General features: G+C 34.3%; 11 protein-coding genes across 11 annotated transcripts; 8 read left to right on the top strand and 3 right to left on the bottom strand.

The window, feature by feature from the left end:
* Positions 1-2,266: 2,266 nt before the first annotated feature.
* On the top strand, positions 2,267-3,750 carry LOC145606783 (uncharacterized). The gene is made up of 2 exons (XM_081662614.1): positions 2,267-3,333; positions 3,622-3,750. Exons 1-2 carry the CDS (start codon positions 2,509-2,511, stop codon positions 3,724-3,726), a joined length of 930 nt encoding a protein of 309 aa, XP_081518740.1. The 5' UTR covers positions 2,267-2,508; the 3' UTR covers positions 3,727-3,750.
* LOC145606782 (putative aminotransferase ACS12) lies at positions 3,362-7,414 on the bottom strand. Its single transcript, XM_081662613.1, has 4 exons — positions 6,843-7,414; positions 6,626-6,754; positions 5,026-5,183; positions 3,362-4,857 (listed from the first exon to the last, which is right to left on the bottom strand). The coding sequence occupies exons 1-4, from the start codon at positions 7,353-7,355 to the stop codon at positions 4,005-4,007; spliced, it is 1,653 nt and encodes a 550-aa protein (XP_081518739.1). The 5' UTR covers positions 7,356-7,414; the 3' UTR covers positions 3,362-4,004.
* A 3,077-nt stretch (positions 7,415-10,491) lies between these two features.
* On the top strand, positions 10,492-14,691 carry LOC145608562 (putative beta-D-xylosidase 7). Its single transcript, XM_081664178.1, has 6 exons — positions 10,492-10,974; positions 11,673-11,972; positions 12,076-12,245; positions 12,371-12,468; positions 12,750-13,517; positions 13,849-14,691. Exons 1-6 carry the CDS (start codon positions 10,504-10,506, stop codon positions 14,439-14,441), a joined length of 2,400 nt encoding a protein of 799 aa, XP_081520304.1. The 5' UTR covers positions 10,492-10,503; the 3' UTR covers positions 14,442-14,691.
* Positions 14,692-15,659: 968 nt separating this feature from the next.
* Positions 15,660-18,506, bottom strand: LOC145608363 (ATP-dependent Clp protease ATP-binding subunit CLPT1, chloroplastic-like). The gene is made up of 4 exons (XM_081663973.1): positions 18,121-18,506; positions 17,995-18,030; positions 17,243-17,352; positions 15,660-15,892 (listed from the first exon to the last, which is right to left on the bottom strand). The coding sequence occupies exons 1-4, from the start codon at positions 18,342-18,344 to the stop codon at positions 15,675-15,677; spliced, it is 588 nt and encodes a 195-aa protein (XP_081520099.1). The 5' UTR covers positions 18,345-18,506; the 3' UTR covers positions 15,660-15,674.
* A 1,146-nt stretch (positions 18,507-19,652) lies between these two features.
* On the bottom strand, positions 19,653-21,067 carry LOC145608774 (pathogenesis-related protein STH-21-like). The gene is made up of 2 exons (XM_081664374.1): positions 20,862-21,067; positions 19,653-20,143 (listed from the first exon to the last, which is right to left on the bottom strand). The coding sequence occupies exons 1-2, from the start codon at positions 21,049-21,051 to the stop codon at positions 19,848-19,850; spliced, it is 486 nt and encodes a 161-aa protein (XP_081520500.1). The 5' UTR covers positions 21,052-21,067; the 3' UTR covers positions 19,653-19,847.
* Positions 21,068-25,123: 4,056 nt separating this feature from the next.
* LOC145608225 (protein YLS7-like) lies at positions 25,124-29,526 on the top strand. Its single transcript, XM_081663839.1, has 4 exons — positions 25,124-25,411; positions 25,737-26,670; positions 27,484-27,758; positions 28,407-29,526. Exons 2-4 carry the CDS (start codon positions 25,965-25,967, stop codon positions 29,217-29,219), a joined length of 1,794 nt encoding a protein of 597 aa, XP_081519965.1. The 5' UTR covers positions 25,124-25,411; positions 25,737-25,964; the 3' UTR covers positions 29,220-29,526.
* Positions 29,527-29,829: 303 nt separating this feature from the next.
* LOC145608679 (protein YLS7-like) lies at positions 29,830-35,248 on the top strand. The gene is made up of 3 exons (XM_081664284.1): positions 29,830-30,154; positions 33,976-34,250; positions 34,352-35,248. Exons 1-3 carry the CDS (start codon positions 29,830-29,832, stop codon positions 35,159-35,161), a joined length of 1,410 nt encoding a protein of 469 aa, XP_081520410.1. The 3' UTR covers positions 35,162-35,248.
* Positions 35,249-37,180: 1,932 nt separating this feature from the next.
* LOC145609050 (65-kDa microtubule-associated protein 3-like) lies at positions 37,181-41,670 on the top strand. The gene is made up of 12 exons (XM_081664620.1): positions 37,181-37,279; positions 37,380-37,586; positions 37,932-38,183; positions 38,312-38,521; positions 38,624-38,779; positions 38,898-39,057; positions 39,136-39,287; positions 39,370-39,457; positions 40,303-40,376; positions 40,456-40,530; positions 40,744-40,984; positions 41,198-41,670. The coding sequence occupies exons 1-12, from the start codon at positions 37,208-37,210 to the stop codon at positions 41,650-41,652; spliced, it is 2,142 nt and encodes a 713-aa protein (XP_081520746.1). The 5' UTR covers positions 37,181-37,207; the 3' UTR covers positions 41,653-41,670.
* Positions 41,671-43,576: 1,906 nt separating this feature from the next.
* LOC145608227 (AT-hook motif nuclear-localized protein 6-like) lies at positions 43,577-48,888 on the top strand. Its single transcript, XM_081663840.1, has 5 exons — positions 43,577-44,693; positions 46,321-46,388; positions 47,008-47,139; positions 47,825-47,986; positions 48,152-48,888. Exons 1-5 carry the CDS (start codon positions 44,333-44,335, stop codon positions 48,461-48,463), a joined length of 1,035 nt encoding a protein of 344 aa, XP_081519966.1. The 5' UTR covers positions 43,577-44,332; the 3' UTR covers positions 48,464-48,888.
* A 6,943-nt stretch (positions 48,889-55,831) lies between these two features.
* Positions 55,832-60,185, top strand: LOC145608289 (peptidyl-prolyl cis-trans isomerase FKBP53-like). The gene is made up of 10 exons (XM_081663904.1): positions 55,832-55,913; positions 56,036-56,109; positions 56,975-57,198; positions 57,317-57,453; positions 57,685-58,030; positions 58,189-58,459; positions 59,259-59,346; positions 59,424-59,465; positions 59,552-59,600; positions 59,911-60,185. Exons 1-10 carry the CDS (start codon positions 55,901-55,903, stop codon positions 59,993-59,995), a joined length of 1,329 nt encoding a protein of 442 aa, XP_081520030.1. The 5' UTR covers positions 55,832-55,900; the 3' UTR covers positions 59,996-60,185.
* Positions 60,186-60,765: 580 nt separating this feature from the next.
* On the top strand, positions 60,766-64,870 carry LOC145608145 (hypersensitive-induced response protein 4). The gene is made up of 5 exons (XM_081663755.1): positions 60,766-61,080; positions 62,715-62,835; positions 63,041-63,132; positions 63,604-63,700; positions 64,253-64,870. The coding sequence occupies exons 1-5, from the start codon at positions 60,886-60,888 to the stop codon at positions 64,621-64,623; spliced, it is 876 nt and encodes a 291-aa protein (XP_081519881.1). The 5' UTR covers positions 60,766-60,885; the 3' UTR covers positions 64,624-64,870.
* Positions 64,871-68,807: the final 3,937 nt, after the last annotated feature.

A 68,807-nucleotide genomic window follows, 5' to 3' on the forward strand; every position in this document is an offset into this window, starting at 1 on the left:
ATTATCCTTGGTTGATAAAACTATAAGATTGGTCCTTTGTTTATGAAAGGATTTACGAGTATCCAAAATAATGAATGAGTTATTCTTAGGGAAAACTTGTCTAAATTAAATTTCCATGATGAAGGTCCCATTTGTATTCCTTGATTTCCTTGCAAGATATAAATAAAAATAAAAGTTCCCATATCATATGTAACGTGTTTTTTGAGGGCTTCATTTATGCAAAGTGTATTTTGGGGCAAAAGGTAGTTTTATTAATTGGTACTTTGGTAGTTTATGACAGAATAAACAACAAAATCATAAGAGAATCCTCCACCCAAATTGCCTTTAGTGGGGTTTGATCTCACAACCAAAGGTGACAAACCTTGCTTGGTATATTTTGTATAATATTAATATTAGCATTATATTAGTAGTACAAATATTTTTCGTGATACTTTTTTTTAATCTAATACTACCTCTGTTAATTGTTATCTGCAACTTTGGGTATTATTTGAGAGACATAAAATATTCCAAAGTTGCAAATAACAATTAACAGAGGTAGTACATTGTTTAATATCATCCTTTTTGGACAATTTCCATAATAGAATATGTGCAACAACATTATATATATATATATATATATATATATATATATATATATATATATATATATATATATGTGTATATATATATATATATTAAGGATGTACTCATATGAGTAAATTTAGTATTATTCTAAGGTCCCATTTCACTCTTTGGCATTCCTTGATTTCCTTCCAAGAAATAAAAAAAGTAATGTGTTTTTGTAGGCTTTATCTATGCCGAGATGCTAAGTGTATTGTTCATTTGTCCTTAAAAAGACCTCGTGGAATCTTTGTCCAGCTTCATAAATCTTTAATATTCCAACAGTGCTAGAGAGCTTCATAGATAATATTTGATGGGGAAGTTGAGACACAATCAAGGGAATTCACTCGAATGGACCGATCTTTTGTAAATCAAAAGCAGAGGAAGGCATGGGTTTTTGCATTACATTTTCAACAAAATTCATTTAACATTTTCTCTTTTTTCTTTTTGAATTCAAATATCTGGATAAGTTGGATTGAATTCAGATTAGCATTTTTCCAAACCAGTTTGTGTTATTAACCAAAAAAAAAAAAAAAAAAAAAAAAAAAAAAAAAAAAAAAAAGGCCACACACACGTAATCATCACCCTCTAGATTTGTTTTGAAGGAATCATCACCCTCTAGATAATATTGTAGACACTATACAATTTTATGCAATTAGGATAATTTATTTTTCAGAAAACAATAAATAGGTAATTTAAATTATCAAGTAATGGGAGTAGATCACAATACCTAAATGAGATGAAATAAATAAAAAATATAACCACCTCACCATTGACTTTCTTAGGTCAAAATTAATTTATGATACTTTTAATTTGTAGATAAGGTAAGCCTTTGGTCCTTCTGGTTAGGTTTTTGTAGGGTAAACTACTGAAGCAGTGGTCTTTGGGGTCAAATGAAACTCTATAATAATCCAAAAGTATAAATAATTCATTTAATTAAGTCACAATAAAATCCTCTTAATAGGTACCTAATACAACCTGCCCCTCTAATTAAGGGTCTAAATTCATATTGAAATTCCCTTCATTGCTCTTCCATCAAACACACCACTGGGACTAAAAACCAATATAAGGTTCTTTGATTAACTTTATAACTTTAAGGGTATGTTCCGTTCACCTTATTTTCACTTATTTCAGGTGTAAGGGTTACCCAAATACAATTTACAACTAAAATAAGTTTTAATAAGGTTTAATAAGTTCAGTTCAGGTCAGATCATTAAAAATCTGGTGAATAGAACACACCCTAATACCTTTTTTTTTTTTTTTTTTTGTTATGCCCTTCATTCAAAATTATGCTTAGCTCTTGGAGTTAAAAACATGTAAATTCCGACATAAAATCTTTATATTTAATAAAAACAATGAATGATCAAATATATAATTGCATATCCAAGAAAACATTTTTCTTTAAAAAGGTACGGAGTAAGAAAGATCCTAATCAGACCTCAAAGCACCCTTTGTAAGATTTTAATCTCAACCCTCTAAAATATGAAGTGTAGGAGAAGAGTGTTACCAAGCGAGTCCATACCTTAACAATACAGTTGCATAAAATTTTGTAACTTATATTTCCCGTTATCAAGAGAGAAGCTATTAGCATGATTGAAGACTGGAAGTGCACCAACCTTTTTATCCAAGTGTCAAAGACTTCTGAAAGAGAAGATTTGGGAAGTAAGATAGCATTAACTAAGTGGAGGGCAGAATTCAGTAGACCAAACCCAATTTGGCAAAATCCCAACCAAGAGAATTTTAAGTTGATGGTACAGTTAATCAAAAAGATTATTTTAACTTTGAATTCCCCACTAATTTCTATCCCACTAACTACATTTCAACTTCACTATAAAAAGAAACTCAACATACCACGAAAACACCAGGCACTAGATTCATCCATTCATACTCTTATTTTCCCTTCCTACAATGGAAGATAAGGAAAACCATGAGCAAATTGAGTGCGGAAAGAAAATCAAGCAACAAATTACGGTACCCTTTATTTGGGAAGATAAACCGGGAGCACCCAAAAAGGATTGGATGCCAAAGCGCGAGCTTACTACTCCTGTTCCCCTCCCAGTGAAGTATGTTGCTTCAATCCCCTTCAAATGGGAGGAGAAACCAGGGACTCCACTTCGGAGTTTTGCTCAGGAATCAACAGAACAAAAGAAACAAGAAACAATACCGGAAAATAGGAGCTTACCCTTACCTCCTGCATACTTTACTAAGTATGAGGATGAGACCGATGAAGGAGATAGCTCCTATGGTGATGATTATGAAGACCGAGATTGGATGTCAGAGTTGGATTTTGAGGCAATGAGTGTCCAATCAGAAGATTCCTTTTGCTCTGCTCCATCTCTCCTAGCAAATCGCCTCACACCCCTCCGAAACCCTTTTATAGAGCATCAGGGTAACGGGTGTATGGAAGCTCCTTATTCACCTGAAAGTAGCAGTATTCCAAATAGTTGTACAACTAGAGATATAAGCTTGAGGGGTTCTGCTTTCTTGGCACACCTCTTTCCTTTATATCCACCCAAGTCTGGATTTCTGGAAAAAAGGAAGACCCCTGAGGAGAAAATTAGGCTTCCTGAGAAGAAAACTCCTACTTTGGTAGAGCATAAAAAACTCGGTGGTGATGGAAGACAAAGTGGCGTGATTAGAAGGCCATGCACCCTGGGAGAGCTGATAATGCAGAGTCGTAGAAGAAGTTGCCGCCGAAAGGCAGTTAATATGAAGAAACAATATCAGCAAAAGGTAATCTAACCCATAGTATTACAGAAATTTGCATAAAACTATGCATGTCAATTTGTCAAAAACAGTACAACTGCAATCTACTAGGGATTAACCTTCTAGATTGATGAAAACAAATGGCTATTTAGCAACCAATGCTTTATAAAAACTGAGAAAGGAAAAAAAAAAATCCCAAGTTATATACTTCCTCATATTCTACAGATGGACAAAATTGGCCGAATGGTCTTTAATAATTCCTCCTTATATACAAAAACTATTCGCTAATTTACTTGCCTGGTGGGAAAATGGCAGGACTTCACAAAGAAGAAACCTCAAGGATGCTTCAACATTGTGGCCAGTGGAGGAGGACTAGTGAAAATGCTGAGGGAGGACTTTTTGGCATTAAGAATTTCTTAGGAAAGCACTTCATGGATATTCTTTTGCGTAGAAACTGTTTTCTCATATTTGTAGGAGTGAAATATTCAGTGTCTCCATATATCTTCTCTTCTCAACATGTTTCATAAATAAATATCAAAGATCTTTCTGTGCTGTATGATTGGCTAATAATATGATATCTGTACATTTTCTCCATTTATCTCCCTTCTTCAATGACCTTTCCACTAGGTGATGTTTATTTGACAATTTTGCTGGACAATTATTCACATGAACTCAAAACTACTGCAACTCACAGCACGTTAGCGGGGTGATTTGCAGCTTTCACAAACTTTCCTAATTCGTGCCATAATCAAAGGAATTTCTTTTTCAGCTACCGCAGTGAAACAACACCTAAACCACCCAGGTTCAATGCAATGAAAGGATGACCCAGGAGTTAAATTCACTTTGCCTACAGTCAGCAGCTTCTCCCATAAGTCAAGCTCTCCTTTTTCATTGTAGGGCTTAATTAGCCCACTAAAATTAGCCCAGCAGTATAATCCTCCATCACTCCTTGCACAAGGTACTCCAAGTTGATCTAAACCAGCAACAAAGGAGTCATGCACCCTCTTCAGCCTCTTTCCATTTATTTCCATATATTCTTCAATGAACCTTTTATCTGACAGCATTGATACTACTAAGCGCTGTGTAGGAGCAGAAATAGAAGAAAACCTGGCAAACTTTTTTGCAGCAGCCAATACGTTCTCATTAAAGGTATAGATGGCCCCAACTCTAAAACCTGGAAGAGAAAGATCTTTGGACAATCCATAAATGATATGAACCCTATTCTTCTCAAAGTCTTCAGCTTCGACAATCTTTGCTATGCTCACAAATTCTGTATCCCCATAGGTTGACCCCGCAAATATTTCATCAGATATAATGTGAATGTTTTTGTCCCTGGCAAAGTCCAAAATGGTATATAATGTATCATTTGAGAGTATATTGCCCACAGGATTGGAAGGGTTTGAGAAGAGTATCCCACGAACTTTAAGCCCTCGTTTTCTAGCATTATTATAAGCTTGATCGAGGGCGGTACTACTTAATGTGAAGTTGTCAGAACTACGACAGTGTATAGGTATTAGTTCCACTCCAGTACGCACCAAGTCCCTGTCAAAACTGTAGGCTTCCGTGTTAGTCTATGCCCATATTGGTGCCATTTTGTCTAATTGTTCGTGCATTTTGATACTTTTTATGTAAATGGACAAGGACAATAAAACTGGTTTAGATATATGTAGGAAAAAAATGTTCTTTAACGCATAAGATAAGACAGAAATAGATAAGTACCCAGCATAATATGGTGCAGGAATCAGAAAGGCATTCCCATGGTCTGCCAGGCAGAAGCATAGTATCTCCACTGCAGGAGTAGCACCAGACGTCAATACTAGTTGTGACGGATCAAAGAAGACATCCCCCATCACCCTAGACATGAAATCGGCCATTGCCTACAATTAACAAGATACCTATTACTTTTAAAATTTTCAAGAAAATAGAATTACACAAGTGAATTGTGACAATCACATGGAAGTAACCATAAGTTTGTTCATGAATAGAGAGCCAGGTCTAGGAAGGGGAGATGCATAGAGGATCACATCACTTAACCAGTTAACAATTTAGCATGACTAATACTTTGTAATAACTACATTCAACTCAATTTTGTGAAGGCCTCTAACAAGGAAGCTAAAAGAAGAGTTTGTTGACCAAAACACACAGCATGTAATGATATTGAAAGCCTACATTCCAGAGCATCCAAGAATATTAGAAACACAACATGCCGAATGTTCATAATTCAACTTTTTACAGTCCAGCCCTAGTTTTCACTTTTCAGATACAATTTAGCAGAATAAAATGGGCTAATCTTCTACCAATCTGCAATCCTAGTTCCTGGTTCCCTATGTGATTTAAGAGCAAGTTCTAGATACGTCCTCTCTGACTGTAGAAAGTACAAAGAGAATAATTCCAAAATTTGAACGGTCTTTTCACTTAACTATGAAGAATCCTCTCCACACTAGGACTGATTTGGTTCACAGAATAAATATTTTGGGGGAAGAGGTGAGTTACTTGTGCAAAGTAGATTACCATTACAAACATGAATGGTATACGAATCCTTCAAATTTCATGAATTTAGCAATTGAGTTAGAAAATATAGATGTCACGATTTGACCACATGTTGCATCCTAGACAACTAGCTCAGAAACAAATATAACCTTTTGTGGAGTAAACAGATAGCCTAAACTCAGGAATTGGTTCTTTTTCTTTAGTAAAACACCTTGACAAGGAAATTTTCCTTGCCAACTCTTCATTCAACATCACTTCCCAATTTCAATATAAGCTAGTTTAAATCATCTTCCCTGTTCTTTCCCTAACTAAATATATACTCTGTTATATATCATATCCTAGCATAACTTCTTAAAGCACACACCTTTTAAAACATTCTCAAGTGCTTGTTGTGTTGATCCATTAACAGATTACATATTGCTTAAGTTATTACTGTTAGTCTCTAATGTCACACCAATCTTTTTCAGCTATTGTCAATGTCAACTAATCCAGATTGAAATCACTCTACTACATCCCGAAACGTACACGAATGCAAAACCAACCCAACTTGCCAACTTTTTCCCAAATGCAATTGATTCCAAATCATTCAGCACAAAAAGTTCTCAAACAAAAGCCCCTAATAGCTAAACTTTCCATTTTTAGTGTAATTATTAATGAATTATGCATCATTAACCGCAAAAGGTTAATCTACATTGCAAAACAACAATAATGACTGGGGTTATCTAATGCAAAATCTTCATCAAAAGCAGCAAATAAAAACAGCATTCTACTTTAACCAATAATTAATACATAAAAATAACATAAATTCAAAAAAATTAAGAAAATTTACCATTTTCAAGTCCATTAACCCATCAAATGGTTGGTAAGTAGCAATCCCATTAATCCCCAATTCACCACCAATCAACATCGAACCGTCCCAATTCTCTGCTACCCATTTCTCAATCAAATCCAACGACAACTAAAATTCCACAAAAACAAAAAAACAATTAACACCCAAATCAAAATCAAAAATGAAAAATACCCAACAAGAAATTAAGTAAACCCACCAAATTCTCAGCCAAACCAAGCTGAATAACCCCATTGGGATTATCAATTTCATGATACGCATCCTTCCGGGCCCTATCAAGGCCCAAATAGTAAGCAGAATCATTGGGCCCGGCAAGCACAGAAGCCCGAGAAGAAAGACGAGCAGGCCCAATAGAACAACGAGAAGAAGATAAACTAGGGCGAGAAGAAGATCGATGAAGCTCGACATTGGAGGAGGTAGGAGAGAGAGTTGGAGGAGATGAAGAAGAAGGAGGAGGTTGATTGTTGTTGTTGCGATTCTTCTTAAGATAAAGTTGGAAGAAGTAGAAAAGAGCACAAGGGATAATTGAGCCTAAAATAAGGCCACCCCTACCTTGAACAACCCCTTGTAATGGCACAATTAGCCTCATTGCAGGGGGTTTTGGGGTACCTGGGAAATTGGGTTCTTTGTTGTTGATGATTTTCTGGGTATTTTTCTGGGTTTTGGGGTTGAAGAAGGTGGTGTTGGAGGAGAGAGAGTGGAGTGAGGTCATGTAAAGATGGAAATTTTGAGATTGAGGATTTGTGAGGTTGGAGAATAACTTGTGATGAGATTTTGGGGGGATATTACTTGTATTTCTGTGGAATCTTTTTGAGTTGTTTTTGTAATTTTTTGTTTTATGTGCTTTTTCAGGTTATTTCTAGTTACATGAACTTCTATGAAGGACTGAAGGAGTCCATTTTAATTAATTTAAGTGTTTCAAGTTTACATTTTACACTATACATCATTTAAGGTTTTGTTTGTTCACCAAATTTTCACTTATTTTGGATTTAATAAGTTTAGATCAGAAATAATAAGTTCTAAAAAGTTTAGTTTAAGAAAAAAAATAAGTTTTGATAAGAGTTATCCAAGCTCAAATTACAATTAATAGAAGTTTTAATAAGTTCTAGATAAATTAGATTCAAATAAGTAAAACCGGATGAATAGAACACATCCTAAAATTTGACCAACAGAGATTGTTGATCTATACCTATTTTGTAAGAACAATATACAATTATGTAGGTACGGTTGGAATTGTCTTAATATATAGTTTTTAAATATTACTTAGTTTTTTAAATTATTTATATCTATTGATAATTACAGATATTATTAGCTAAAGTATTATACAGTATTGTACTTTGTTAATACATGAGATATACTTGCAAAGTTTCAAAGGAAATGATTGTTTGAATTAAGTTATATATATAGATTACATATTAATTGAGAATTAAGTGTTTGAATGGTTGTGATGAAAAGTTGAAAAATTAATGTTGAATTTTGAATTGGGTTTATTGGTTTGAATTTAAAGTGCCCATCAAAAAAAAAAGAATTTGAAGTGACTCACTTACTTTTGGTGGGTAGGTTTAATTTGAAGGATTTGGGATGGTTTTTTTGTTTCCTTTTGACTTTATGGAATATATTTGATTATTGTAAATTTGATTTGGTTGAACAACATGATAATATTGGTGTTCCTAAAAAAAAAATGATAATATTGGTGTAGGTGGATTCTTCATGACATTGGCACTATTTGTCTATTTCAAGTTCGACTCTTTGTATTTGTAAGTTGGCGATCTATAATGCTAAATGGGTGGGTTGTAGAGAGGAGGAGCAAAATAAAAGGGGATCATATTCAACCGGCCTAAGCAAGGCCCATCATCCATGCTTTTGTGATCCGAAATACAAGGAAAAGGGTCTTGTCTCCAAATCTCCAATTCAAACCAATGATGAACTTGCAGTCTTGCACAACACTACTACCACTTTCTTTTTTCCAGGCTGCATACCACTTTTATGGTCCATGAAACATCGACATCACTATCTTTCTTTATTTCTTGAATAACATTTTTTAAATTTTTTTTATTGTTCTAGTCCTATGTTCCTAATAGTGCTTCCATGCGACCATGCACACTATCGGGCAAAACACATATTGGGGGAAAGAAATCGGGCAGCAGACTATGTTGCCTCTCTCAGCATTCTATTTCGACTCATCAAGAAATAGATCTGTTTTTAATAGTAAATTTATTTACTTTTTTTTTTTTTTTTTTTTTTACTCCTTGATAGTTTAGGTCACGGTCTTGTGAGAAGACGTACCTAATCGTGTTGACACATGCACAAGATACACATACATGTACATATGTGTAGCATTTTTTGCGTACAAAAAAAATGGACATGCAAAAGACAGAGTTTGCAAATGATATCTTTAAATAAATTTGGAGGCCATAAACTAAATTTTACTCGTAATTCTATCCCTTGAATAAAAAAAAAAAATGTTTTCAAGTATGAATATATCAAAATATAGGATTAATTGCTAATGAAGTTAATAGAGAATTACTTCAATCCTAAATTCTTACATCCCCCAAATTTGAAAGTACAAGGCCAAGAAGATGGATTAATGGTAAGGAGGACAATTGGGTTTTCAAGTAGTTTAATAAGAATCACTCATTAGGTTACAATATTGACATACATAAGAGAAGATTAAAATAATTAAAGAATAATAATGCTCCATAAGACCATAATATAGTTCTCCTACATCCTTCAATATTCTTTATTCTAGTTATCTTTATTAATTTGTCTCATTTGATTTATCATCATTTGATTTATCATAGTCACCAAAACGAACTAAGAGCGTAAATATTTCCAATTCATTACACACAAAAAGAAATATACGAAGTATGATAAAGTAGACATTGCAATAAATTCAATACCACAGATAATATTTATTAAGGAAATACAAGTTACTCATCCTAAGTAACAACAAATGTAACTCAAGGGGCACGGATGTAATTTCGTGCTTTTAAGTTGGGGATAAAAACATCCACAAAAGGTTTTTTTTTAAAAAAAAACAAAAAAAAATTAATAATAAAAAAAATTTGTGTAAAATTACAATATATGCCACTTGAGTAACAAATTTCGTTACTCAGGATGAGTATACGTAGTATTTGTAATCCACAAAAATTGCAAATGAGAAGATCAATTGTTCAAATAGGCAGGGAGGATACTCGTATATAAGTGAAATGTGTCGACTTGGGCCCACTAAGGTCGAGTTCAGTTGGACCTACGTAATTAAGCCGGGTTTAGTTTGAGTTATACAATATCAATATACGTTTATACCTATCTAAGTCGAAATCTATGGACGTGTTCGGCACTAGATTTTGAGTAGCTTTTAGTAGTTTGACTTATTCAAACCACTACATAGAAAAAATTATGAGTATTTGGGAATGTAGTGGTGGGGGTAGAGTTTAGTGGTTGAAATAGCTTTTGTGAAAAGTCAACATTATTAACTTTTGTGAAAAGTCAACATTATTAACTTTTGTGAAAAGCTAGTTTACAGCTAACATTATTAGTTGTTGAATTTTCTTCTATTTTTTAGAATTTTACAGCTAACTGCTAGTTTACCAAACACTCATATTGAATTATTTATTTTCATAGCTAACAGCTACCTGGCCTACCTCTACAAACTGCAGCTACATTTTGCCGAACACGCCAACATTAAGTTACCACCTCCGTTACAGGTTATGTGCAACGACTTGACATAAACATAACCTGTAACGGAGGTAGTACTTTCGATCAAATCGGATAAGGTTGGTTCAGTTTTTCACACTTCTATATAACCGTCTCACTACTTAGCATCAGTTAGCACCCACTTAGCAAAGTTAGCAACAACCATGAGTGCCCAAAGGAGTGAAGCAACCACTCACCTCCCCACTATCACACACCTTTTCATCATCACAACACTCCTTCAACTCGCCCTAGTCAACTCAGTCCCACCTCCTCCCCTCTTCGCTTGTGACCCATCAAACCCATCAACAAAATCCTACCCATTTTGCAACACCAAATTACCCATCAATCAACGAGTCAAGGACCTTGTGACTCGACTCAGTTTAGACGAGAAGATATCTCAACTAACCAACTCGGTTCCACCGATTCCACGACTCGGTATCCCTGTTTACGAGTGGTGGTCCGAGTCACTTCATGGGGTGTCAAGACACGGGCGTGGGTACCGGTTCAATGGTACGTTTGCTAGAAATGGAACTATTTTCAATGGAACTGCAACCATTAAAGCGGCAACTATGTTTCCTCAGATTATTCTTACCGCTTCTTCTTTTGATGCTCAACTTTGGTATCGTATTGCACGGGTGAGTTACGTTATCATCATTTATTTATCTACTCCATTTTATAAGAAGATTGAATCTTTAATACTACATCTGTTACATATTATTTGCAAAGATTTGACATAAAGAAGAGATGAAAAATGTATATTCGTTGCAAATAATACTTCGTATGTAAAAAGGAATGTTTTTTCATACTCCGTAACTTTTTTTTGTTACGGAGGAACAAGTTTAAGTTTGTCTCTTGCACCCAGGCAATACTTGATAATTTATGTCAAATCGTTGCAAATAATACTTCGTATGTAAAAAGGAATGTTTCTTCATACTCCGTAACTCTTTTTTGTTATGGAGGAACAAGTTTGTCTCTTGCACCCCGGCAATACTTGATAAATGTACTAGTTGTTCAAAACTATGTGTGACAAAACTAGTTTAAATTGCACCATCAACATAGCTATTAATTCCAAGCAAACATATAAGTGATACTAAGGTGTTTTTATTAAATTACCAATAACTAGAATTCTAAACTATTCCTCGAAGAAGAGGAAATCAAGGCCAAACATGATGAACTATATGCTAAAAGCTGGGTGATCTCAAACAACTAAAAGCTCAACAAACTAATGTTTATAAATAGGCTTGTTATTGTGTTCCTATTACTATTAGTTAAAATGATCATCACACTTCTCTGTAAAATGTAAGTGAATTTTGAAATTTTCATATGAATGAAGGCAATCGCGACTGAAGCAAGGGCGATGTTCAATGTGGGACAAGGCAAAGGCTTAACATTTTGGGCACCAAACATAAACATATTTAGGGATCCAAGGTGGGGAAGAGGGCAGGAAACCCCTGGAGAAGACCCTTTGCTGACTTCTAGATATGGAGTGTCCTATGTTAGAGGGCTGCAAGGGTATACCTTCCAAGGGGATAAGATATCAAAGCATCTTCAAGCTTCTGCTTGCTGTAAGCACTTCGCGGCTCATGACTTGGATAATTGGCACGGGATCACTCGATATACCTTCAATGCAGAGGTAAAAAGATACCTTCATTATTGACTATTGTTTCCTTTCATTATGTTTGTATTCCCCTTGGCCAGTATTTTACTCTTTGTATCTGCCTATGTGGGTTTTGAAGGTGTCTAAGCAAGATTTGGCTGATACGTTCCAACCACCGTTCCAGAGTTGTGTTGAACAAGGTCAAGCCAGCTCGATTATGTGTGCGTATAATCGTGTGAATGGAATCCCTAGTTGTGCTCATCATGATTTCCTAACAGACACGGCTAGAGGACAATGGCATTTTGATGGGTAGCTTACATGTATATATCATTTATTTTGTATTTTAAACGGCTGCTGTTTTTTTAACTACTCTAAACGGTGGCTCCATTTTTTGACAATTTTTGGAAATCCTTATATTGATTCTTACTTCTTAGGTACATAGTCTCAGACTGTAATGCAGTACCAATAATTTATGAGCAACAGAAATATGCAAAAACACCAGAAGATGCAGTTGCTGCTGTTCTAAGTGCAGGTATATCTAAAGTGATGCTTTGTTTTCTGAGTCAAAATAAGTTCAGATAGGAGCTACCGTAGTTCAATATTATCAAAATATTTGAAGATGAGTGAAAACGAGCAATTTGTTATCATGATTGAAAACAACCAACCAAAAATATGCAGTCTGATAATTCATCTAATTGTGTTGTGTTTGAGCCTTTCCCTTCATTAATCTACTGAGATTTGAAAGAAAAATAGATAACAGCTGAAAAGTAAGAGATATTTACCATTTCCTGAGGTATGTTGCTGGGATTACAGGGATGGATGTGGAATGTGGATCTTACACACCACGTTATTCCAAATCAGCAATCACTCAGAAAAAAGTTGCAGAAGAAGAAATAGATCAAGCCCTCAACAACCTGTTTTCTGTTCGAATGAGATTAGGCCTTTTCGATGGAGATCCAAGGATAGATGGATCTTTCGGGAAGATTGGTCCAGAACAAGTTTGCTCAGAAGAGCATCAGAATCTTGCACTTGAAGCTGCCCAAAACAGCATAGTACTCCTTAAAAATGACAACAATCTCCTTCCGCTGCCAAAAGCCAAAACCAATTCATTTGCTGTAATAGGCCCCAATGCTAATTCCCCTGAAGTTCTTCTTGGTAACTATGAAGGTTATCCTTGCAAAACTACAACAATTCTCGAAGCATTGCAAAGTTATGTTGAGAATATAAAGTATCATTCAGGGTGCAATGCAGTTGAATGCTCATCTGCTGAAGTTGAACAAGTAGTGGAGCTAGCTAAAGAGGTTGATTATGTTGTTATGGTGATGGGTTTGGATCAAACACAGGAGAGGGAGAAACTAGATCGTGTTGATCTTGTTCTTCCTGGTAAGCAGCAAAGTCTTATAGCAAGCGTTGCAGAAGCTGCTAAGACACCGATTGTGCTAGTGCTTCTTTGTGGTGGCCCGGTTGATATCTCTCTCACTAGGAATGACAAAAAAGTTGGAAGCATTTTATGGGCTGGTTATCCGGGTGAATCCGGGGGACTTGCCCTTGCAGAAATCATCTTTGGTGATCATAATCCAGGTGACTATATAGCTAACCACTTTTTGCTTAGTCACTTCAATTATTAGGGAACCTGTCAAAAAAAAAAAAAAGAAATAAAAAATTTCTTAGTTAGTATTTTATTTAAAGGCTAAAATCAAATCGTTAGTCACATTTATAGTTTTTTATATATTGCCATATCTGTGAGGATAAATGTAATACAGTATCAAGTAAAGATATTGAATTATTTGTTTTTATAGTTTAACAGGGTTGGAAAAAAAAGGAATTTAGACTAGCAAATGTTTAAAAAAAAAAATACTTGCAAAACTAGCTATGAAGCCATGAAGGTCCTTACACTTTTGATTAACTGCAGGTGGGAGACTGCCAGTGACATGGTATCCACAAGATTTTGTTCAAGTACCAATGACAGATATGAGGATGAGGCCAGACAAATCTTCTGGCTATCCAGGGCGGACATACCGTTTTTACCAAGGCAAGAAGGTTTATGAATTCGGTTATGGGCTGAGCTACTCAAACTATTCTTATGAGTTCACGTCAGTTACTCAAGATAAAATTAGCTTGAATCAGGAACCACATACTAACCACTTTCTCAACGGCTCGAACATCACCCTCCCCATATTGGTTTCACAGCTGGGTGTACAGTTCTGTAAGACCCTGAAGTTTTCAGCTTTTGTCAGAGTGAAAAATACTGGGAAAATGGCAGGCAGGCATCCAGTTTTACTTTTTGTGAGGACAGGTGATCAGAATGATGACAGCCCCATAAAGCAGTTGACTGGGTTTGAGAGTGTGAACTTGAATGGAGGACAGGAAAGCGAAATAGAGTTTTCTGTGAGTCCATGCGAGCACCTAAGTAAGGCTAACAAGGACGGGCAGATGGCAATGGACAAAGGCGTATATTTCCTGGTTGTAGGAGAGGCGACTTACAAGATCACTACCACTGCATGAGCTTACTGAAACACAGATAGGGTGCTGCAAAGTTGATCAGAAATTTTCCTAGTTTTGACAGTTTGACTGTACTAGTTAGTTCAGACTCTTAATACTACAGATACCAGAACAATAAGCTTTGTCAAGAGAGCTGATATCAAGGTTCCATGAGTTTGTCTGTCTTCTTCACCCTATATTCCCAATAAGAATTTCCCTTGTACATCGTTGTGATGGTTTGGGATCATAGCCCTGTTTATATTTTGTATCTCATGTCGAGTCTCATTCCCCCTTTTGACACATTGCCTATTTAATTATTGAAGATTATCAAATGAATGCAGGTGATATACAGAATCAAAGACAATCAGTGTACTACCCTACTGGGGATGGCACTGGGCTGGCGGATGGATGGTCACAGAAATGACCCCAAGACTTAACTTGTTCAGTACAGTTCCATACCTAATTGGATACAGAAAGAGACAACGATCCTAGCCAAGTTTCATTAATTTGCTAGCTAAATGAGATGTGCTACTCAGTAGCATTTACTAGTGGGAAGGCAAAGATTATACGAAGTATCAAGCATGAGAAAATCGATTTCATTTTTCACTCCAAAAACCCATCTTACTGAATTGAATTGATAAAATACAATGATTTCACCAACCAGTTTGCACCAAACCTCTGTTTCCCAGGAACTAACCTATATCTTGATATGGGAATAGAATAAAAGGTAAGTATAAATGCGGATGTAAGGAGTAACTAACAAAGCATATTATTGACATTTCTCCATGGAACTCTTAAGAATAGTTTCAGTTTGCACATATTTTCACTGACACACAACCACCATCACCTCCATGACAAAGGAGCAAAACAGAATAAGTACAGGGTTTTACATAGACAGAGCAACGCCAATCAGAAAATTTGAAAGGTTAGAGGAAGCTACGACTATCTTCTGTTAATGGGATGACCAAAGGAGAAGATTCTGTTATCCAAAACAATAAGAACTCTGTTGCAGTGGCATTAGAGAAAGAATAAGCTATACTACATAAAAGCATAAAGGTAGATAGATACATTTCTAGTTATGTTAGATGTGATAGAAGAGCTAGCTTGCCATGTATGGGATTTGAATAAAGAAAAAGTAATAGCTCTATTTGCTACGGAAAGCCAACAAAACCCTGAGCATTGAAAGGCTGTAAGCCTGTAACCCAGATACAGCATCATATCATTCACATGGTCTAATACACATAAATTGGTATTAAATTATAAACACTCGTGATAAATGAAATAAAAGTAACCACCTGACTTTAGTTTCTGATCAACAGCCCAATCGAGAGCCTTCTGAGCTGGTTCAGTCAATGGAGGATGCTCAGGACTGAAGTAGTACATGTCAGATTTTCCAAGCAACTTGACAGTTTCATCTCGCACCTTAAAAAGGGTGATGCCGTTAGCCCTCAAAAATTTTGCAGCATGACTTGTTCCTAGGCACATAATGTAAGATACTATGTTAGCTGGTGACATAATACATAGGTAATTAATCAACAGATCAGCCTTGAAGAGAAAAGAAAACCGAAGGGGTTGGGGGGTCCAAGTAAACAATCCTTAAACACTGTGAACGTAATAGAAATTTCACAAGGTACAAACTAAACTAAGAGGATAACTAGCTGGTGGTCAAGTAAGAGTTTCTTTAAATCAATGCTCCAGGTGAAACTACATCTATGTCGTGGATAGGGGGGAAAAAGAGTTTCCAATCATGTACAACACATGCCATACATTAAATTGAACACAAACTGGGCATCCACGCCAAAAGTGCATCTATAGTTAATATTTAATCCATCTGCTTGCATAATTAGTCTCGGATTTGGACCTTATTATTGCAATTTGCATGATTGTCCTCTTAGAAAATGACACTTACTGTACGTACTCAATGTGGGATACAAGATACAACTCTCACATGTCTCATCACCCTCCAAGATTACAAAATCTCCTATTGGGTAATATTCGTTCTTAAATGTCTTCCATTGGTTACTTTCCCACACAATCATCGTCAACCCCATCCAGCCAAATCCAACCTTTTAATCTATCAAACTGATTTCATCACCAAAAGAGCAACAATCATGTTCAAGTACTTCACAAAAACTTGAGGTTTAATTTACCGAGGCTTCAAATGCTTGATAAACCACAATATAATTCTTTTTTCCCTCATTGTATAACGTAAAATCCTAACTAAAATATAATTTCTAAATATATTTACCTTATAAACCAGGCATCGTAACAAAACGTAAAATTTCCCAGTAAGCCTCTCCACAGTGACAAAAGTCAGACATAACTTTGTAATCCTTCTTTTCTAAGAACACAGCTTGAATCCAATAAGATCCAATGTGAATGACTTGGTTGAACAATTCTTCTCCAAGAATGACAATCTTCTAAATATTTACCTTATACACTTAAATTTCTAAGTCATCTCAATAAACCAAAATGATTGATTTAGCTCAAGGCTGCACTGGAGTCCAAGTACACTACAAGGTATTTTGGGCAAGTTGATCTGCCTAGTTCCCCAACCCCCCCCCCCCCCCCTCCCTCCCTCTAAACTTCTTGCCAAAGGCTACCAAGATTATCACACAAAGCGACGTGATTGAATAGCTAAGGATAACCAAATTCTTATAGTAAACATTATTAAGAAAGATTGATCACTTCACATACAACCCAGCAATTCAACTAATGTCATTTTTAAAGTTCTATCAAATATCATGTGAAGGAAGTACAGTTTTATATATTGAACTAGAAAACATAAAAGAGCAAAATTTCTCAACCATGACTGAATTACGAACCCTCAACCAAGATCCCCATCAGAAGCGCTTCAGTCCCTGTGTTTGGATATTTTAGTTTTCTTGCTTCCAGTTCAGCCATAGTGTATGACTTTATAGCCCTTGCAGACCATCTGTTTCAAGCTTGGAAACAAAACAATAATTAAGCAAGCAAGCATTTTAAAGTCTATAGACAACAGAGTGAGCTTACATAACAGGCACAAAATCAAACCCTTTCCAAATGCACCATGAAGACATAAAAACTAAATCAGGATGCCCCTTATATACAAAGTAAAAGGGGCATATCAACAAACACAAACCCATATAATACTGAAATAAATATAGTTTATCATGGCAACTCCCAAATTTCTTACAAAACCTAAATTGAAATAAGTCTTCAATCTTTGAACTCAAACATATGTAGCAAAATTCGATGATGTTCATACTATAAGTAAGCACGATTTAAGGAAATGAATGTGTAAAGAAGCACAACATCATACTGGCAATTGGAAATTCCTATCCACATTAAAGAATCACTTCAAACAAGCATTTAAATCCTAAAATAAGCCACATTATCCAAAATATCACAAGAAATCCATATTTCACTCCTCAAACAAATAGGAAATCAAAACAACTCCAGAGGAAAACATGCAAAAATAAGGTTTTATTTTAACGATTGAATTTCAAATTCACATAATCTTTATGATTTAATCACTTGAAATGACAAATTAACACAAAATTAATCTAATTAAACACGAAAATTTAAGGAACCTTACTTTGGCGATTTCTCAGCAGGAACTCCCTCTGGCCTACTGCAATCACGAAAATCAAACTTCAAATTCAGAAATCAACAAATTAAGATGATAAAAAGAAAAAGAAAGAATTGAATTCCAGAAACTTGCCTAGTTGGTAAACTGAAAGAAACTGTCATATTCGTGGATTGTCGCTTCAAGACGCAACGATTAGGGTTAGGTTTCCGAATTGCAAGCTGATTTCCGATGAAAGAGGTGGCTAAACTGCTTGAATTAGCAGATTGAAGAAAGAAATTACAGCCATTGATTTTCCGAAGCTCCGACGAAGAAGCAATGGAGGAGAGAGAAGAAGAAGTGAGAGTATGAGCCGCCATTTTTGTTTCTTCAAAAGTGAGGTAATCTGCGAAAATGGAGAGCGTAGTTTCAGCGGCGTGTTTTGGAAGAAATAGTTTCCAATGTGGAGTAGTAGTGTTTCTGGGTTTCTGATGTTGAAGTATTCGGAGGAGGAGGGATTGAAAGGGAAACAAATGGAATGGCTCACTTTATCTTTTGGAAGACCATCCTATACTCTTTAGTCTTTACCATCTTTGTTACGGAATACTCGTACAATTTTACTTTTACTGTTTCAGTTTTATCTTTTGGAAGACCATCCTGAATTATTTAGTCTTTACAATCTTTGTTACGGAGTACTCGTACAATTTTACTTTTACCGTTCCGATTTAGGCTATGTTTAATTACGTAGTATCTATATATGGTATTGTCCGGGTGGTTAATTAACTACGGACATATTACATTTCACATAATTATATTTAAGTATAAAAAATTATTAAATAGTTAGGTTTCATTTTTCACATGAATATCTCAAGATTTACATTTTTTTTCTTCTTATTTGATATAATTTGAACTTATTTTTTCTGATCTAATATAAAATAAGTAACAAGGTCATGAACTAATTGGTCTTGCTCATATTCTTTAGTTTTGATTATTAAAAGAATTAGTATACTTGTTAAAGTGACCTTGTTTTTTTTGACTTTTTTAATTACAATAACCTCTCATCAGTGAAGATTACCCCCATTTAATGATCACCATAACATTCATTAAACAAATTGTTTAGAGTACATGTGAAGTGATCACACAATCAACACCCACACATATACGATGAATTTGTGTAAAATTAAATGACATTTGCAATTCTGTCTACATATCATTATAATCTATTAAATATACATCAAATGAATGTTTCATTGACTTTGAGGTCAGTTGTTCAATCAACTACGAGTAGTGATTTGAATACTATACTTCGCATAATAAACTTCAAGCCAATTTTGATTATAACAATACTCTATCACTTATGGAGCTGATAGACCAAATAGTCAAAGATTGTTAACCTTTGAATTTTTCACCTCAAAATAATCTTACTTTCACCCAAAAATAATCTTACTTGTGTTATGGTTTTTTTGAAATATTATGTAATCGTTCGATCTTTGTATTATTCATATATATACTAACTTTCACTTTATTTTTATGCTAATGAACATCTAAAAACACGGTTTTTTTTTTTTTTTGAGGAAAATCTAAAAACACAGTTTTAATTACAATATATTTCGTATATTGTATTTATAACTATGAGAAAAACAAATTAAATACTTCGTAGGTTAAATAGATAAGAAATCAAAGGGATCGGAGCAATTAACAATCTTCAACTCAAACAATTATGTTTTTATTAAATCATTTTAAAGTCAACAAACCATTGGTACACACCTTTATTATATTAAGCACAACAAAAGATAAAATTACAATGCATAATACAAATTTCATTCATCTCACACATTATTGAAAGAGGAAATAGCTAGATATTCATCGAGTAATACGTATGATTAAGTACAAGCTTGAGGGTTGTTGCAAAGATACTCTTCGATGGCTTTGTAGGACATTTGCATGCTTTTAAGGCCAGTTTCAGCATCATCCTTGCTAAGAACAGCATCTCCTTTTGCGTGAAAATGAGCAGTCAATTTATAGTGACTTCCTGAACCATTTGGTTCAATTTTGGCTTCGTAAACAACACAATCTAATGCATCTCCAAGAACATCGCCCTCGAAAGTCGTGTACTTGACATAGTAGTTGTCCACATCAAGCTCGTTCACCTTGCTTTTCAAGTATTTGTATGGAACCCCTGCGCAATTTATCAATCACATACATGTATAATTAGCTTAGCATAGCATGTATATGCACTGAAGTTTACCACAGTACATAATTAATAATGTTAAAGTTTAATTTGACATACTACTTCATTAGTGAACATTGATTAGAAGGATTACTATGACCAATTGACCATGTCAAATTGTCAATTATAATATAATATTCAATTAATAATAACGGATTGGTGTCACTTTTTTTTTTTTTTTTGATTTGGCTACTTCAATTTATTGTAGTAATATGTTTGGTAAATCAATTATATATTATAATCAACACTGTAATAATTATCTATTTTTAATTACTCCGTATAATATATATATGAACCTGAGTAGTGTGGTAGTGGTACTGATAGAACGAATTGAAAGTCAAAAGCCAAAATTTGGCAAACAAGAATCCGCCTTGCAAACTATTTGACTATATAAAAAAATTTTACTCGTATAAAATAAACTATGTACCTAGATAGAAGCAATTTACCAAATATCTTTAATCTTTAAGCTAACACTCTCTAAATTGGCCTAGTTTGGCTAGTTAATTAGTTAAGTTAGTGATTGAGGCAAATTAAAGCTACGTACGTATTATCGATTGCATGCAATACTTAATTTGCATCTCAATATACTTTTATTAAGTAATACCAATATTGAAATATAAAACTAAAGCATCTAACACTCATCCAACAGTTAAATTGTTTAACAAACCTTCGGCAAAGTTAAATTGTTTGACGCATCCAACAGCAGTAGTGTCACCCTCTACAAAATCAATACTTTTGATCACTTGAGGTGTAACCGTGGGGAAAACATTGTGGTTGTCAAGGCACAAAGCCTTGAACAACCGAGCTGGGGCGACCGAGCTAGTTTCGTCGACAACGGTGAAGGTAGAGACACCCATGACTAGCTTTGTGATGATATTAATTATATCAAGATTATAAGAAAGTAAGGATGACTTAAGAGAAAATGATATTAGAGCTTAAGGTTTTGGATGATAAAAGAATGTGGATTTTCTTTGGTATTTATTGAGTTAGAGTTAAGGGTAGTTAGAGGTGAGAAAGCAACATTTGTTATTTATTTTATTGGTCTTATTCTCTTGCTGATGATCCAAGCTTTGAATTTCTTCACCTCTTCCTGATAATACGAACATAAAATAAGAGAAGTTTCTTGTACTTTAGTAGAATTAGAGTTAGGTAGTAGTTCTCTAACATTTAAGTTTTGGTTATCTTAAACCGTTCCATATTTAATTAATACAAGTAGATAGTTATTTTATTTTGATTTCATCTTAGAATATTTAGCAACTTTTAAAGTTAAATCTTGTTGTATGTTGGTAATTTACTAATTTGATATGGTGAAAAAGAATTGTACTCGTAATTTATATATACTACGTATTAGATAGTTTGTCTAGACCTGACGTGTAAAGAAAAAAACTTAGGCCATATTTATGTCAAACCAAGAGGCTAGAAAATGATTAAGAAAATTTATACGAAGTATGTTTTTCAATAATATCTTTTACAATATAATGCTACTTTGTAGCAAATTTGCTGCTTAGATAATCATTCACATATAAATGGAAGTTTACTTCTATTTTGTTGATTTTTGGTCTTCTCTTCTAGTTTGTTAGCTATACTAGTCAAATTTGGCTTGAATTAATTAAATAATTGCAGGCTTGTCAAGTTGTCATGATAACTATAAGCACAAATTGTGAATTAAAAAAGAGAGGTTGAACCGTTGAAAGCACCTCATATAAATTTTCTTAGGGAGTACATAAATTTTATATTTTAAATTTTTAATGCATAAGTATATCCTTTGCAAAGATATATAATAGTCCCTTTGATCCTTTTTTAAGGGTCTGTTCTCTTCAGCTTAGGGCCTGTTCTCTTCAGATTATTTTCAGTTTAGTTCAACTCCAATAAGTTTAGTTTAGTTTAGTTTAGTTCTTAATTTTATTCTCTCATAAAATATTTAGTTCAGTCCAGTTCAGCTTCAATAAGTTCAGTTCAGTTCAATCAATCAGAACAAGCCCTCCTTAATTTCAGTTCAGCTCGGTAATCTCTAATCAGTTTAGTTCAGCTCTAATCAATTCAGTTCAGTTCAACTCCTAATTTCCTTCTCTCATAAAATATTCATTTTAGCTCTATTCAGTTCATTTCAGCTTTATTCAGTTCAGTTCAGCTTTATTCAGTTCAGTTCAGCTCCAATCAGTTCAGTTCAACAAATCAGAACAGACCCTAAGTTATTCTCATTATTCTTAGTAAACGCATATTTAAAATTGAAATATCTCTAATAATATGCTACAGTAATATAAAATTAAACTCTGATATATAGAAATTTGATCTTACTAGTATTCAATAAGACTAATTAAATAAGACCCTTTAATCAATCAAGACTCCCTCAAATTATCAATCCCATAAAAAGTGCTCCGGAGCTTAAATGTGAAAATGTGGAACAGGCCCTCAGTTGGGCTGCATACACGACTAAATCCAATTATCAACAACGGTATGCCAAATTCGGTGAACCCCATAAATCAGTCCATAATCTATCGTGTTTGAACGTGGAGTGGGACCTTCCTTTGTTTTTCAATCACTCCATTTTTTCGCATTATTATTTCATTTGATTACTAGTAACATAATTAGTGGTGTTTTAGGACCTGTTCATATTTATTAAACTGATTGGAGATGAATTGAACTGATTGGAGCTGAATTAAACTGAATTGAATAGAGCTGAAATGAATTTTTTCCTTGAGAGAAAAAAAATTGAAAACTGAACTGAACTACTGAAATTAAGTTGAAGTGAATAGACCCTTAAACGGTGCACGCTAAAGCACCCATTTCAGTATAGACTACTCTATTTCACAATATAGCCCATCTTCAGTACTTACCAAATTAATCACATACGTAGTACTTGTATTCACAAATTTTTGTATGCGGCTGGCCACATGGTGCGGCAGGGGTTACTTGTATGGTGTTACTATAGGTGTTACTTGTTTCTGGGGTTACTTGTATGGGTGTTACTGGTTTTGTCAGGGGTTACTTGTAGGTGTTACCTGTATTCTGGGGTTACTTGTATGGGTGTTACTGGTTTTGTCAGGGGTTACTTGTAGGTGTTACCTGTATTCTGGGGTTACTTGTATGGGTGTTACTGGTTTTGGTCAGGGGTTACTTGTAGGTATTACTTGTATTATGGGGTTACTTGTATACGTGTTACTAGTTTTGGTCAGGGGTTACTTGTAGGTATTACTTGTATTATGGGGTTACTTGTATACGTGTTACTAGTTTTGGTCAGGGGTTACTTGTAGGTATTACTTGTATTATGGGGTTACTTGTATACGTGTTACTAGTTTTGGTCAGGGGTTACTTGTAGGGTGTTATTGGTTTGGTACGAGATTTTGATCTGGGGTTACTCAACCCATTCAAGTGTTCCATACAAGTAACCCCAGAATACAAGTAACTCCAGAATTGAAACAAGTAACCCAGAATACAATTTTTTTTTTCAAGAGTTACTTGTACAATGTTATTGGTTTTGGTCAGGGGTTACTTGTAGGGTGTTACTAATTTTGGTCGGGGTTACTTGTAGGGTGTTACTGGTTTGGTATAGGGCATACGTACAAACAACCCTTGAACAAGTAACTCATATAAGTAACCTTGAATAAGTAACTCATACAAGTAACCCATGCATACAAGTAACCCTTAAATAAGCTAGTAACTCATATAAGTAACCCTTGAATAATTAATCATACAAGTAACTCTTAAATTAACTCATACAAGTAAACCCTGAATAAGTAATCCATACAAGTAACCCCTTAAAATAAAACAAGTAACCCCTAAAAAATACAAGTAATCAGTAACTCCTGAAAAAAAAAATAAAACAAGTAACCCCTGAATAAGTAATCCATACAAATAACTCTTGAAAAAAAAATTATAAATAACCCCTAAATAAGTAATCATACAAGTAACTCTTGAAAAACAAAAATACAAGTAACAGCTGAAAAATACAAGTAACCTTGACAATACCAGTAACTCCCATTATTTTTGCTGACTTAGCAGCAGGTCACACCATGTGGCCTGCTGCACCAAAAAGGCACTGACTTGTATTAGGATCAAACTGATACAATTCATGTCAATTCATGTCTATAACATGAATCTTGCCGTTTTCGGATTGTCGAATGATGGACCGTGATTTAAGTTGCCACGTTAAATCTTCACTAGGCTCAACCAAGGGATGTTAGAGGATTCATACAAGTTTTATGAGATTTCATCCTAATTAACAATCAATAACTAACCTATAATACACTCTATACAAAATTACAAACCTAAAAGTAGTATATGTATGTACTCAGTAACATTATGTATTGCACAAATCATTAGCATATTTGCCATGCTTGAGAAGCTGAAAAAATTCTCACATTGGAACAAAATTTGCACTCATATGTTGAATCTGGTACCCTTAGGCGCATATGATCGAATGCAATCTAAAATTATTACCTTGTAAATCCATAATACCTTAATTATCACGTAGGGTGTCTAAAACAATTTTTTAAAAGAAGAAAGGCGTTTTAATTTTATAAATGCTTGATTGGACTATTCTTTTAATTGAAATTGGAGTTGACAATTTTTTTTATCTCTTTGATATACATTCAATTGAACTTGTACATATATATACAACAATATAAATTCATTTCATCGACTTTATAAAGTTTGAAGTTCGAGTATATTTTTCATTAATACAGTAGCAAATTACATGGTATAATCCGTATAAATACTACGCTACACATTCAATTATTTTGAATATACTCCCTCCATCCCTTGAACAGATTCCTACTTCTCTCTTTCATGAGATGAATAAATGCTAGAATTAGAAATCTAATTAAGGGATGAAGGGAATATATTTTTTGAGAAACTCGAAAAATATATCGGCTCGGAAACTCACTACATTGGTCTAGAATATTAGAACCGGGATATTTCAATTCCTCTAACCTTTTTCTCCCTCTTTGTACTTCGTAGATCATTTGTGCCAAAACCCAAGAAGGCAACCATTGAAATCCCTTCTTTAATCAATTAAAAATAAAATTTAAAATAATGGTCGTACCAAAAATTTTAACTAAACAAATCTCTAGTTGATCTTAGATCTTGTACCTGCCACTACTACCACTACATACACACTACTCCTAATTTCTACTACGAATTATATTTCTAGCCTTGTTCTTCTTCTCTCTGTTTTGACGGTTTACATTGCATCTGGTTTTTTGATTCAATTTTCTGGTTAGTTTCTCTCTCCTTCATTTTTATTATATTTGATTCTTTTTAAAATTTTGTGGGTTTTCTTCCAAATGAAGGAAAGAATTTTTTTTTGGGGGTTATGTTTAGATTTGTGTTAATTTTGTATTGATTAATTTTGCTTTGTTGAATGCTTTAGTGGGTTGTTATTGGAAAAAGTTTGACATAATTATAGTTAATTTGAGTAATTGATTAGTAATTATGATGGGATAATTATGGGGGTCTATTCATTTTCAAAATGATTGTTGTGATTTTGTTGATTTTAAGGTTTAATGCTCATGTATTGAATATTGGGCTGTCTAATTTGCAGGAAGAATTTGATTTAATGTTCTTCACAAGTGGTTGAAGGTGATATTCTGCTATTATTTGGGTATTTATATTGATTTTGGTGGGTTAATTGAAACCCTAGAGCTTTATATTTGTGCTCTAATAGGGTGTTATTGCAAAAATTGGCAATTGCAATTGTTATTGAAAGTTTCATTTTTGGTGCAATCTGTAAATGGTTGATTTAGTGTAGAGAAGATACTAGATAGCAGAAATGGCTTTAGCTTCACACAAAGACTATGGTTCGGCATCTAATTATCCACGCGCATTGTCGTCTATAATAATCTCAGTTGGGTTACTGGCTGTATTCATTACATTGGCTTCTTGGATCTTGTTGTCATTCCCAGTTGGGACTGTTGTTCGGAGCTATTTTTATGGGGTTGATCAGACGAGTGATTTGGGTCTGTCCATATCATTGGGAGGTTTAAATGGGAGTCAAGTTCGCGGTGAGGACAAGACAGACATAGATTTGGCTAAGTCTGAGGGTACAACCGAAAAAGATCAAAATCAAGATCAAAATCAAAATGATGAAGGTAGCAAAAATCAACCGGCTGAAGATAATCAAAATCAAAATACTGAAGTTAGCAAAGATCAACATGCTGAAGATATTCAAAATAAAAATGTTGAAGGTAGCCAAAATCAAAATGCTGAAGGTAGCCAGAAAGAGGTGCCTTCTGGTGATGATACTATGCCCAGGGAAAAAGCTACTAATACTACTTCACCTACGGCAATTCCTGTAGAGCAAGCTATTAATAATACTCAACCTATGGAAATTCCTAGGGAACAAGCTACCAACAACCCTCTACCTGTGGATGATAGAGATTCGCCGAAAGATGAATTGGTCAATGATGCCTCAGCTGATTTGCTTAAATCAGAGACTTCACCTGGCAATACTGATAGCAAAGAATCAGTTGATTCAGGTTAGCCTTTGTGCCCTGAGTCACTGTTGGTTTACTTTTTCTTTCACTATTGATGCTCTTTGGTTGCGGCTCTACTGTGTTTTTCCATGCTGCTTGTAGTACATAGCTTGCTGATGCCTTTTTAATTTATTTGATTTTTATGAATTAAATTTTTTTCTATGATTATGATTAATGCATTCATTTTCATGAATGACACTTTTCAACATTGGCTTAAGAGACTGGCAAATATAGGTTGTTCAATCTGCTGTTGATACATGAACAGGAACTAATGAAAGTGATATATTCATCACATCAACTCATAAGAGTCATAACCCTATTTTTTCACCAACGTTCCAAATTTGTTGTGCTACATCTTTAGTACATTTATTCTTTGAATCTTGAAGTCCTTGTCCTGTCAATTAAGAGTTTATGCTTTAGTTTCTATCATCAGATGCATTGAATGAACTAGACAAAATTGAATTGGTCAGTATAGAAGGAAGCATCTGGAACACAGCGGATTCTGATATGTGCAAAATGAGTTTGTAATTTTTAAATTAATTATTCTGTTGTTATTTGTTGAATTATGTGCACTAAAGCATATACTGTAGAATATTAGAAACTATCCCTTTGGAGTTGGCTACTGGCTAGTGTGCAAATGAAGATTGTAAGTATTGGATTAACCTACTAACGTGTGCTTTGAGTTTCTGACTTGAAGCATTGTAATCTGATTCTATCACTAATACTATATACATGCTAGCATCTTAATGCACTTGAATACTGTTTTGGCCAGCTTTCTGATTTTTTAAACTGAATTTTCTTTGAAATTCTCTTCAGAGTGTGATTTGTATCATGGTGAATGGTTCTATGATTCCGCTGGGCCTCTGTACACAAACAATTCATGCCCTGTTATCACTCAAATGCAAAATTGTCAAGGTAATGGGAGGCCTGACAAGGAATATGAGAGCTGGAGATGGAAGCCAGCGCAGTGTGAGCTTCCAAGATTTAATGCAACCAAATTTTTAGAGTTGATGAAGGGGAAAACTCTGGCTTTTGTTGGCGATTCAGTTGCAAGAAACCAGATGGAATCTCTTATGTGCCTATTGTGGCAGGTAAATAGCATATGTTCATGTAGTTTCTATTCCTCCCTAAACATTCCTACTGTGCTTTTTTTTTGTTTCCCTTAATATAGTTGGTGATAGGCAAGAGTAAATATGAAGTATATTGTTCGTCAAAAAGATATTGCATTACTGAATCCCTTAAACTTATGAAGTTATAAGTGTAGCATCTAAGATTTCCTTGTACTTCGTTTTTTTTCCTTTCCCCTATCAACCAGTTATTCTCTTTAATTCTTTATCAACCAGTTATTCTCTTTATTAGGATTTTCTGTATTAGGGTAGAGCTGATCATGGGCTTAGCTGTTGCGAAAAAAATTGGTCCACTCAAACCAGTCTAAACCAGAGTTTCCCAGTTCGGCTTCTGCCAAAATCCAGTAAAATTGGACCGGGTCTAGTGGAAAAGAGCCTAATTAAACAATCTGGGTCGGATCTGCTAGTTTTAACCAGCTTTATTAGTGAGAATTTTGAAAACTGTGAGCCTCTTTTTGTTTTTGTTTTGTGTATTGGGGGGGGGGGGGGGGGGGGATGCCAAGTTTTATTCTTTAAATTACATTATTCAATTTGTGGCACCAACCCTGCTCACAATATGTTAATGTTTCGCGGTTCAGTTATGCTTAGCTCTTTATTTCATTATTGTTTTAGGTTGAAACTCCAAAGAATCGAGGAAACCGTCATATGCAACGGTGGTTTTTCAAATCAAAGTCAGTTATGATAGTTCGCATTTGGTCTTCATGGCTTGTCCATCAAACATCTGAAGCTTCTGGTGATCTTCCATCAGGAGTTGCCAAACTGCACCTTGATGTCCCAGATGAAGTTTTCATGCAAAATATCCCAAACTTTGATGTGGTTGTGCTTTCATCTGGTCATTGGTTTGCAAAGCAATCAGTCTACATGTTGAATAACCAGATGGTTGGAACCCAGTTGTGGTCCCCACCAAAGAAGCAGCAGCCACTGAATATTAATAATGTTGATGCATTTGGAATTTCTGTTGAGACAAGCTTGACTGCCATGGCTACACATCCTAATTTTACTGGACTGACCATTCTTCGGGCTTACTCACCTGATCATTACGAGGGCGGTGCGTGGAACACTGGTGGATCATGTACAGGAAAAGTGAGGCCCATATTGCCGGGTCAGTTGGTGAAAAATGACTTCACGAATATCATGCATGAGAAACAAGTGAATGGATTTTATGAGGCTGTTAAAAAGCAGACAAACCGTTCGAAATTGAAGCTGTTGGACATCACTGAACCCTTTTCATATCGGCATGATGGTCATCCAGGCCCATATAGGAGCCCTGACCCGAATAAAATCACAAAGCGAGGCCCAGATGGAAAGCCGCCACCACAAGATTGCCTCCATTGGTGTATGCCAGGCCCAGTTGATACCTGGAATGAGCTTGTGCTTGAAGTTATAAGACGAGAGTTTGAGGGTAACCAAAACCCTACCGTCTAACACGTTATATATTTATCAATAGCTAGGTAGCCTCTGATACTTTGCTATCTTATCATTGTTACAAATACTTGTAAAGTATTTATCGCCAAAGGAGAAAAACAGGGCCTGCTCGTGCCCTTATTAGGGTCTTTTGGCCAATTTACACTGTAGGTGTTTCTTGTTTGAGGGGTCTGATTTAACGGAAAATAGCAGATAAATTTTTGCCATTGAATCAAGTTTTATTTTAACCTGATTGTGGACGGAAAACGCCAGAAAGCTTCTTGTAGATGTTTTGGGTTCTACACTATAATTTTAACCTATTTAATTATTTTAATGTCGTTGTTCTATTATTAATGTCTTTCTTATGTCATTAGGCTGCGTGATATATATTAGAATTTATTTAATCCAAGCTGTTCACATATTCGCTATCAATCAGCATCGATTTTTCTTTGTCTAGTTGCCATATTTAGCTGTCCAGATTAGCACAAGCCGTCGGCAACTCGGCATAATTGATAATTGGATGGAAGCATAATTTCCATGTGCTACGTAATAAGGCATGGTGCTTATTGTTATTTTAGTTGAAGTAAAGTATTAGTGATTGGTGTAATTCAGAAAACACAAGTTTGCAGCTATGACTTCGGCTTATTCTAGAGACTATTATAGGTCCTCTAACTATCGGAGAGTAGCCTCTTCTATTGCAATTTTGGGCGTGCTGCTTACAATATTCGTAACCTGGGATTCTTGGTTCATATTGTCGCGGCCCAATAGGTTGGTCTATGGGGCTAATCTTGCAGAAGATTCAGATTCTGTTGTTTCCCGGGAAGGTGGGCATGTAGCCAAACCTGACCATGATGAGGAGTCAGAAGTAGAGATGGAATTGGAGGTGGATGCGTCTACAGAAGTAACTGGACCTGTTCAGAGCCAAACTGCAGGCAATGAAGGCTCAGATAGTTCAGGTTAGGCTTTGTAACTTGTCTTGATGTGTGTCTATCTGCTTGTGATTGTCGTGTTTTCCTTAAATTTGGTTCAAGCCAATATATATTTTTATCTGTTAATCAGCTAACCTACTTGTGAAACATGTTTTCTTGCATCTCCTACCAAGTACCAATAGTCTTTTAGATATTGGATAGTTGAAAGAAGTGGATGATTAATAACAGCATTGGTTTCGGAATTTGTACCATGTGTGCTATTTGTATTAACTATTAAGTGTTGTCCAACAAATTGTTTTTATCAATGACTGGAAGATCATAAGCTTTCGACTTAGCTCGTCTTTAATTGCATTATAAAATTAAACTAGATGAAGCGGGTCGATTTATCTATTTTTTTTAAAAAAAATTTCATATTTATGTGATTACATTTGTTATTTTATTAGTTGTACGTAATATATCATTTACTGATTTTTCTCCGTATTTGTTTTAAAATATTAGATAAAATTTCTAATCTCAAAAGATAATATTTCGTATTTAATTAATGTAACCATTAAAATCTCATTGATCAATTATGTTTATTTGGCACTTGAATTATTTATTGGATATAACTATAATTTATAATCCTACGTGGTATGTTAACTAATCTTAGGTAGCATAATCCTATTGTAGCATTTTAAAAATATTAATCCTATGTATTGATGCTCTAATAATTTTTTAAAAAAAATGAAAAATCCTACGTGGCGCTCTAAAATCCAGGTAAAAAATATTTTTCATATTTATGTAATTACATTTGTTATTTTATTAGTTGTACGTAATATATCATTTTCTCCGTGTTTGTTTTAAAATATTAGATAAAATTCCTAATCTCAAAAGATAATATTTCGTATTTCATTAATATAACCATTAAAATCTCATTGGCCATTTATCTTTATGTGGCATTTGAATTATTTATTGGATATAACTATAATTTATAATCCTACGACACGTTAAGGCATAATCCTATTGTAGTGTATTAAAAACATTAATTCTATGTGGCGCTCTAAAAATTTTTTAAAATAAAAATCCTGCACTCTACAATCTCGGGAAAAAACTCCCATATATATATATATATATATATATATATATATATATATATATATATATATATATATATATATATATATATATATATATATATATATATATATATATATATATATATATATATGTATATGTACATACATATACATATGTATATATATATATATACATATATACATATATATATATATATATGTATATGTATATGTATATGTATATATATATGTATATGTATATATATATGGAAAAATTGCTTTTAATAATCCCACCTTTTGCCGGTTCGCTGTTAATAATCCCACCTTTTGATTATTATCTAATAATCCCACCTTTATAGGGCATTCTCTTCTATTGGTCCATTTTGACCGGTAACCTGTACATTGGGTAATTTTTTTTTTGGCTATTTTGTTTTTTACCACCTCACAAAAACACGAAAATCTCTTTTACCACCTCCCAAAAAAAGTATTTTACTTTACCACCTCATAAAAAACACGAATATAGGTTTTACCACCACTTAACTGATTCCGTTTAAGAATTCGTTAAGTGGGCCCATAAAGCCACGTGTCGTGCTATTATTGGCCAAAAAAAGAAAAAAATAAAAAAAAAAGAAAAAAAAATTAAAAAACTCTAAAGCTACCCAGCCACCGCCACAGCGCCACCACCACGCCACCACCTAACCCACAACTACCCCCCGAACCTACCACTGGCGGCGCAACTCCACCCCCTCCCTCTTCCAACCCACCTGAACGCCCCCTTCCATCTCCCGCAACCGCAATCGACCCAAAAACCACCAACCCACAACCCTCAATGACCACGAATCCCCCCAAAATAGCCACGATTTCGGCCACAAATGGCCGAAATCGGCCGGTTAAGGCCACTCAGCCTTAAAACCGGCCGATTTCGGCCATTTGTGGCCGAAATCGTGACCGTATTAGGGAAGGAGGGTTTTGGGTTTGGTGGTTTTTGGGGGTGTTACGGTTGCGGGAAAGGGAGGGGGAGGGTTTAGGTGGGTTGGGGCTGGTGGTGCGACGCAGGTGGTGGTTTCGGGGAGTGCTGTGGTGAGTTGGGGGGGAAGGCGGCGGTGGCGCGGGGGTGGTGCCGCGGTGGTGGCCGGAGTAGTTTTAGGTTTTTTTTTGTTTTTTTTTTTAATTTCTCTTTTTTTTTTAACAAATAAAATGCTGACACGTGTTACTGTGGGCCACACTTAACGGAATTTTTGGATGGAAACCGTTAAGTGGTGGTAAAACCTATATTCGTGTTTTTTATGAGGTGGTAAAGTAAAATACTTTTTTTGGGAGGTGGTAAAAGAGATTTTCGTGTTTTTGTGAGGTGGTAAAAAACAAAATTTCCTTTTTTTTTTTACAAAAATTTAAGTGAAAAAAACCTTAAAAAAAATATGGCCAACCCAACCTCCACGCGCCACCCGCCAGCCCACCCTCCAGCCCTCACCGGAGTGCCAACCGACTCAACCTACTCCCGACGCCGGCCGACCATCCTCCTCCCCCGCTCCGTCCGACGACCCAATTCCCTCCCTTAGTCCCTTTCCTCCTTAACCCCACCGCAACCATCCACCGTCGGCTAACCCTTAACCCGAAAAACCCTCTTTGCCGCCTTTTTCCCCTTCATCAGTCGTCCGAAATCTCCGTCAATCTCCTTTGCCTTCAAACCCTTTTCAACGCAGTAAATCGCAACCAGTTCGTCGTCAATTAGGTTCCGCCGTTCCGATAACCATGATGTCACAATCTTCGTGTTCAATTTTATAAAGTGTCCATCAATTTGCAGGGGAGGGGACTGGTCGGCCGGTGCGTTGGAGGGGGATAGATTGGCGGCGCAGGGGAAGAGGTTGGGTCAGCCGGTGCTCCGGGGAAGGCTGCTGGAATATGATGAAAAAGGAATATGATGAAAAAGGAATATGGTGCGTTTAAGTTATTATTGAATATGATGAAAAAGGATTTATTTTTTTTTTTTTTTTTTTTTTTTTTAGTTTTAGTTTTTTTAATAAAAAAATATTTTCAACCAATCACAAAGTGACACATAACATCTTAACCTATTAAAACCGGTTACCAACAAGTTAGGGACCAATAGAAGAGAATGCCATATAAAGGTGGGATTATTAGATAATAATCAAAAGGTGGGATTATTAACGACGAACCAACCAAAGGTGGGATTATTAAAAGCAATTTTTCCTATATATATGTGATACAGTCAGATTTCATATTAACATTTGGTTTCCAAAAGGAGTTTGAGTGCATCAATGGCCAATCTATGTTGACTTTTAAGCTTTCATACAGATTTTCTTCAACTTTCTATCTTTCAACGTGCATGAATTATTGAATTGTACACTGCAATGCAGTTGATCATAGGCTGGGCCGAGCTAATAGGAGGCCTATGCTTGAGGCCAAAACAGCTTCCCAAGCCCTATAGAACTTGGTTAGGCTGAGCAGGGACTATTTGTATAAAACACATTTCTGGCCAGATAATGATGACCTAAACGGCTAAACCGGCCTGAATTGGGTTGGTGCCTTGGTGGTCAGTTTGGTTTCGAACTTACGAATGGCACTAAATTATAATTCTTGATTGCAATTATTGCCATTGTGATTGCTTGATTATTTGAAGTTCTCTTACTTCTCTGTTCACATGGTAATAATTCTTGTGGTTGTTTGTGAGTGCAAGTTGCTCTATTATATAGAACTTATGGAAGTCAAATGGGATCAAATCAAATTTCAATTTAGTAGGAATATAAATTCCTTTTTTCGTTGTCAAACTTGTAGATTGTGATCTGTATGATGGGCAATGGTATTATGACCCTGAAGGGCCTTTGTACACAAACAATACATGTCCTATCCTTAGTCAGAATCAAAATTGCCAAGGAAATGGTAGGCCGGACAAAGAATACGAAAACTGGAGATGGAAGCCTTCACAGTGTGAACTCCCAAGATTTAACGCCACCAAATTTTTGGAGCTAATGAGTGGAAAGACTATAACATTTGTTGGCGATTCTGTTGCTCGTAATCAGATGGAGTCCCTTTTGTGCATACTTTGGCAGGTAAATCCAGAGTATTTCTTACTTGACACTTAGTTGATTTACTTGCATTCTTGTTTTGCCAAGACTGAACATAAATAAATAATAATCTTGATGGTTGTTAGGTCGAAGTTCCTCAAAATCGAGGGAATCGTCGTATGCAGCGCTGGTTGTTCAAATCGAAGTCTGTAACAATAATTCGTTTTTGGTCTGCATGGCTTGTACATCACACTACAGAACCTTTCAGCTATGTTCCAGATGGAATCACGAAGATCCACCTCGATGTTCCTGATGAAACCTTCATGGAACTCACGCCAAAATCTGATGTTGTAGTCTTTTCCAACGGCCACTGGTTTCCTAAGCGATCAGTCTATTTGTTAAACAACGAGATTGTTGGATCACAGTTGTGGAATTCACCAGAAAATCTGCCAATGAATATAACCAGCACTGAAGCATATGAAATATCTACTGAGACTAGCTTGACTGCTCTGGCTACTCATTCCAATTACTCGGGATTAACAATAGTCACGTCTTATTCACCTGATCACTATGAGAATGGTGCATGGAACACCGGTGGATCTTGCACAGGTAAAGATAAACCATTATTTCCCGGTCAAGTGGTGGAGCACGAGTACACGAATATCATGCACGATAAACAGACTGCAGGCTTCTACCAGGCTATTAAGAAGCGGACAAATGTATCAAAATTGAAGTTGATGGATATCACAGAAGCTTTCAAGTATCGTCATGACGGTCATCCAGGTCCATACCGGAGCCTTGACCCGAACAAGATCACCAAGAGGGGTCCGAATGGGCGTCCACCTCCACAAGATTGCTTGCATTGGTGTATGCCTGGTCCTGTTGATACATGGAATGAACTTATGCTAGAACTCATCAGACGAGAGTTTGAAGGCAACCAAGACTCTGCCTTTTAGCTAATTGTAGCTGTATTCTAGCATGAGACAGTATCTCATTAATCTGTCTGATCATTCATTGTTCTCATTGTGAGAATTAATTGAAATATTGTGTGCTTAACATATTTTTATAGATTCAAATTTATAACCAAACTTCCTTTTGGGAATTTTTCCATCGCTTCTAATATGAAGTTTGGGTAACTTGATAATCAATTGGGAAAGCCAAAAGTGCAATGGTATATTGCTTAATCATCTGATTCAGTAGTTTTCCTTCCATAATTCTATTAGCATAAGATTGGAAATTTCAAAAGTTATAAAGCTCGTCACAAGCAGATATAAGAAAAAGGTGGATAAAGTAAGAAAAGACAAGCGCAAAAAAATGTTATTATGAGACAAGAAAAATTAGATAATAAAAGTGGGATAGATCGAATTAGAATAAAGTATATATGCTAAAACCATAATGAAATAGATAGAAATGAAATATGATAATAAGTTTTTTTTTTTAGTATAAATCGGGGGATAAAATAATTTTATTAGACTCATTTTCTTTGCCTAACAATCTCACACACATACACCAAGACAACTATCAAACCCAATTGTACTATACAAATACTTAGACTATTCTCTCAAATTATAGGGAGTAAATGCAACTAACACAAAAGGCTAAAATTCAAAATCAACTTATCAAAAACCCATAATTGGATCATACACCCACCGTACTCTAACGGGCTAACCCTTCACACGATCTAACTATCTAAGCAATTCTAGTACAATACCAACCTCTTCATCTTCTCAAGACTCTCCACAATTCCCTCATGTCCTTATTTTTAGGCATTTTACAATAATACTTTAAAAAACCAAAAAAAAAAAAAAAAAATACTTGTGAAAAATAAACAAAATAGAAGATCCTCACATTTTCATATTAATTATTGAGCGCTCCTCCCTCCACTGGTAACGGTCGAATTTGTTCATAATCCTTGTCTCCCTCACCCCATACCTCATTACTTCTGCATCATCATCTTCATTCTTCTCAATCTCATTTTCTCTCTCCTAATTTGCCGACATTTTTCCTTAATTTGTTTCTTCGTTCAAGGTTAGTGTTCATGCAATTTCTCTCTCTTCCCGATTTATTCTCTTTCTGTCGGTTTATATTTACTTCTAAATTTACTATTTTTAGCTTGTTTTTCTACCTAACTTAATATTCACTGACCATTAATTATTCAATCCACCTAAATTTGACCCTCCAAAACCCTAATTCTACCTGTTGTTTTCCATTAATTGGGTTTTTATAAGTTTTGATTTTGGTTAACTTTTGTTTGTAATTTGGCAAATGTGAGTGTCTAATTCGAATGTTTATGCCATTTGATTTGAAGATGTTTGATCTAAATTTGATAAATTGCCTAATCTGCAATTTTAATCGCCGAAATTAGGGTTTGCTTATTGTAAATTTGCTAATTTATAAATATGTTGGTTTGCATTTTTCATTGGAACTGTTGTTTTTTGTGATGTTTGATTTTGGGTTTTTGCTGATGATGAAAGTTACTCCGTACAATTAATTAATGATGATTAATTACAATTGATAGAACCCTTTAGCTAATTAATTGTACATAGTGGTTCATAGATTATGTCATAAATGCCATTGTTTCAGCAGCTTCTTGTGTACATCAACTAGATTATATTCCTTTCACGTATACAGGTTTATATTATTGTGATATGCTTATTTTTATTTTTCTTTATTGCTTGTTTTGTCGTGGTGTGAGATTAGTGGATCATTAGGTCTAATTAGAGCTCTTTTTAGCAGTCACAGTTTAGTAATTAAAGCTTATTGAATCAAAAACAGCTCTTTAATAATTCTATGTAATTTCTCTTGAAGGAATTCGTTTAGTTATTTTCGGGTTTGTTTGCATTGTGTAGTGTAGGCATCGCTATAGAGTGGTGCTCGTACATTGTGCACCTACGTGCACCAAATTAGACTTCAGTTTTGGTTCAATTTTCTAATTGCAGTTTTTTTTTTTCCTTCACTTGTTACTGATTTTGCTTATCTCGTGGTGATAGATATTTATTAATATGGGTGACATTCAGAATGATCCTCTTTCTCAAGCAGAAACTACATGTGGGTCTCTTTTGTATGAACTTCAGGTATGGTACAAGCTAACTGCATTTCAAGGATAGTATGTTATTTTTATTGTTTTTTCATCAGCGATTGACTGTTGTTCCTTATGTCTATTGCTGTCTTTAGATAATATGGGATGAGGTGGGCGAGTCTGAAATAGCTAGGGATAAGATGTTACTTGAGCTTGAACAAGAATGCCTAGAAGTATACCGAAGAAAAGTTGATGTTGCTAACCGCTCTAGAGCTCAGCTACGACAGGCTATTGCTGATTCAGAGGCAGAACTTGCGGCCATCTGTTCAGCGATTGGAGAACTTCCAGTACATATCAGGCAGGTAATAGTCTGAAATAATTGATTTGTGAATTTGTTGAATTAGTAACCTTTACTTCTTTATAGAATGCTTGAGCAGGATATATATTTTTGTAATGCTGTCTGATTCCTCTGACATGTGATGTATCTAAGCTACATTTCTTTTCAAAACAATTTGCATGCAACTTTTGTCAGTTGTCACTTACTGTGGTTATAAAAAATCAAATTGATCCATGATTCCGTGATTAATCTTTGTGGATTATAAAATTTTGATTAAGAAGATGTATTCAGATTCACTTCTTAGATCAGTTTCTAATAACGTTTGTTTATGCCATTAATGCGGAATAATAAACTGAGCTATATAATTTAGACTGAGCAAAAGGCTGGAAGTTTGAAGGAGGAACTCAATGCCATTCTTTCACAACTAGAAGAGATGCGGAAAAGGAAAGAAGACAGGAAGAATCAGTTTCTTGAGGTCATTGAACAGATTCAAAATGTATCGATAGCACTATATGGATCGGATGGATACGATAGCTCAAACGAAGCTGTGGATGACAATGACTTGACTCTGAGAAGGCTTGAAGAATTGAAAAAACAACTGCAGTCCTTGCAAATGGAGAAGGTGCGCTTGTTTCTGATAAATAAGGCCTCTTTCTCTTCAATTTAAGGCTTCAGACTGCTAATTTCTCTAGCAGCAAAATTTTTAGTCTATAAATATATTTTTAATCCTATCCAGTTACCAACTTGCAGAGTGATCGCCTGAAGCAAGTCCTGGAGAACCTAAGTGCATTGAGTTTATTATGCTCTGTCCTTGGATTGGACTTTAAGGAAACTGTAAGAGAACTTCATCCCAGTTTAGTTGAATCTGAAGAAAATTATAGTATAAGCTCGCATACACTTCAACAACTGGAGTCTTCCGTAAAAAGTCTGCGAGAGCTTAAGCTTCAGAGGAGACAGAGGGTACAGAGATGTGGTCTTTTAGATAAGTTTTTTGTTTGCTTTCTTCTTAGTGAAATTTCTTATTGGCTAAACTTGTGTGCTATTGTAACTATTCTTGTGCAGTTCCAAGATCTTGCTACCATGTTGCTGGAGCTCTGGAATCTGATGGATACACCAGTTGAAGAACAACAACCATTTCAACATGTCACATGTAATATTGCTGCTTCAGAAGATGAGATAACCGGCCCCAACATGCTTTCAGCAGATTTTATTAAATACGTGAGAAGCATTCCTCTTATCTTTATTTAATTATTTATTCCTGGAAATCTCTAACAAAGATACTTGGTTGTTTAGGAATTGTTGATCTCATCGAAAATAAATGCATTTGATTGTACAGGTTGAGGCAGAAGTTTCCAGGCTAGAAGAGCTGAAATCAAGTAAGATGAAAGAGCTTGTCTTGAAGAAGAGGGCAGAGCTAGATGAAATTTGTCTAAAGACACATATCATTCCTACATTAGATGATGAAACAGAACATCTCATTGAGGCAATAGAATCAGGTAACTTGCTTTCGGCATTTTATTGTTAATTTTGTTATTGTGTGCTTATTTTCACAATGTTCAATCCTCTTTATTTAGGAGCTTTGGACCCTGCTTCTGTCCTCGAACAAATGGAATTAGAAGTTTCCAAGGTCAAAGAAGAGGCTTTTAGCCGCAAAGATATTCTGGAAAAAGTTGAGAAGTGGTTGTCTGCCTGTGAGGAGGAGGAGTGGCTTGAACAATATAATATGGTAGTTCTTGGTTTGCCCGTAATTTGCTACTTTCTCGTATTTTCTTTGTAAGGTGTTGACAGATGCCTCACTTCTATGTCAGGATGAAAATAGATACAATGCAGGAAGAGGTTCTCATCTCATCCTCAAACGTGCAGAGAAAGCACGAACAATAGTTAATAAGCTTCCAGGTAAACATTATAACATCACGCTGTATCCCAACTCCCAAGATGATGTAACAGACATAATCTGGGAGCAGTTTTATATTACAGGCTTCACAGCAGCATGCGGTGGGAATTGCTTTCAATGCCTGTCTCACAATATTAAATTTTGATAATGTTTAGAGGGTTAGGAGTTCCCAACCGTCGTAATGGTTGGATTATGAAACCTTCATGCAGTATGTAATTTTTGAGGAACAGTTTTATATAAGTATTTCACAAATACTAACCAGATAGGTATTAGGTATATACATTTAGGGCATGCTTGGATTAAAGGAGATGTATTACTAGGGTAATAAAAGTCAAACTAAGCAAAATGAAAGTGAATATAGGGAAGGAGATAGTGATGGTGTGATTGTAAGGAAAATTATGTAGTGATTGTGTGGTATGAGGTGAAGAAAGAGGAACTATTACCCTCATTTTGGGGGTAGGTAATAGTTACACTAGGGGGAGGGTGAGTAACTATTACCCTCATTATGAGGTTAATAATTTCCTTCATCTCTCTCTTTTACTCATAGCACAACTAATATTTTCATTTGTAAACACCTTTAATTACTTGTGTTTTTTCAAGTTTGACTTATTACCCCCTTAACATATTACCCTAATCCAAACATGCACTTAAGGTTTATCAGTTTAAACTTCTCGTTAGTCAGTGTAATATTTAGAGATGTTGTTGAGAGGTATGATTCTCAATTTCTCATTAAGTCTTCAACCTTGTTAAAGTGCTTGCTACTTTTGCAAGTATCTATATTATATTAATTGGCTGGTCCTGATTTTTCTTTGGCTGGCTGATTTTGATTGTTCTCAATGCTATGCAGGGATGGTTGAGGCTCTGGCTGCAAAAACTCAACATTGGGAGGAAGAAAGAGGTCTCGAGTTCTTGTATGATGGTGTAAGTATATACATCTCTGCTAAGAAAGTCTTAATTGTTACATTTGCCTTCTTCTAACCTGTTTAGGTGTATCGATCAGGTTCATCTTCTTTCTATGCTCGAGGAGTACATTACATTACGACAGGATAAGGAACAAGAAAAGAAACGACAGCGGGTGTGTAAAGCATTGAATCCTTTACTTTCGATAATTTTTGTTTTGTCTTACTACCACCTTACTCAAATAAATTATTTCGTATTCTTTTTTGTTGCTGCATGTTTTCATATACAAATAAGAAACTGGGGATAGAAAAAGCAAACTGGACATTTGTTTGAGTATATTTGGAAAAGGATGTTTTATTTATCATGTATTTTCATATCTAAATCTTAGGAACAAAAGAAACTTCAAGGACAACTGATGGCAGAACAAGAGGTACTTTTTGGCTCTAAACCCAGCCCAATGAAGTCTGCAAAGAAAAGTTCTAGAATATCTGCGGGAGGAGGAAATGGTAGAAGGGTTTCTGTTGGAGGAAATGCAATTCAAACACCTCGGCCTGACTCATCTCATTCAGCCAGAGGAACACCAAATTTGCGCCCTTCCAAGAGAGATGAGAACATGGGATCACAAACTGGTAAGTTTTTTGGACACTGCCATATTTCTGAGGCAGAAAGTTTGGCACCTGCATCTGATGATGTGTTTTTTCAGTTCCTGTGACATGGACTCATGTATTATTATGGCTTATATAAATGAAGTATTCAGAAAACTGTGTGGTGCAAAAACATATGATGAGATAGAGGATTCCTACTATGTTCATCCCACTTATGATATTGCTTTACTATTGTAGTGCAAAGGGTTTTGGACAAGAACTTCACGTTCAACGGTCGTGAAACAGAACCAGCTATGCTACGCAGACCTTTCTCTCCCATTTCTTCCACGGCATCAACAAGAGCACACGAGGATTTCTATGATGATGATAACAATGCCATGCAACAGCAAACAGCCTTTCAGAAAGAGACATCCCAACAAATATATACTACACCCTCAAGGAATGTTCCTGCTGAAGATGAAGAAGAAAACTGGACTCCAAAAGTAATGCATATTCCTGAACCTGCAACACCTTCAACAGTTTCAGCTCCAATGCACACATCAATGACACCTGCACCTCTTCATCAGCCTGATTTTCATGATGGTGACAATTTGGTGGAAGAAACTGATGAAGAAGTAGAATACTCATTTGAGGAAAGAAGAGCAGGATTTATATTGCCTAATACTCATCTTAAAAGAGTAATACATGTGTGACTGTGTGAAGAAAAACCTTGGAAGTTAGAATCTTAGAGGAATCCTTTTCTGAAAACATAATCTTCGTCGGGGTTGTGTGGTCACATTGTTCAAATTACACTATGAACGTGACTATTTATTCTTGATTGAGCAGAGTACATATTTACTTAAATTGATGGATGAGTCAAATTATTTTTATTGGCTTCATATTCACTTGTATATTACAGTGCTATACAGTGCTGCATTCTTAATCTATTTTGGTTGCTTGAACTTGTCAATTATATGCTTGTAAAATACTCATATATCTTTATTCAATTGGAAAAAATTACTTTCTTCTTTGACCATTCATAATCTTTGTCATGTTACTTTGACCATTGATGGGGGGTTTCTCCCTCTTCTTATTATTATTAAAATATTTTTTTTCAGTTTTACCTTGAAGATTTATTGTCTTTGTTATTTTTTAAATTAGGTTTTACCTTAGACATTTAATTTCTTTGTAATATTAGAAGGATTAATTGGAAACTCCACCAAATAGGTAGGTGGTCATCACATGGCTTATACTTTATTGGAAAATTTTCACTATTTGCTTTGTTTGGCGTATACTTTACTCCATAAAAATGATGTCACCTTAGATAAAATGAAAATAAATTAGTGTTTTTCTAAGTGATGAACACTAATTAATGATTATGACACTCCTTTAAAAGGCAGATTAAACAAATATTACAGGAAGATATTGTTTGATTGAGTGGCCTAGATAATGGATTAAAAGTTTTAGGAAATTTCTTGGAACATCTTTGCCATGGGTAATGTTTTTATATAGAATTTTTTGGACATAATTACTTTCAAAATTCTACTTGACTTTCCCACAACATTATTATTAGGGAGGTGGTAGAATTGCATTTTTGAGTATTTTTGAAATGAATATATTTTTTTAAGAAAATCAGTTTGAAATGAATGTATTATTGTAGCATGAAATATACTATTGTGCATAATTAATGCGAAACAATCCATGTATACAATATTTTTATTTTCTAATTTTTACAAATTTAAATGTACACATTTTTTTGGCAGGAATTTGTTGTCTGATTGATGCGCAAAAATCAATTCCTACTTCCATGCTTTTTTTTTTTTTTTTTTAATTATCTTGAAAGACCTACATCCATGCTTTTATGTAGCAAACAAATTATGTCTCATCCGTCACAAAAAAAAAAAAAAAAAAAAAAAAAAAAAAAAAAAAAAAACAATTTATGTCATAACACCTATCCAAAAAGCAACAAAAAAATTACTTACAAGTCCTAATAATCTAGATTTATCACATTTGCAATGTAAATTATCAATGAACAATTATTAAAATAATAAAAATAAAATAAAAACCTATAAATGCAATTATACCAGAACTATTACAAAGCTAGGGGGGGAAAAAAAAGCTTGTCATCAAATATCTTTTTACACATTATTAAGAGGGGGACAAACAAGATAAATGCTCAAAATTTCTCCTTTTTTTCTTTTTTATTTTCTTTTCTTTTTTTTTAAAAAAAAAAAATTAATGGGTGTGGTGATCAAGGTAGATCCTTAAACTAGTCCAAAGGTATAGTACAACTGTACAAGAAAGCCCTAGCCGCAAAGATTGAACATTTGAACATGATGGAGATTCAAATGGATATTTTCAAAGTGGCAATTAACGGTAAATTATGATTCAAAATAAGGGTAATATTTTATTTATTATTGTAATGATCATCCGTTTAAATTTTTTAATTTTAACCCCCAAAAGACAAAGCAACAAGGCTAGTAGTAGTAGTTTGGAAAATTGGCATGCTCTCTCTTACCTTAACTTTACAGCCTTTAATTTATTATTTTGCACCCTTTTTTTAAATAATGAAAAAACATAAAAGGAAATTGTTTTTATTATATTTCCTATTTTTTTCTTTTAATTAATTTTGAAAATTTTATTACTTTTTGGTATACTCATACCTGCTTTATTAAATTCCCTAGACGGACTTGAACCATTTTCTTAACCATAATTAATTCTTCGTATTTTGTAATTTAGATGGGTCTAATATTTAATTAAAGTTTCAAATTTTTTATTATCTTCTGTATTTGTTAATATTTTATTTTTTCAATTTGTAGAAATTTTTTATTTTTGCTCCTTTTTCTTCTCTTTTTCTGCAAAAAACCCAGTTTCCAGAAAATAAAACTAGTTGGTGGTTTTCAGACAGTGAGGAATAGGTTGAGGGTACGTATTTTCTTTTAAGTTAAGCTAAAAAAATTTACTAATTTTGTTATTATTTTCCTATATTTTGTTGAAATGGTGAATATAATTTAGAAAAAATTTCTGATTTTTAGATTGAAATAAAAGATCTTTTGGTTTTTTTATTAAAATTTGTGGGTGTTTTCTGAAATTTTCAGTTTTTAGTTTTTCAAAGAAGAAATTATTTCCAGTAAGTGAGTTGAAATTTTTTGATTTTTTTTTGTTCTTGATTGACCTGTTTCTGGGCTTTTTCAAAAGATTCTGGGTTTTGGGTATTTGATCATTTTTTAATATTAGCAACTTTTCAGTTCAATATATGATTTCTATAAATTTTTTTAAGGTAGTTTAGTAAATTTTTCTGGGTTTATTATAATTTGTAAAATCTTAGGGTTTTAGGTTGTCTGAAAGGGTTTATTGTGTTGAGTTTGTATTGAAAATTTGAACCTTTAATGCATGGAGGCTAGTAAAGAGGAAATAAGTAGTTCTGGGGTAACAGTGAAAGGTGATGAAGGGAGTCAGGGTTTCTGTTTGACAGCTAGGGGTGAAAACCCTTTGAGTCAACCAGGAGCTCCAAATATGGCAGCTGCCTCTTCACCTGTTAATTTGGCTGGAGTACCGCCTTCTTCCGATCCGAGGAAGAAGAGAGGAAGGCCTAGGAAGTATGGCTCTGATGGTGCTGCTGCGGCCGCATTGTCACCAATGCCGATTTCGGCTTCAATTCCTCTGAGTGGAGATTTTTCTGGTTGGAAACAACCTAGGGCAAGGCCTTTACAGTCAATTAAGAAGGCACAAAAAGTGGAGTTTGAGAGTTTAGGTACTTTTGCACCTCACTTTAAGATATGTATGTATATATAGGTTATGTTTTTTTGTACTGCAATTTGTTTTAGTTTTACTGCAATTTGTTTAGCTGTTTTTTTTTTGCATATTTCAGTTGATGTTTAGTAGTAATATGTGGGATAAATCTGCCTTTTAAGATACTTGAAGCAGGACATTCCTTTCTTGCTCTGTCTTGGGGCCCCAAAGGATCATTTCAAAGTTATAACTGAAGTTGCTTCATATGATTGAAATTGACAACCTTACCAAATTCATGTACTGATATACTGGTTAATTTTACAAGATGTGTGAATGCAATATGATATTGTTCGAATATGGAGATTAAATTACAATGTTTAATTTGGTTGTGTCCATATATGGAATCAAGGTACTTAATATTTGTTCATGATCATTTGGCATAAGATAGCAGCAGTATGTGGTGTTTGGTTCTTTCAAATGCTCTCCTAATGGCAGTATGGCACTATGATATGATTTGATTATAAAGTATGCTCTGATAATATGATATGTTGCTGAATATTTTTGGGGTTTAAATTGTATTTGGGTCTGAAATCATTGTAAAACTAAGTCTGCCTGAAACTAGTACTAGTTAATTTGACAAGTTATGTAGTAAAGTCTCATTTGGGATACATTTATAAGAATGATAACATCATCAAGAATGGTTTAATTATATTAGCTAATAAAATTTAGAGGGAGCTATATGAAGGAAATTTGTCCTTTAAAAAAAGCATTATGATTTGATGAGGAAAATGCATTGCTGACACTACTGCAAAAATTGACTTGAAAGAAGTATGAATCTAATATATGCTATTGATGTTGTTGTTATGTGTTGCCATCTTTCTGCAATTGCCATTTAATTATGTTTTTACCTACTGTATTGTGTTAGTTTGATCCTTATTAGTCTTTTTTATTTTAATGATCCCCATAGTGAAACAAAATTCCTGATCATAATTCAATCTGGTTGACATGTTGAAGATATACTAGTTGATTTGGTTAAATTAATAGGTGAGCTCCATGTATGGATCCTTTGGCCCTTCCACTGACAAGATTTCAGGGCCTAGATTTGTGCAGCCTTATCCCTAACCACTTGGTAGACAGGGTGCTAAATTCTTATTCAATTCAAATATAATTTGGATTCAAGAATTGACTATGCTTTTATTACGGCTGAAATAATCAAGAGCCAAGGTAATCTTATCCAATGAAGTTATTGATCCAACTCTGACTCACCCGCTTGCTTCCTAATACTCATGAATGCTTACAGACCTCATATATCTCATAAAGATTATACATTATAGATGTATCTTGGAATGATGTCATAGATCTGAATATCTGATGTTTGATGTGGTCAATGTGTCTCATTAGCATCCTTACTATGCCTCCTTGCTGAGATGTCATCAAAGGAACTTAATTGGAGAGTTCTAGGAACATGTTATTGCTAGAAACTGACAGATGCTGACTCCTTTCCCTGCCATGTATATTATGCCTAAATTTCATGTGCTTCTCACTTGTATACCGTATCCTATCTGCCTATAACTTATAGTTTAGTTGGTTCCTGTGAATAACTTTTAATCTGATTTGGTTGACGATTGCTAATATATGAAGCTATTCAGGTGATCGACTTGCGTATTTCGTTGGCGCAAATTTCACCCCTCATGTGATCACTGTAAATGCCGGGGAGGTATGTATTAAGACTTCAGTCAAATGTTCTTGTTAATCAATATTCCCTGAATTTTACAGATAGCTGTTCATCATAAGATCTTCAGCTATTTCATTATACTGACTGCAACCAAAGCTTAAAGAAATTTGTCTTTGCTGGATTTAGTCTAAGGCTACGTATTTCTGAAAAATGTTTTTCCTGATGCTTACATAATTGCAATACAACACATTCATTGTTATACTGCTGAAATGAATATCTCTATTTTGAAGTGCCCTGGAGTAGTTGTATGGTTTACTTTTACACCCATTCTTCAGTTGAGAATTGCAAAATCACTGACAGATAATTTAGATAATGACCAAAAAGTGTTCTTTTAAAGAAGATGATTAGACTAATACGAGTAACGCCCCATGTTCCCAAAACCTCTGGATTCCACACCTTGTTTGTTTTACTCTAAGTAGTTTTTAAAACATGCTTTCTGGATCATTTGAGCTCTTATTTTCCGGGGTTTTAAATATATTTTTGCTTAAGTTCCCAAGATAGTATAATTACTTGGTCTTATCTTTTCCATGCTTACACGTATATTCAGCCTACTCTAATGAACAAACACTTGTCTCTGATTCTGTTCTTTTCCTGCCATCAGGATGTCGCGATGAAGGTTCTATCGTTTTCTCAGCAGGAATCCCGTGCTATATGTGTTCTTTCTGCAAGCGGTTCAATCTCAAATGTCACCCTTCGTCAACCTAATTCTTCTGGTGGCACTTTAACATATGAAGTATGCCTTCTTCTCCTTTCTTTACATGAGGTTCCTGAATTGTTGGTAGGAAGACTTCTATAGGGGGGATGGGAAAGGGGACGGAAAGTGAAGTTGCATTTTCTAGTGGTGGCTTAATCCAACCTCTAGAAAATGCAACTTCACTATAAGCTCTTTGGTACAATACTGTGAACTGTAAATGAGGGTTATTTTATTTATTTTTAATTTGGCTGGAGCTAATCAAGAACGACTTCTATGATGGATGATTATCTTTACTAGGAAGGGCAGGGAGGAGGAGAGGGGGGGGGGGGTGAATGGACATACTTTGAAGCTCTTTGGTATTATAAGGCAGTTTCTATTCGTCCTTGTTTAGCAAATTACGGTGACATTGTGGACATGTGGTGTTTCATTCCCAATACAAGTGCAATTGCATACATGTATAAGAGAGACCTGTTTGCTTCTTTGAGATGTTTAGGTCTTGGATCTGATCTAGCTTGCACTTTTTAGTAATCCATAGATATTGCACTTTTCAAAATTTAGGAGCCTGTACATTGACGACAAAATGAATAAGTCTAATTAAAGAGTGATATCTTGTGAGCTTGTCATATTTGGTTCTCATTGTGTTCAGTATTCTTGGGTTTTCTCGCCGCCTGCAATATCTGGCTGATTATACAGATTTTAATCTAGTTCTTTATTGATCCTGTAGGGACGTTTTGAGATACTTTCCTTGTCTGGATCATTTATGCCTACTGACAACGGGATAATGAAGAGCAGATCAGGAGGCATGAGTGTCTCACTAGCAGGTCCTGATGGGCGTGTCTTAGGTGGTGGACTTGCTGGTCTTCTCGTTGCTGCTAGCCCCGTTCAGGTAAGATAATAATTAACTAATTTCCCTTTCTCGAGTAAATGGTAAACTAGTGTTGCCAGCCTATGCATTATTTTATACTCAATACAGCAAACCTGTTCACTGTTCTTATAAACTCAATGTTTTACTGTGGCTTATGCTAATTGTCACACCTGAATGAATTATCAGGTGGTACTGGGGAGTTTCTTACCGGGCCATCATCAAGAGCACAAGCCCAAAAAGCAGAGAGCTGAACCCGCAACCACCGCTGCCATCCCAGCTATCATCAACAACCAAGTCCCAGAAGGAGGTTACGGGGGACAGAAGGTAAACTTCACATCTCCACCCCCCTCATTCCATACCGACAACTTGCCTTCTATGAACTCTATGCAAATGGACCCGATGGACCTTGAAGCTGACCTTAACGAATCAACTCCTGAAGGGGGTTCTGATGATTTCGATGATGACGACAGTCCTTCAAATCTGGAGATTTCTGGCTGATAAACTGACCTTAGTTTTTCTCACATCTGTATTTGTATTTTCAAATTTTAGTGGTCCTCAGATTTACCTAGGCTATGCTCTTCTCACTCAGGAAATCGCAGTATGTCAACATGTATCGTTACAATTAGGTTCTTAGTTTCACATTAGCTTCAGATTTTTAACACAGGATTTGCCGGTTTATTAGGACTAGTCAGGATTTTTAGTTTAGTTAGTACAGCTGATGGCGCTGTTATTTATCTGGGTGTTTTGTCCCTCTTCTTGGGTTTCTTTAGAAACTACAGATGTATGACATGTATTCCTCATTCTTCTGTTCAACTTTTGTGGAATTAAAATTATGCTTTCATAGCAAGAATTTATGCTGAATTTTGAATTGGAGAAACATGACGCGTTCCCGCCTTCCAAACTGCTTGGAACTTTCTGAAAAGCTTCCAAGGCATCTATTTCTTTGATCCCTTCATTTCAATATGGTATCTCAGTCCCCCCACCACCCAAATAAAAGGAAGTGTGCTGATCATTTTGTAGGACAAAAGGTCAACATTTTTCTGTCCCTTTATTTTTACTTACAGTAGTATTAAATCTGACAACTAAACTACCTGATAATGGCTGATTTATGTCTTAACTATTTTAATTACTCATAATCCCTGTTTCACAATGTTTGCTGTGTCGTAGCCTACGTTGTGTGGTGGTACTCAAGACTCGGGATTGAATGTTCTTTCCGGCTAGTAGTTCAGAAGGAATGCTTAGCCTTTGGAAGGGGGAGGAATGTTCTATATTCTCAGTAAACATATGCTAGCACTTGTTACAACTTTACAATCCTTGCTCGTAAATTTTTACTCTCAGCCTCTCTGCCTGCCATTCTCGGTGAATCTTGTTTATGAAGTCCTCGATACGTGCATTTAGCTCATGATCATCAACTGTCATTTCTTCTTGAGTTTCATCATCTATTGCCGGTTCTGTTTGCGCTTCAGAGGCTGCTGCTGCTTCTTCTTGAGGGTCATTATCTACATGTTTCGTTGCTTCAGTTTGTACTTGAGAGGCTAATTCTTCTGTCATATAACAATCCTCTACTACTTTGACATCATTCTCATAGTCATTTCTTGAAGTATTTTGATCCAAAACAATCTGAAAAGCATCAATGCTGCTTTGAGTATGATTCATGTCGCTTTTTGAGCGATCAATGAGAAGAAAGACTATGATAATGTTGCAAAAACAGAAAATAAAATGAAAGTTTGAAGTAGCTTGAGCTATCCATTCAATTGTGGAACCTAACATTATTATAAGCAACTAAAATAACAAGTTCGAGCTAGAAACAAGTACACGCACACACGAGCACACACACACAGAGCGAGCGAAAAAGAGGATAGTGAGAGTGAGTGTGGGTGAGAGAGGTGTTGTGTTTTGTTGAAGTAGAAAGGATAAGAAAAATGAGGGTATATATATGTAATGGGTGAGAAATGAGAAGTGTGTTGAGGAAGCTCATTGTTGAGAAAGCTAAGGAAAAAAGGAGAAAGTGTGGTGTGAAAGCTACATGTGTATTAAATTGTTTAATGATTGAATGAATTGACTTGGGTTTGGATATCCTTGTCACATTTATTCAGAATTGACTTATTTTTTTGGGAGAATATTAGGATTGTCCACGTGGCATTATGGCAACAAGTCTTCATGTCCCAAGTGTTAACACGGTCCACACGAGTATTTTTTTCTTCTTTTGTGTGTAAAAAAAAATCTTGAATTTTCAACAAATGTAAATAACAGCATTCTGTGAAGAACTGAAGACTGACCAAGTCAACTGTTATTGTGTTATACAAATTCTTAAATGGATCTGGTTCACACTAATTTATTGTGGACCACTAACATTAGAGAAACTACGAGTATGGTTGTTTTATTAATACAAAAAAAAGTCACTATAATAAAATAAAGGTCACTATGTTGAAAATAAAAGTCATTTTGGTAATATATAGGCTATAAGAGGTTAATTTTTTTAATAAAATATTTTATAAGGTCAATATTAATAATAAAAGTCACTATGTTAAAATAAGGGTCATAACGTCGTACTTCGACTTCACAATTGTATTAAACATTATGCAACTTTTAATAAAGGTTACTATGTTAAAAATAAGGTTACTATGTTAAAAAAAAAGGTCACTATGTTCAATTTAATGTCAGTTGCGTGTGTATAAACCTCGGGTCCACAATAATATTATTGTGAACTAGGTCCACGCAAGTATTTCTGATTATGTTATACGTAGTACTACATACATACTTGTTCTTGTGCAACGTAGCGTCTAACTATACACTATTTTACTCTAAAACCGATGAAGCTACCTCATAACCTTGCTTAGAACTCGTGTATTAGAATTGGCCTCAACATATAGTACCGGGTAAAGATGGATGTGGGTCGTGATAGGTTGTGCCTCGTGTCGTGTCATCTATTACGCTGCTATATTTAAAATGTATGTCATTATGCTCATATCGAATCCACATGCTACTGTGTTAAATTAATGTATTGCGCTTGCATACAAAACTAAAATTCATTAATTTTACAGACTAGTATGCCCCAACAACTTGCAACTTTACAAAGAAATAGAAATAATACAGACAGATTAATTAGATATGCTGTCTAAAGTGAGGATTTAGATAACAAAAGTCAACTTAACTGTATAACAGTGTAAGCATAATAGTATAATGTATGAATTATGATGTCATTTTACTCAATCATTAAGCTCCACGACCATAATAAAACACATGCACGTCAAGTTCTATTAAAATTATAGCAATAATATATAAGAACTGTTATTTAAAAGCTTTTAAATAAGAAACTTGATAACTATATGTCAACATGCACCTTAATTAATTAAAAAATTATTGGTTTACCATCAAACATGTTATATGTTAAGTCACAATTGTTACATTGCCTAAAGCCCAATATTAAAAAAAAAAAATTTAAAACTTTTAAGGTTAACCCTATTTTTATTTTTCTTTAACATTTTCAATGGTATAAAATGAAAAAAATAAATAAATTAACCATTGACATTGACTTGCATAATTATGAATAGGTAGACTATTACAAAAGTTTGATGAAAGGCTAAATAAATAAGGCTCAATAATTTTTCTTGTCACCTAACTTTGCCTGTTTGCCAACTACATATACATATAGAAGTAGCGATACCAACCATTCAATCATTATTGAATTTTATTTGCTCAAATTTAATTGGCAAACTATCCATGTGTTTGTTGGGTGCTTTTACTTTTCACATATTGACATAAATTGCAAGTTTTTCGAATGAAAAATTCTAAGTTTTGCTTATTTATTACTTATAATTAGGTATTTGACACTAGAAAATATGTTGGATTTAAATTTGCTTAGCTTACTCCTATTTCTTCTTTTATCTACCAAATTTTGATCCACTTCACCAAATTTGCAAAAAACGTAATTATGAAATTAAGGTTAAAACCACCACATTCTAAAAGACTTATAAGGCAATCTATGAAATTATGTACCTTATGATTCTCATGAACAAGTTATCTCTTTTATTATTAAACTTTGTATTTACCTTACTTTATAATCAATTGGACAATTATTGTTTGTTTAGTTTATTTTTTATTTTTTATTTTTTTTATTGTTTGTTTAGTTAGTTGATTGTAAACACTTAAATATCTCATTTCACTAGTTTGTTCTCTAGAGCCAACAATTTTGCTTGAGTTTCATAAATAGTAACCTAATATAGTATTCACTCTACTATTAATCACAGTTTTTTTCGTTATTTGGATTAATCTCGTATTTAAACTCTCAAGTTGTTCCAACTCTAGCCTAATTATCCAAATCCAACCTTGTTAAAACCACCCAATCTCCTCGATGACAACTACGTTAAAAGTTTATTGGCGTAATTAATGATTGTAACATTCTTAACACCGACATTATAAGATTTGAAAGTCTTAGTATCATCAATGTCATAATTGTTCCAATGGAAGAGCATAGTAGGTAATTGGAAATTAATTATTTTGATACAGTACATAAAAACTTTTTCCCTAGCTAGGAAGTTACCCAGAATACACCATAATCGTAATCGTAATTGTAATTGTAATCTTAATCATACAACCAACTTAATGCATGAACTCTGCCTCAAAATTCTTTAAATAACACTCATACAATAACATAGGAGTATTACTCTGAAATTATTGTACTCCTAATTTTATATACATAGAATTATGTCCTAATCTTCTTATAATCTTTCCATGCTTAGTTGACCTTTCATCTTTTTAATAAACTCTTCAATCTTCATTCTAAGTTCATCATCATCATCTTCACTATTTACTGCTTCCTTTTCTTCTTCTTGTTCTTGATCTTCTTCTTCAAATATACTTCGATCTCCGTTAATCATTTCAACTTCACTGATCGTGTCATCTACATACCGCGATTCTTCTTCTACTACCACAGCTGCTTCTTCTTCTTTTTCCTTAATATCTTGTTTCGAATGCTTGTTATCAATATCATCCTTTACGAATGTAGTATTACATGTCGATTTTACATCCCTGGAAGAACTCATTGTTGCATATCTCCGCTCCTCGAATTCCTGGGAGCTCGAGCTCGATTTTGAACTCCCAAAAAGAAGGCAAATTATGATCACATTACAAAAACAGAACAAAATATGATAATTTGAAGAAGCTTGTGCTATCAACTCCACCGTTGTGTACAAGTCGTACAACATTTTGTGGTGATACCGCGAATAATGATAAAACACTCTTAAGGATCAAGCTTCTTATTTCAATCTCGCACCAACTTATTTAATTATAGAATTTCGGTGTATAAAGGAGTAATTAAGATTTTCCTAACTTAATAATAAAAAGGACGGTGTTATTTCGAAATAAATTAGACGAACCAACTACGAGGTACAAACTTGTTATAGAAAAAGCTTAAGAATAAATTTAAAAGAAAGTAAAGTTTTGTTTGAATTTGGCAAAATAGGAAGGTGAAGGGTGTGTATATATAGAGGGAGAATGCAAATACAAAAGTGTAAGTTTACAAGAAAGTGTGAGTTGGGTAACAATTAGATAATAATGAAAGTGTGATGTGAAAGCTTTGCAACAGACAACTGACACCTTTGAATTATTCAATTGTTTAACTTATTTTAAAACATTTTTGGTAAACTTTTGAAGATGTTGCTTTCTGTCCAAGGGTATGTTGTTGTATGATTTCTGAGTAAATTCTATGGAATTTTACAAGAAATTTCATACGGATTATGGTTAATTCTGCCCTCTTTTTTTTTTTTTTTTTTTTTTTTTGTTATTTTATTTTTTTTATTTTAGAACCTTGTACTAGTTTTCTATGCAGTTATTCCTCTGTTATTACATTTCAATTTTACTAGTTAAACATTGACAATTAGGGTTGGTTGATTGGGTCAATGTTAAATAGTTATATAAAAAAAAGTCTTGTGCTATAATTATAATACATGCATGGTGAGAGGTTGGGTGGTTGGTCAATGACCTCACTGTTCAAGTACAAGTAATACTATGAAATATAAATAATTCTACTCCAAGTGTTTTTAATTTAAAAACATATAATACATACGTAGTATAAAAAGTATAGATTAAAATGGAGATAAATTGAATATGGCATGGACGGATCAAAATGGAGATGTATGACTTAGGTTAAACTTTCACATCTTGATACTTATCACCACGTCAATATATTAATATAAAACTAAAGGCATTAGACCATTAAATTGTTTTCTTCTACCACAACACAATGTATATATGTACTGTATGATGAAGCAAATCAAACCAAGATTATCCTCTACGTAGCTTATCTAATACTTTGTATCATGTACTTCTTAATTTTGTGTTCAAATATTTGTTTTATTCTATGTTGATATTTTGTTTAAAAGTAAAGTCATAATTCCTTTATTTCACATTCAAATATTTGTTTTGATCTATGTCGATATTATGTTTAAACTATCATATCTTTCTCCAAAAAAAAAAAAAAAAGAAAAAAAAAGAAAAAAAAAGGGGTTGCTTACTTTAAATAGGTGCAACCTCATCACTAGATTTCACCTATAAAAAAAAAAAAAAAGGATAACTTATTTTTTATCTTAAAAGCATAAGTATATCACATGGTAACTAGGTTGTTAATCCAATGTCATGGATATAAACAATAATAAGGCGATTAATAAATTGAGGGCCAAAGCCGAAAGAAATAAGGAACCTCCAAAATGACGATCGATGATTGTGCATGTCATGAGCTCTATGCCGTCGAAGTAATTCCCACCCTTGATAGAGTTTTGACAGCTTGCATGTTTTGTACGTAAATTATGGAACATTAATTTATGCAACTAACTAAAGTTGCTACTCTATTCTTTATTTTAGTCAGTAGTTGGATAAGATTGGATATTCAAAACTAATTTTTGTGTCCAATTGGGTTGAATTTCATGTAAAAAAAAATTAAATCAATTGGATTGATATAATCTTATCCATGCATTTATAATATGGGCGCTAATGTCTTGGCATGCGTAATCGTGAATTTGCGAGGATTTTAGTTGTTAGACAACCCAGCTTGAAATGCACATAATTTTTTAGAAAATTAAAATTAAAATTATATACAACATGCTAGGTCATGTTCTTTTGAGCTTCTAAACAGAACACAGCAGGGAAAAGCAAGACAGAGCAGAGCAAACCAAATCATATTTCAGCAGAGTAGAGCAGCCGAGCAGGGCTAGGCTTCCACACATTGCGGAGCAGAGCAAGGCTTCCGCACACTAGCAGAGCAGAGCAGAGCAGCTCTAAAGAAAAGGGCCTTAGTCTCCTCAAATCACAATTAACTCATCTCTCTAAGTGTTATACTATTAACTAATCATATACTCTGGTATTAAATACTTAGTTGTTCCTACGTAATTAACTAGAATTAATTTGTTGCCAAACCACTCAAACACAAATACACAATTCCTGAACTACCATCAACTAATCAAGAGTTGTAGATCAATATCCAATTCAATATGTTTGTATCCAGTTCGTGAAAGATTCTCCACTGCGGCATGTGTCCCTAAAGTTCACGCTGAACGAGCCAATTAGAACATGACATGTGTCACTCAATGATATAAGGGGAAAACGGGCTTTAAGCCCATAACCCTAGATTTTAAACTGGGCCTAAATCTTTGACTGGGCTGAACTGGCCCATGATCAGTTCAAATTCTTACTGATTTTTACTGGGCTGAATGTAAGGCCTCATACAATAAGAATGCATTGATAAAACCCAGATCATTCTAGATTGTTAACGTTAACTTCACCTTTGACTTATACTGATTTTTTTATTATTATTATTTTTATTTTTGTGCAATAAAACACTAGTCAAGCGAGAGGTTCTACTAGGGTTTTAGGCATTGCGCTACCAAACCGTCCTTGTTCTTCCCTCATTTCCGACTTTCTCTGCAAATTCAACACAAAATGACTTTCTGGGGTTAGTACAATTTTTGAATTATATGTTTAATCTCACTTTGCTATTGGAAAAAAAATTAGTTGGTTTTAATTAATTTGTTCTGAATTTTATTCTTACAATTTTCTGGGTTCTTTGAATTTCAGGGGCTGAAGTGAAACCAGGCAAACCCTTAACTTTTAATGCCGAAGATTTGGATGGAAAGCTGATTTTAACTCAGGTATGACCCTCAATTTTATGCCACCTTAATTAATGGTTTTTGTCATTTGGGTTTTTTTTTTTTTCCTTTCATTTAGTATGCGTTAATCTTTAATATTAATAAGTTTGATTTTTGTGTGATTTTTGATTTGATATCTGGGTTATATGAGTAGTAATTAAGGCTAGACAAAAAGAAGGGAGAATTCAAAAAAAAAAATATGTTAAATTCGCTGTCTTAAACTTGTATGTTCTTTGGGAGAATATGAAATTTGAATTTAATATAGTGGGTGTGAATATGTGATTGCCCTTGCCTTACTCGCTGATCGGATGCAGCATCTTAAGTTGTGTCGTCTTTACTGATATGTATACTTATGTCTTGGAGTGATTAACTGGTGGCATTACAGAAACATTTGCTTTCATGTGGACTGATTTATGTAAATGACCCTCGGTAGGTGTCTTGTCGCCTGTCGTGGTATTTATACCATGAAGTTATAAAATAGAAGAATTGCACTTCATCATTGTTATTGTAGTGTTTTTAACTGCTGTATGTCCTTTAGATTATACTTGCACCGTATGTTGTAATATTGTCGTGAACTCATGATATTATAGGATCGAAACATGTCTGGTATTTGATTTCAATAGCATATATATATATGTATATATATAATATATATATATACTTGTAGTGGCTTTATAAACAGATTACGGGAGCTAGTGGTGTAACTTGGTATCTTATATGAATGTGGCGGAATGGTTATAGTCACATGTGGAATGTCAAGTTGAAAACTACAGAGCTAGATGTTTTAATTGGTTTCAATTGAAACTAAATTTCTTGAACTTTTTCTATGTGAAATGATTAAAAGTGGTATGGGTGTTTCGAAAAACAGGCCACATTGGGAACTGGTTCATCAACGAAGAAGAGCATCCTTCAGGTCAATGTAGGAGATAAGAGTCCAGTCTTTCTCTGCACTTTGTTGCCTGACAAGATAGAATCTTGCTCGTTGACTCTTGAATTTGATGAGGAGGATGATGTGAAATTCTCTGTTATTGGGCCAACTAGTATTCACTTGTCTGGCTTTGTTCAGAGCAATCATGAAAATGAATATGATTCGTATCCTTCAATGACAATTAATAGTTTAATTCATTTTTTTCTTGCTGTTATTGGCATCCCTAGTGTAATTCCTTTTTTCCCAATGATATTAGTATTTCCTTGATTGAGGATCCTTCAGTGATTCATATGGGGAAGATATTGCGGAGACTGATTCAGAGAGCAGTGACTATGATTCTGAAGATGTTTCTGAGGATGAATTTCTTGATGGCGATGAGGATACCATGTTCCCACCTTCGCCTGTACGAAAAAGTGGAGGTATAGCTTTTTGCTTTTGAGACCTTTTGTTCATCAATGCATGCACATATGTTGCTCTGTTTCGATCTCATTCCCTTTCCATTATTTCTTGGGTTGCATTATTTGGCACTTTTCTAGGCAGCTTACCTTACTTTTATTTGTAGTCTTTTATTTCATCTCTCTATTTGTGGTGGTGGAGGGGATGAAGCATTTTTTTCTGATCATTCTGATATTTTCCTTTGGTAACTGTAGTTGTTATCGAGGAGATAGTGGATGAGGAAAAGACTGCAACTGAAAATGGTGGAACCAAAAAAGGAAAAAAGAAGAAGCAGTTGGCTGATACTGACAATGACAAAAAAGCTGAACAACAAATTGTACTCAAGGAAAATAGTGGCGCCTCAGTGTTGGAGAGTGAAGATGAAGATGGCTTTCCAGTTTCTTCATCACGCAAAAGTGAAAATTCAGAAGCTAACACAACCACCAAAGTTGTGGAAGAGAAGAAAAAGAATAAGAAGAATGAAGCAAAAGATAATGTTGAATCTGAAAAAAATTTAAAAAGGAAGGTTGATGCAATCAAATCTGGTGAAGAACAAAAAAGGTACACCTTTGCAATATTATCTTCTATGTTTGATCTCCAATTGATGTTCATACTGTGTAAGCTGCTTATATGTTTAATTGCCATTTGCTGTTTTTTTTGTCAATTATCAAATTCTATTTTGACATGAAACTATGAATGTAATTTGAGGGACTTTCCAGTGATGCTCTTGAAGTTGCTAATGAAGATGCATCTGGGAACAAGAATAAAAAGCAGAAGAAGAAAAAGAAAGGAAAGGCAGATAAGGATGAAGAGGTTTCAAAAATAGAGCAAGATGCAAATGCAGAAGCTAAGCAGATAAGCAAAACTGATAAAGTAGTCAAGCAATCTAAGGAGAAGCCTGCCAGAGTTAAAACCTTTCCTAATGGGCTGGTCATAGAAGATGTAGCAATGGGAAAACCTGATGGTAAAAGAGCTTCTCGTGGTTGTAAGGTAAGCTTTTCTGGCTCAATGATCCCATACTAGCCCAAATGGAAAAAAATAACGTTTTCATTTTTTGTTGTTTATGATTCAATATTCTCCTCCTCCTTATATATTGTTTTGATTATCTTCAGTGGATTCTTTTGTTGGTGTTCGTGGCTGTTGTGATTTTGTAAATTTGTGCATTTGTAGAGTTTTTTTTTGTTTTTTTTTTTGGGTGGGGGTTAGGGTGTGTGTGTGGAGGGGAGAAGGTGGATGGGATATTGGGATTATAACATATGGCTGCTGCTAGAGTAATAAGCAGCATACTCTGATATAGAGGTGTTTTTATTAAATCAGTAGAGAGCTTGGGATGAAGTCAATCCTTCGAAGTGTAATTTTTTTTATTATTCTGATCATACCATACAACTTCATGACTTCATCCCCTTTCCCTATTTTCCTCTTCTATATGCGAAGTATAATTTTTAAACTCAGAGCCTTGTACTCAAATTGCTTCGGCTACACTCAGAGCCTTGTACTGTTGTACTGAAGTATAACATTTGCTTAACTCTAATTGTGACTAAGGCTGTACATATGTTCGTGATCACATTTCCACCATCTGAGATTTTAATTGAATTGGAGAAAATAGTTGGATTGTATATCCACCATCTGAGATTAATGATCCAGGTTTTGAATATTTGAGCTGTTACTATGAAAACTTGGTTGATTGATTATTATTTCAATCTACTCCTGGTTGGTAAAGGCCTGTAGAGTACCAAAGGATTGTAGACTACCTTCCTCTAGAATCTTCTGACATGTCTTAAAATTCCAGGTTAGTGTTCACTATATTGGGAAGTTGCAGAAGAACGGCAAACACTTTGACTCTAACACTGGTGGAAAACCCTTCAAATTCCGTCTAGGTAAACACTGGGGTTTCAAATTTACAAATTTGTTGTGCCGTGGGATCGTCAACTTATGCTATTGCTTCATGTAACAGGTATCGGTCAAGTTATCAAGGGTTGGGATGTTGGTGTTGAAGGTAAAAATGAAATTCAAATATAAAAATCCTTTAATTGTCTTGTCAAGTTTTACTTGGTCATACTGATTTGTGATATTTGATGTTAGGCATGCGTGTTGGAGACAAAAGAAGGCTTACAATTCCACCTTCAATGGGGTAAGGATCTTATCCACAAAGCTTGCATGTAATGATGTAGAGTTAAGCTTGATGTACAATGGATATAAGTTGAATCTTTAAATTTTGTGAATATATTGAGGATCTTACCCTCATATAGCTCTATCAAGTCAAGGTGGTAACACAAAATGCAACCTACAAGTCTCATGGATTACCTTTCACTTCTTGTCGATGTACAATGTCTTAGTTACCTTCTTTTACTAGGAAATATCTGTCTCACAGTTCTCCGCTGTCCCAAGAGTTATATGCTGTTAGTGAGATAAAATCTGATAACAAAATATTTGATGTGCAGTTATGGTGCCTCTGGTGCTCCTCCTCAGATTCCGCCCAATGCATGGCTAGTCTTTGATGTTGAATTGGTTGATGTTGCTCGATAAACCTCGATTTCAATGGAACTTCCATTTCTGTAGACGTTTTGAGGCAGTGTTTATCTCAATTTTGGCGAAAGCAAGCAGTATGCATGGACAAGCAAATTTTGTTTCTTTTACCTTATAGTGATTTTTGTGAGAGAAAAGTGTAAAGTTTTGCTGAACGATAATCTTGTTTTATGTTATTCCGAGGCCTAATGATATCTCATATCTGATTGAATTATATATTGCACAATTTAGCTTAACTACTCTGCATAATTATGATTCAGACTTAATTGATATTTTTGTCAAATTTATTGGCCAATATGTTACAAGCTAATGGCATCCTCTACTAGCAACTTAGCAAGGGCAACAAGCCCATTGCAGGTGATTTGGTGGTATGAGGAACCTTACATTATAAATGATAATAGATCTAATCTTGTGGTATTTATACTTGTATTTCTGACTGAATTTGGAGGATTGTAAAAGAAACCTCAAAATTCATATATTGATATTACGAAGGCAAAAGTTAACGGATGCCCGGGAGATGTTTGGCTAAAAGTAAAAAGATTAAATTAAATTAAACATTAATTACACCAATTGATACGTGATTTTGTCATGCTTTATTAAATAATATCACTGTAGGTAACATTTTAAATGTTTATCCAACGCTCCGAGGTATTCTTAAAAAAATCCTATTAAAATCAATATACGTAGTATAATATCTCGGTGACTTTTTATTAGACTGATCCGTGTATAGTTTATATGCGATCCTTACCCGCGTTCTTCGAAGTCCCACGTCTTTCACTCCAAGCCAGGTTTCGTCACTTTGTTTGTGACCTTCATCTCTTCTCTCTAATTCTCTGATCACAATTCACAACATTTTAAATTCTCAATTATTCTGAAATCATCTTCAAAAAATGGGGAATACAGTTTGTTTATTTGGTGGGTGTATTGATCAAGCTAGCGTAGGAGTGATTGAAAAATGGGGTCGATTCGAAAAGCTTGCAGAACCAGGTCTTCACTTCTTCAACCCCTTCGCCGGTCAAATGCTTGCTGGTGTTCTCTCTACTCGTATCAATTCTCTTGACGTCAAAATTGAGACCAAAACTAAGGTTTTTTCCTTATAATTTGATAGTTATCTTTCTTGAAATTGAATAATTATTGCAATTCTGGGTGTTTTCTGTATGTGGGTATTTGATTTAGGTGTTAATTTTGTGTGAATTTCATGTATTGTACCTGGGATTCTGAGATTTGATCAACTTGGAAAACTCTTATTTACAAAATTGAGATTTTGATGGAGTGTAATTCTTACAATTCTATGTGATTGATTTAGTGATTTTGTCGGTGTTTGATTTTTTATTGAAGCTTTTTGAATTATGTACTTCGTATCTTTATTGTGATTAGGGTTTTTTGCCCTGCTAGGATCGGTTACTATTAGGGTTTAGGAGGGTTTTTTTTTTTAAAACATTTTTTGTGGTTAATGTTGATCATTGAATTATGATGAATCACTTGTGATTGGCTTTCTTTTGAATTGTGGGAGGTTTCGTTATAAACTTTGAGGCTGTTAGCTTAGATAGATGTTGTGATTATCCGAATTCAGAAGATTAACTTTGATATTTCTTGTTGAATATTTGCTGAATGAAATTTTACACCTTGTTTGGATAGAATGAAATGGAAGGAAAAGAAAGGAAGAGAAAGAGAGGAGGACAAACTCTCTTGTTTGGATAAAGGATTGGGGGAAGGAAGGGAAAGGAGAGGGAGAGATCCAATTTCCCTCTCTCTTTAATAAGCATAATCCCTCGAAATTTGGAGAGATTTGGAGGGAAAATGGAGCTCAACTTCCCCTCCCTTTCTTCTCTCTTCCCTTCCTCTTCTATCCCTCCCCTTCCTGTCCTTTCTTGTTTCCTATCCAAACAAAGCATTAGTGATTCTAGGAGCAGCTGACCTAGGTGTCCTTATATGAGGTCAAACTAGGGAGGATTTTTTCTGCCGATTGTTTGAGTGACTTTTTATTAATTGTGGCTCTGTTCTTAGGATTTAATGGTTGTTAAGGGTTTTTTTTTTAAAAAAAAAAAATGGGAGAAGTTCCTGATGTAGGCTCTTATTAGTATTAATCAAGAAGGATTCAGACACCAGAGGGATCAGCTGCCTCACTGTAGTTCCCTAGCAGTAATTTATATTTTTGTGTGCCTTTAAATAAGCATTCTTGATTTCCACTTCAAGTAATGAATTTTCTCCTTAATTATTCAAAGGTCATGCTGTTATGCTTATCAGTGCACACAGCATTAAACTTTTGTCATTCTAAATGATAAAAGGTGTGCTCTTTTGATCAGTGTATTTACTTCAATTAGGAGTAGACTAACAAATAGTCCAAAAGTTGCCTTATCAGGAAGGGTCGACCTGGTCCAACCAGCCAGCTAACTGTTAGCTAATAGTTACATGGAAATTGTAGCTTAAGAGGCAATCTAAACTAGATTTAACAATGGTATCAGTCTCTTTAGTACTTGATACATTGGCAAAGTATTGTCAATAACTACATCAATGGCATCATTCTCTTTAATAATTGATACATTGGCAAAGTACTGTCAATAACTACATGGTTTATTAGTTCTTCTCTGTGGCATTTTATTTTCTTCAATATTCTTACTAGTGCAATGGTCTCTATGGTGTCTACTTATGCATTGCATATTACAAAAAAAGCTTCATTATTTAATACTGGATCCTTATCAATACTGCTATCTTGCAGGATAATGTCTTTGTGCAAATGTTATGCTCAATTCAATACCGTGTGGTTAAACAAAATGCTGATGATGCATTTTATGAACTGCAAAATCCTAGAGAGCAGATTCAAGCCTATGTATTTGATGGTAATATTCCCAGTTTTTTTTTTTTTTTTTTTTTTTTTTTTTTTTTCTTTCTTTCTGCTTACATTATGTACAAGAACAAATTCATTCCTTATGTTTCTTATGCGTATGATACTCTGTTCCTCTCCTCTTGTGTAGTTTTAGTTCACTGTTATTTCTTTTCCTTTCCCAGTCACATAGTAATATTTTAATATTTTTGATATTGTAGTTGTTCGTGCTGTTGTCCCAAAGATGAATTTAGATGAGCTGTTTGAACAAAAAGGCGAGGTTGCTAAACATGTACTAGAGGAACTTGCAAAGGTAATTGTTTCTAATATACAAATTACTAGTATTTCTCTGTTTCTTCATTTCTTGTCTCATCTTTGGAAAACTCAAATCTGAATTTGCTATCCTTATTCTTAGAAGAAGTAGCTTTCTTCTCATAGGCATACCAAATCTATGTTTGGTCTTAGCTCCTTTGTCATAGATTTTTCTTTTTAATGCTCCTAGGGTGTTGGCCTCCTAACATAATAAGATCTCATAGTTGTAGACATCAGCCTCTACTAGCAATAACGTACAATTGTTAACCCATGATGTGATCACTGAAGTATGGAGTGTTCATTGTGGCTGTAACGAAAATGAAATGAACTTACTTGGTTCATACTTCTTAGCTCTTCCTACCTGATCAATAATGTTTTTAATCATAAAGTCAGTTGGGAACTTGTTGGGGGAGTTATCCGTGTTTCATGTTTGATCTCTTCAAATGATGATAGACTGTGAAACCTTGAACAGGTAATGGGAGAATATGGATACAGCATAGAGCACATTCTGATGGTTGATATTATACCTGATCCAGCAGTTCGCAAAGCAATGAATGAGATAAATGCAGGTTATGATCTTATTCCATTTGATGTTATAAATGTACTATTTGATCCTTTGCAGTTAGAAAATTTAGCATATTTGAGTGCAATAATTACGACATCCAAAGTGATCTTTATCTCTTTCAAGTTCTAATGTTGGAAACGTAGCCAGAAACCACCCAAGGTGTAGCTGGTCTTTGGCTTTTAAGTTTTAACTAAAGCTATATATACCAATCCTAGAGGAAGATGTTCTCGGAAATGTACTACAAACAACCCTTATGTGATGTCTTCATATAAATTTACTTTAATTGGAGTTACAAAAAATATTCACCCCCCCCCCCCCCCCCCCCGTGACGAATTAATGTATATGGGTCATGGGTGGCTGTTGGGATGCGTGTAGTCATGCAACTAAAGTTAGGGGTTGTTTTAGATATCAAGTTTTTAGTAAGGGCTTAAGCCTTTTTTTTTTTTTTCCTGGGTGGGGGGCATTGGGTTCTGAATAACACACCTTAATAGGCGATTTTTTAGTCAGTTTTCTTTTAATGTTTGAAATCCATAACCTTCATTGTATAATTGTACAGCCCAAAGGCTTCAGCTAGCTAGCGTGTATAAAGGAGAAGCAGAAAAAATTCTGCAAGTGAAGAAGGCTGAGGCCGAAGCAGAATCCAAGTATTTGGGCGGGGTTGGAGTGGCAAGGCAAAGGCAGGCAATCACAGATGGGTTGAGAGAGAATATATTGAATTTCTCGAACAAGGTTGAAGGAACATCCTCTAAAGAAATCATGGATCTTATCATGGTCACTCAATACTTTGATACAATCAGGGACCTCGGTAATCAATCAAATAACACCACCGTTTTCATTCCCCATGGCCCTGGTCATGTCAGAGACATCAGTGACCAGTTAAGAAACGGGCTTATGGAGGCAAAAAGTGCAAATCTAGATGGTAATTAGTGTCTTTGATTTCAGATACAATGCTGCTGTTATTACTGAACCTGTTTTGTGTTTTATTACAAGTCTATGAACTGTGTTTACACAATAAACTTTAGACTTGGTAAAGAAATGACAATGGAAAAAGGAGGATAGGCAATAGCTGTATACTTATTTGAGTTTTATTTTTTTGTGAATGAATTACATATTTACTTTGGCTATTTTAAAAGTCCATGACTTTGGATATGTTTCTCTGAAATTTTCTGGAATACTCGATAGTCCGTGATGTAGATGTGTTTATAATCTAGCCATGAATCAAAATTTCTTCATTTTTCAGTTCAAAATAATAGTTGTGTTTGTTTAGATCAGATGCATTAGGAAGTGTAATATACACCATTATGGAGTACTTTGTTTGAATAGGTAACAACAAATTTTTAACACACTTGTGCACCTAACCCTGATCAACATTTTTCATAACAATATCTGATTTCAAAGGGTATTACTTGTTGGAGATGTGGAAAAACTTTTTTTTTTTTTTTGGAAAGATAGATGTGAATTGAGGGGAAGTGGGTTAGGGAAATTCTCACCCTCAAAGTATTCTCAGTGAGGCTAGAAGGCTAAGCTTTGCTTGGTAGTTAATTATTCTATTGTATGTATCATGAAATTCGTTATTATTTTATTCTATATATAGAAAATAGACATTCTTCCAATTAAAATTATAGTCACATCAAGTACATGTACATTTGTAGAACTAAATATAGTCATTAGAGCATCTTCAATAGTGATCTACAAGACCTTGCTATTTGATATGCCACATCATATTTTCAACTTACAATGATTTTAAATTATAAGTTCTATTACCAATAAAAATAAAATTTGGAATTTTTGACTCCTTAAGGGTCAAGCCATAGTTATAAATCTTATAAAAATTGTAAATATGTCCTTAAAAGTTTAAACTAGAAATTTAGAACATTCATTAACTTGAGAGTGAGGAATAGCTCAAATGGTTAGGAGATTTTGGGATCGATTCTCATCCCCACCCTTGTGGCTCTTTAAACACCAAAACAAAAAAAAAAAAAAAAAAAGTAACTGTAAACTTTAAACCAAACATTATTTAGTCCAAGCAATCTTCTTATGATTGGTACTTTATCAGTAGTTTATCTATTATTAATAATTAACTAATAGAGCCATATTACTTCTCAATCAATCGAATTGCAAATTCTTACACTACCCCTCCAAAAATAGTTACAAAGTACATTAGTTTTAACTTTTATGGAACCAAATCTTGAAGACTCCAATAAAATAATAATAATAAAAGACATTATTTTGTTTTATTTTCACATAGTGTACGGATGAGGCATACATACCCCCATATCATGAATAATGGGACAATATCAAAGTAATAAGAACCTTGAGAAATTATATAATTGGGCCTCTCCAATTGCAAACATCAAACACTGCTCTTAATTCTTTGTTTATGTTTTTCACAACATTGAACTTATTTTCAATCAACTCAATGTATCCTTTGTTTCCCATTTGTCTAGGAATCATTTACATAATTTACACAAGTAATCTTTATTCTAGTACCTTAATATTGGTCGATTCTCAACTTTATAATATACTAGTGTATGTGTTTTTTGAAGATCTTCATTTCATTAAATTCTGAAATTTCTAATCAAGTTTTGTTAATTATATAATTATTTCATTGATTCACTGGGCCGGGCACGGGGGCAATCTTAGGGTAGGGCCGTAAGATGGCCAAGGCACGGTCTAATCGGGGGTCCTTACGGCAGGCCGGGCCTAAAGTGGGCTTTATGCCATGTGACCCATGCTGATATGTTTCCCCTAACTGTAGGCCCATAACTGGCCAAGGTCCATATACCCACAACTTCCTGTTATATCGATTTGATGATAACACTGTAAACATTTAGATTTTGAGGACATTCCCTGATTGAAAATAAGCAGTTTCGTAGTTAAATCATATTCGGTGTAGAGAGAATTACAACAGACAATAATATACAAATACACGAGATTTGATCATTCCACATTTAAGATATCACTCTCAAAAGTCTCAATGTTACCTTAACTAATTAACCAACTAAGCTAATTAACATGTATAAATACGACAATATAATGATTATATACATAGTCACATTCGGCACTTGTTTACTTCATTCAATTAAAAGGATAGGTTACAATCTTTCTATATTATAATTTATACAAAGTAAATCAATAATACATGCAAAGATTCCTTCCTTTGATTTCCAAACAGCTGGTACAATTATAGTACCTTGTATTTTACTATTCTCTAAGTTAACGTATTTCTCTTATAGCATAATTTGTGTTGACAATGGACCTTATAATAAACTTATATATTAATTTATATGAATTGATGCACATGAACGTATTGTCCTTTTGCTGGGTCTTCAACTAATGAATTTAATGATTTGTCTTTCATCCAATAATAAAATAAATAATTAAATGATTTGTCGATCTATTTGGCATTGAATCTTATAAATGCTCCCCAATAATTAGACATTACAACCATTATTTCTTTTATTTTCTTTTTTTATTGAAGATCCTCTATGATTTAAAGTGTATTTTTATATTAGAAGAAAGATCCAGGAAGCTAATCCTCAGAAGAATTATTAATGCCTAGATTATACTTCAAAATTATTTTCAATAGTTTTGTTTAATTGCACTCATTATTATTGATAAGTTCTTTTTGAAAATTTATATTGTACTCTCGAAATAGACTAAAACCTACTTATATTATGCACACGCTGTCAAAGTTTTTGATACATGCATTAGTCTGCAACCTTTATCGCGTAAGTGCACCACTTGCAATAGGTCATGGACCCATCTACTAGTGTGGTGCATTGCACTTGCATGTGCACATGGTAGCCGTCCCAAGAATATGTATAGTCACTTCGATCCTTAATCCAATAGCATAGGTTAAATTCACTTTGTTTAAGTGAGTGTACTTTTTAAATCCGTTGTACCAAATGCCCTAGATATAACTAGTCCACGTCAAGTAGGATTAGTTCAACTAAAATTTGACATTTTGTCCTTAAATATTTATCCTATTTTCAGAATAATAAAATGATAATCGTTAAAGTCTTGTCCTCATCACATAATTTTTTTTAGTGAATCATAACTTTTTTTTTTAAACGATTAATGATACTAAAAATCATTACTATTTTCCTAAAGAAATAAGGCAAAGATTTATATATATATATATGCATTTTTCGTATATGCTTAAATAGCAATATAATAGTATAAAAGTTAAATCGATTGTACTAGTATTTAATTTCCAACCAATTTAATTTATTGAAGCTTAATAAATAATTAAACCTTCTTAATTGGAACTAAATATCTTACTCTCACCAAAGTAGTACACTAGTACATGTATATACACAAGTACACAACTTGGGCTTAGGTATTGGTGCACCACATGCAATGGATCATCACGGACCCATTCAAAAAGTGCTATGAGTTCCACTATTAGCAAATAAACATGAGCAATGTCCCAAAGGCATGTTATAGGTTATAGTTATTTTTGATAATTTTTGATAATTTATCATGACTAACACATGCATACGTTAACTAGGCATTAATTTATTTGAATTATATGTACCTGGATTAAGCTATATGTGCAATTAATGCATAATTGATTGGATTAATTGTATAAAAATCTATGCCTAAAACTTCCAACTAGTACAATTTATGTATTCTCTCAACATCAATGTGAATTAATGAAAGTCTCATTTCTAATTTGGGTGGGTTGAGTCTTGAGTCCATCCATTAACTTATTTTAACTAACATACTCTCACTGACTATAGTGTATATGATTATTTCAATTCCTTTAAAGATATCTTATTACACTTCCTTCAAAACTATAGAATATTTAACAATGTAGTTGATTTAATTTTATTTGATAGCTCTCCACTATAAGAAATCCGTGTTAATGAGAAATGAGATTTTTAATTAGGGGTATAAGTATATATCGTATATATGGTTTAAACTCCATTTTGATCAATTTACAATACTATTAATCCTAATCAAAACTTTCTATAAGTGATATAAAAAAACTCATCACAAAAAAGAAAACATTATTCATTTAACTTAAACTATTGATGAACAATGGTAACATAGAATACAAAATAATGGTAGTAAAAGGACATGACATACTTTTTTGTTACAAATTA

The sequence above is a fragment of the Chenopodium album genome, chromosome 23 (assembly GCF_948465745.1).
Source record: "Chenopodium album chromosome 23, dcCheAlbu1.1, whole genome shotgun sequence".
Lineage (NCBI taxonomy): Eukaryota > Viridiplantae > Streptophyta > Magnoliopsida > Caryophyllales > Amaranthaceae > Chenopodium > Chenopodium album.

Excerpts from the sequence above, each read along its gene's own strand:
- LOC145606783 (XM_081662614.1), top strand. The coding sequence starts at position 2,509 with ATGGAAGATAAGGAAAACCATGAGCAAATTGAGTGCGGAAAGAAAATC. Across the intron at positions 3,334-3,621 it reads AGAAACAATATCAGCAAAAG|GACTTCACAAAGAAGAAACC; the intron begins GTAATCTAACCC and ends GGAAAATGGCAG.
- LOC145606782 (XM_081662613.1), bottom strand. The coding sequence starts at position 7,355 with ATGACCTCACTCCACTCTCTCTCCTCCAACACCACCTTCTTCAACCCC. Across the intron at positions 6,755-6,842 it reads TTGGTTTGGCTGAGAATTTG|TTGTCGTTGGATTTGATTGA; the intron begins GTGGGTTTACTT and ends GTGGAATTTTAG. Across the intron at positions 4,858-5,025 it reads CCTGCACCATATTATGCTGG|TTTTGACAGGGACTTGGTGC; the intron begins GTACTTATCTAT and ends GGAAGCCTACAG.
- LOC145608562 (XM_081664178.1), top strand. The coding sequence starts at position 10,504 with ATGAGTGCCCAAAGGAGTGAAGCAACCACTCACCTCCCCACTATCACA. Across the intron at positions 10,975-11,672 it reads TTTGGTATCGTATTGCACGG|GCAATCGCGACTGAAGCAAG; the intron begins GTGAGTTACGTT and ends ATATGAATGAAG. Across the intron at positions 11,973-12,075 it reads GATATACCTTCAATGCAGAG|GTGTCTAAGCAAGATTTGGC; the intron begins GTAAAAAGATAC and ends TGGGTTTTGAAG.
- LOC145608363 (XM_081663973.1), bottom strand. The coding sequence starts at position 18,344 with ATGGCGGCTCATACTCTCACTTCTTCTTCTCTCTCCTCCATTGCTTCT. Across the intron at positions 18,031-18,120 it reads TCTTTCAGTTTACCAACTAG|TAGGCCAGAGGGAGTTCCTG; the intron begins GCAAGTTTCTGG and ends TCGTGATTGCAG. Across the intron at positions 15,893-17,242 it reads GATGGGGATCTTGGTTGAGG|GAACAAGTCATGCTGCAAAA; the intron begins GTTCGTAATTCA and ends TTATGTGCCTAG.
- LOC145608774 (XM_081664374.1), bottom strand. The coding sequence starts at position 21,051 with ATGGGTGTCTCTACCTTCACCGTTGTCGACGAAACTAGCTCGGTCGCC. Across the intron at positions 20,144-20,861 it reads ACAATTTAACTTTGCCGAAG|GGGTTCCATACAAATACTTG; the intron begins GTTTGTTAAACA and ends TAAATTGCGCAG.
- LOC145608225 (XM_081663839.1), top strand. The coding sequence starts at position 25,965 with ATGGCTTTAGCTTCACACAAAGACTATGGTTCGGCATCTAATTATCCA. Across the intron at positions 26,671-27,483 it reads CAAAGAATCAGTTGATTCAG|AGTGTGATTTGTATCATGGT; the intron begins GTTAGCCTTTGT and ends AATTCTCTTCAG. Across the intron at positions 27,759-28,406 it reads TTATGTGCCTATTGTGGCAG|GTTGAAACTCCAAAGAATCG; the intron begins GTAAATAGCATA and ends TTATTGTTTTAG.
- LOC145608679 (XM_081664284.1), top strand. The coding sequence starts at position 29,830 with ATGACTTCGGCTTATTCTAGAGACTATTATAGGTCCTCTAACTATCGG. Across the intron at positions 30,155-33,975 it reads TGAAGGCTCAGATAGTTCAG|ATTGTGATCTGTATGATGGG; the intron begins GTTAGGCTTTGT and ends TCAAACTTGTAG. Across the intron at positions 34,251-34,351 it reads TTTTGTGCATACTTTGGCAG|GTCGAAGTTCCTCAAAATCG; the intron begins GTAAATCCAGAG and ends GATGGTTGTTAG.
- LOC145609050 (XM_081664620.1), top strand. The coding sequence starts at position 37,208 with ATGGGTGACATTCAGAATGATCCTCTTTCTCAAGCAGAAACTACATGT. Across the intron at positions 38,522-38,623 it reads AGCTTCAGAGGAGACAGAGG|TTCCAAGATCTTGCTACCAT; the intron begins GTACAGAGATGT and ends ATTCTTGTGCAG. Across the intron at positions 40,377-40,455 it reads TCGAGTTCTTGTATGATGGT|GTTCATCTTCTTTCTATGCT; the intron begins GTAAGTATATAC and ends TGTATCGATCAG.
- LOC145608227 (XM_081663840.1), top strand. The coding sequence starts at position 44,333 with ATGGAGGCTAGTAAAGAGGAAATAAGTAGTTCTGGGGTAACAGTGAAA. Across the intron at positions 44,694-46,320 it reads AGTGGAGTTTGAGAGTTTAG|GTGATCGACTTGCGTATTTC; the intron begins GTACTTTTGCAC and ends GAAGCTATTCAG. Across the intron at positions 47,140-47,824 it reads GTGGCACTTTAACATATGAA|GGACGTTTTGAGATACTTTC; the intron begins GTATGCCTTCTT and ends TTGATCCTGTAG.
- LOC145608289 (XM_081663904.1), top strand. Across the intron at positions 59,466-59,551 it reads TTGGGATGTTGGTGTTGAAG|GCATGCGTGTTGGAGACAAA; the intron begins GTAAAAATGAAA and ends ATTTGATGTTAG. Across the intron at positions 59,601-59,910 it reads ACAATTCCACCTTCAATGGG|TTATGGTGCCTCTGGTGCTC; the intron begins GTAAGGATCTTA and ends TTTGATGTGCAG.
- LOC145608145 (XM_081663755.1), top strand. The coding sequence starts at position 60,886 with ATGGGGAATACAGTTTGTTTATTTGGTGGGTGTATTGATCAAGCTAGC. Across the intron at positions 61,081-62,714 it reads AAATTGAGACCAAAACTAAG|GATAATGTCTTTGTGCAAAT; the intron begins GTTTTTTCCTTA and ends GCTATCTTGCAG. Across the intron at positions 63,701-64,252 it reads AATGAATGAGATAAATGCAG|CCCAAAGGCTTCAGCTAGCT; the intron begins GTTATGATCTTA and ends ATAATTGTACAG.